Source organism: Saccostrea echinata, unplaced genomic scaffold (genome assembly GCF_033153115.1).
Source record: "Saccostrea echinata isolate AGI-Se365-2 ecotype Australia unplaced genomic scaffold, CSIRO_AGI_Sech_v1 ptg000064l, whole genome shotgun sequence".
NCBI lineage: Eukaryota > Metazoa > Mollusca > Bivalvia > Ostreida > Ostreidae > Saccostrea > Saccostrea echinata.
In genome coordinates, this window is record NW_026889813.1 from 8020947 (window position 1) to 8093035 (window position 72089).

The following is a 72089-nucleotide window of genomic DNA, read 5'->3' on the forward strand; positions in this document are numbered from 1 at the left end:
TCACTGATGTATGAGGTTGAGCACTGTTCGTTATCCTCACATTTTAGTAATTATGCATGATAGTGTTCATTCATTAATTGTTTTGAAAAGGAATGCAGATTTTGCTGTATTAAATGGTGGTACAATAACATGATTAACAGTGGTGTAGCTTGGGGTGAATCAATGTGGAAGCATAAAACAGTAGGGAGTTTTGGGCCAGCATAAAGGCCCCGATTTGACCAAGGCGAATTGAAGTTCTGATGGGAATCTGGATGCGAAGCCCACGAAAGCTGGTGCATTTTAGACAATTGACGATGGACAATTTTAAAAGTCGCTAATACACATAATCCTTTAAACACTTTTGCCACATTTCAGCATTTTCTTCAAAGAGTGTTTTAAATTTATTATTCAAAGCATTTTAACTTTTTATGAATTCATTTTCCCCCACCGAACAATGTGGAAGCATGTGCTTCTGTGCTTCAAAGGAAGCTACGCCACTGATTAAACATTCATATTATTGAATTATAGAAAGTGCAGTGATGATGGTTGTTATTTAGAATTTCACAAAGTCTTAGATGGAAGGTGTATCACAACCTTAAAGTAACTCACCACATTCTCATTCTGGGTTTTCTGGCTACACATATTCATACAGTCAAACTATGTCTGTATCATATCTTGCACACTATTGGGGCTGGGACCATCAGAGTTGGTCAGTTGATGCAACTTGGGTGGATGAGTGGGTCACTGATGCCACATGTCTGAATTATAATACTCAGTGAGGCATAGGGCTATCAAACCTTGTCAATTAATACATCTTTGGCATAAAGGACAAGATTTTCTGGTAGTACATAATCAAATAGTTCCAGATAGGACTATCATATACCCTAGTGGTGCATTTTATTACAGTGTGAAATGTTATATCAGATTAATATTTAAAGTACATGTGTATTTTTATGCATGATATGGGTACATGTATTGTTACAGCATATGAGATAAATGTCATAGACTTCAAGGAAGTTAGTTTTTCACTGGTGAATTGTATATGATACGTCATGAAAAAATACAGAGATCATTCAGTGTTCATATGTCAGATATGTGTGTTTATACATGTACTACCGAACATATCTTAAAGGCTTCTATTATTGGTTATAGGTTTTTTAATCATTTCGTTGTTCGAACATTTTAGGGTGAGCTGGAATATTGACGTTTTGGGTTGCACTCGCAAAGACTTTCATTGTGTTTGCTAGATCTCTTTAAAGCTGTGACATCAGCATGATCAAGAATTACTTTACTATAGTACCAAGAGAAGGCCATTCAAACTGAATTGAATTGCAGTGTGACTGCAAGCAGAGTGTAACAGAGTTAAAAGTGGCTATGTGTTGTAAATTAAGTGAGGCCACACTCCTACTAGCACCAGCTAGTGGGTTAACCCTTTAGCTCAGTTGGTAGAGCATTGGATTTTAAATCTGAGGGTTGTAGGTTCAAGCCACAGTGGGGACATCCCCTAGCTAATCGGTCATAGCAGAATGATGTCGAAGAAGTTGAAGCATTAAAATTATTGTGTCACCCCAAATGAAGTCAGGGAAACATATTGTGATTGTTCCACCAAAAGTTTTGTCTTCTGATGTTATTGTATATGGCTATTGCAGTGGTGCATTCAACATTTAAAAAAAATCAAAATGTCAAAATTACCATGGAAACAGATAAAATATGAAATTTTCGGTATCATTAGGGCCCCACAAGGATTTGCGGGTGCCCTATAGTAATCACTCTGTCTGTCTGTCCGTCTGTCTGTCTGTCTGTCCGTCTGTCATTCTTCCGTCCACAAATTTTCTGTTTTTTCTAATAACTTTTTTTAGGGTTGACCAATTAAGTTCAAATTTGGTATGTTGGTTGAATAGGCAGTAAGACATATTTTGATGCTAAGTTTGGTTCTCTGTGTCATCCGGTTTGGAGCTGGGGTGGTGGGGTATATTCCTTAACTTTATATAAGAGTGAATCTGCAAAGAGAGATAACTGCTGAGAATGTTCCTATTGTAAACTATGAAAGGCTGCAATGAGTCTCTTGGGATTAATTAACTTTCCTCTTGATGAAAATCCAAAGCATTTTACTTTATCTGCCACATTGAGATTAATTAACACCTCTGTCTGCAAATGAAGTTTGTTTTGAAGTTAAGGTCAATTCTGAATGATGTTTACATTCTCTGAAATGTGGATTTCAATAATGTTCATACTTTATTTTGGTAAAATACACAATGAGTTATGATTTTATTGAATTCTAAAAACAAGATATAGATAAAGATATCGTTTTTATTTTTATTTTGTTTTTTTCTTTCTTTTTTTTTTCTTTTTTTTCTGCCGTATGTGAATTCAAGAATACTAATTATTTTAACAGGTATTCAGATAATAACCTCATTCTATCATTGCTGAAAAAGTTCTTATTGTAAACTTAGAAGAAAAGGTTGAGAGAGCAGTATAATTAATCCCGTGGGTTTGATTATCTTGCTGGTTTGCAGAATATTTTAGAGGGTTATCTTTCTGTCACTTTAAGATTAATTAACACCTTTGTCTGCAACTGATATTTGTTTTGAAGTTAAGGTCAAGCCTGGATGATATTTGCATTCACTGAAGGCTGGCATTTTAGAAAAAACATGCTTCATTCATTTTTAAATATACATTTAATTGAGTTATTATAGATATGATGTTTTTTACTGCCTTATGTAAATACAAAGAATATTATTTACAGATTGTTGGATATTTAGCAGTTGCTGTTGCTTATTCTTTATATATTTTGAAATTTTTTGGAATCCAGTAAAATTCTCATCCCCTAATCTGCACCCTTATATTTCTAACCCTTGACGGGGCCCTTGCTGACTGGTCAGATTTCTAGTTTTCTCAGTGCTCAACACCTCACCCAGTCTTTTTTTTTTAACTTTAAAGGGCTTTTCCTTGCCTCACTTCAAACTAAATTCTGCTGGAAAAATTGGAATCGATGTGAAAAGCTTTGCCACTGTTGCCATGGCTTATTTCTTCATCTAAAGGTATTTCAAACTGCAAAATATTGAGTGTCTCCCCAAGTTTTTTGGAATAATTTAAAATTTTCCAAATGGTTGTTGTTGCCATGGAAACAAAAAAGGGTAAAGTTAATATTAATAATAGTAATTGCTTTACCTAATTTCATGCCTGAGCCCTCTTTTTTTTGCCATGGTTTTCTTACACTTAGTTTCACATGATTGTGAGTTCGTGTCCAAGATATTAAAATACTGATTATCAGATAACATTTGCTGCCTTAAACATGGTAAATCGGGGAGGTCAGAAAGGTAACTGGGCAGCAGTCTGTAAGGGTTAATGTATGTGTCACAGGTGTTGAAAAATCAAGTCTCAACCGGGACTCGAACCCAGGGCCTCTGGCGTACCGTGCCAGCGCTCTAACCACTGAGCTACTGAGACCCGATATATTGACTGACTTTCACGCACCTGTGAACCCGGTGACATATTCCCCCTCTTTGTAGAAATTCGTCCTCGAATTCTAGGAGTTAAGGAAATGCTGTAAGGCATGTTCCAAGGGAATAGTGGGTATTTGTGCGTTGGGCGCCAAATGTCACAGGTGTTGAAAAATCAAGTCTCAACCGGGACTCGAACCCAGGGCCTCTGGCGTACCGTGCCAGCGCTCTAACCACTGAGCTACTGAGACCCGATATATTGACTGACTTTCACGCACCTGTGAACCCGGTGACATATGAGTAGTGCTCCATTCCTTAAAAGTAAAAGAGCCGAGGCCCCAAAGGGACTGCAGCCCATTGCTTGTAAGAACTAAAGAGCTAAGAGTAAATTGACCTGCTTAAAATCCACTGTTTAAAATGCTTGTAATTTAATATTGTTTTTTAAATATATTAAAAAGGAAATATATATGAAAGTGGTGTTAGAGCTCGACTCCCAGAATTGCTTCACTTTTTCTTAATATGAAAATATAATTGTATAAAATTTCCTAAGTTCTTGTCCCCGGTAGAAGCATGGGAAGCATAGGAAGGAGAATTTGTAGGTAACAAACACTGTTTTCAATGTAAATCGCAACTCTACATTTATGACAAGTAAAGGAGTGCTCAAACATAAGAGCCACATCACAAATGGATTCTAAAATTAGATAATGGATGGACAGAAAACGAAGATCCCCCCTTCCACACTCCCCTCCAGTTTTTAATAGGAATTACATGTAGTAAAGAATAATGTTACTCATAGATCTAATTTGACAATGCAATTTTTTTAGGGGAGATATTTTTGTTTTTTGTTTATTTGGCCGTTTTCCTTTAATTGTACTTAACATAGAACATATAATGGTTAGAGAGTTCTGTTCATTGGTCCTGCAGTCTGGATAAGCTTTGTAACCTTACTAACACAGGCTTGAGGACCCTCTTTACGCCATACTTTATTCCATCAACAATGGAATGTTGACTTTTATGTGTATCTGCAACAGCTTTAAAACTGAAGAAAAAAACAAGAAGAAAAGAATCTGCATTTTTCATTTTATTTATAAATCATATAGAAAGGGAGCTAACTCTGGAATTTCTTTTAGAAGAAAATCTTTACTTACGACAGAGTCCTGAGAGTGTGACACTAATACATTTATTGTGTTATCCATGTCAATCATTCTCCTATGCAAATACATGTATATATTAGAGTATTACTAGCACAATATTATGCGTTAATATAATCTTTTAATATTTTATATTAACTAAATTTTAGTAGCTAGTATATGTATTTTCATTGAATAATTATAAATTATAGAATTCCTTATTGATAAAAGACAGAATTTTTTATTTTATTGGACAGTCTGTAACGCAAGATATTTTACAGTTTTATCTGTTAATACGTTTTGTGAAATAAAGCTGGGAAAATCAGATGATGTAAATGGAGAAATAAGTCGGATGACGGAGAATAGAAGCTTACCTGGGATACTCCTATAAAATCCTGTAAAATATCACACGTTGGATATTGAACATTGGTGAGGTGTAACTTAAGACCTAGCTAGCTGTATATAAGCTGATACAAGCTGCCCATCTAGATTTCCAATATATGAAATGGAAACTTTATGGCTAAAATTTCTTACACTGAACAAAAATCAAGTGTCTGCATAAAAATTAGCAGAGTTGAGGATTTTTTTTTATTACTATCTACTGAGGATTTTTTTTTATTACTATCTACTGAGGATTTTTTTTTTATTACTATCTACTGAGGATTTTTTTTTTAAAATTACTGTCTACTGATTGTTCATAGAAATTAATCGACAATTGAGAGAACTTTATTTTTTGGTTATTTGCTGCAGACTTTATTGTTTTTTTCTTAAAAAGGAGAGAAAAAAAAACCCTAATAACTTTAGAATGCAAATTTTAGTTATAAATCAAATTTTAAGTCTTACAAAAAAGCTATACTATTAGTGCATACAATTTGTGGTCTGAAATCTCATCAGTTGATAATTTACTGCACCATGGAATCTGCACTGGGTAAGTACTTTATCTACTAGAACTAATTTTTCTGTAATAATCTATATACAGTATTTTTTTTCAAGGGGAGGGCCGGAGGGGTGGGGAGGAGGGCTCAATGGATTTGTGAGAATTTTATTATTCTTTCTCTACAATTCATCTGTGAAGAACCTTTTCTTTTAGTAGATAATTTGTTGAAGGGTTCAAGGATCGATTTGTGAGAATGTTATACTCTCTGTACAATATTCTAACTCTTCATCTGTGTTGAAGAAATTTTTAGCAAATAATGTGTTGCATCATATCTTGTATATTAAATGGAATTAATTAGACTTAAAAGGCTATAGCAAACTGTTTTGTCTTAACCTTGAACACATTTTCCCAGGGCAGGGAGGGATATTTCATATTATTAAAAATATATGTAAAAGTGAACTTATGTTATTTTTTGGAAGGGGGACAAATTTCTTTTAATTTTTTTCATATAATTACTGCTATTATTAACCTTTAAAAAAGAATAAAATGAAAAGTAAATAACTTGCGATGCTATCTTTTCTTGAACAATATGTGTATAAAATGAAATGTAGAAGTTCATACAAAGTGCTCCTGATACTTTGAGGTAATAGTCCACCTACAAGTGGAAGGCCATGAGAGACTTTTGTCCTATTCTCACTGACCAGACAGGTGCCACATAGGATTACCTGTGACTTACCTAGAAATTTCTGTGTATGGAGGAATTAGTGCTAGCTTGATCACCTCTTGGATAACTAAGACTTCTGTCTATATTCTGCTCACTAGGAATTGATTTCTACATTGGAGAAGCTGTGTACCAGTATTATGTTGTTACAGCGTGATCTTTGATGGGGGGATTTTATTCATGTCAACCATGAGTGAGTGTTATACTGTAGATTTAGGCTGAACTATCTGAGATAGATAAGCATTATATTGTTTATGTATATTGTAAAAGATTTTTTTTTTAAATTCACTTTAATTAGATTTTTTTTATCTTAAATATATTTGTGTGATTGAACTTGTTTCTTTTTACTTAGAGATTAACTTTCAGCGAATTATACTTCTTTCATAATTTAGTACATGTAGTAAATAAATATTTGTACAACACTATATGTACCCTCTTATTACCTGAAACAAAAATAAAATTGAACAATTATCTTACTATAATAATTGGCATACTGTAGTGTTTTAAGGTTCAAGAAAACTTTCATGCTAATTAAGATCATTGTAGAATATTTCTGATATTTGCATAGTAAAATTATAATGAAGATACAGGTTAGTTTTCTAGTAGTAGGACTTGATTATCTTTGTTTCCATGGTTATTTCTGAGGGTGACCGAGCGTTGGAAAATTTGACATTTGTATTAGTTAAGCTAATCTTGACAAAGAGAGAACTAGCATACTTATCGTGCTTATCATACTATTTAATGGAGGGGCTCTTAATCAGGTCTATTTCCCAGTCCTAATGACATAACAGTTGCTCGCGTATGGTGTCATATATCAGGGATCCTTAAGGTTTTGATGCTGTTTGTGACATTACATTCTGTTCACCCCTTAACTGAAAGCCCTCTGTTACAGTAACCTGCTTATAATACTGTATGTGTACTTAAAAGAGCGGGCTTCATATTTTAGTGGCTTTGGCACAGACAATGATGCGGTAATTCATGAATACCAGTAAGAAATCATTTATAAATACAAAATACGGCACGGACATGTATAGCGATAATTCATGATTTTGCCAACAACTCAATACCCAGTGATTGTGCTAAATTTTGAATATACTAATTTATGTACACATACAGTATTTTATTTAAAGAAGGTGGATAGGATTAAGCCTTCATCCAACCTAAAGTCTGTCCACTTCTCTAAAGAGAAAACATTCCTACAAGAGGATCGAAGAAAGAAATTAAAAAATCGGTCAGAATTTGGAATACTTTCACAGAGAAATTCAAGGAGTATTTAGGGGATCATTTCCCCTCAATTTCAGTACTTTCAGAAATTTTAAGGAAGGTGTTATTGAATATACCATCATGGTGCAGTGTATTTATAGACTGCAAAACTACATACAATTTAAAAAAGTATATATACATTCATTCAAACATCATAATGAATCCATAATTTTATTATCTTATTATGCATTTATTTCATACCTAATGATCTTAGCATCATAGTGACCTTTTGATAGAGAAAAGCTTAAGTTTACACGAGACAGTACTAGTGACATATAACTGTCATAATTAGAGCAGTGAGTCCGGTCACTGTAATCAATGTTATAGGTCAGTTTCCTGAGTGCACTAGCCATGATAGTTCTGATTAATTGTCACAAGTCATAGTAAAGTCCCTCTGACGTGTTCAGTAAAAAGATTCAGAAAATTATAAATCTCTTTGCAACCAAAATTTACCAAAAAGATGCACATGCTACTGCTTTTTAAGCTCTGCATGCTTACCAGGAACCAGAGGAGCTTATGCATTAGTAAGGTGTCCATCATTTGTCTGTTTGTCCATCCGTCTGTCTGTAAACAATTTTTCAGAACCCCATTCCTCCTAGTGTGGTCTGATTTCAGTTGGACTTTGTACACAAGTAGAAGTTGTATTAAGATATTATATCTATATCCATGCATTTCTGATTACAACAAATAGTGCTGTCTTCAGGTTAACAAAAAATTCATTCAAATAAAAATACAATTTTTTGTGAATGCTTTCAAAATGCCATTCCTACTGCAGTTTAGATCTGATTTCAGTAAAACTTTGTACAAAAGTAGACTATACTTAGATACATGATTCTTTTGCAGGATTTTTGATTTTGTTGAAGGATGTTGCCATGGTTACTAAAAATAGAAAGTTCAAACGTTCAAACTCTACTCTAAGACTACCTTTGGTCTGATTTCAATAAGACTTCATATGCAAGTAGATTATACAAAAATGCATAATTCTGTATAAATGCGTCTGATTTCGATGAACGGTGTTGCCAGGGTTATTAAAAATAAAAATTTCTGTGAAATTCTATCAAAGTGCTACTCCTCCTACAGTTTTGGTCTGATATCAATGACTTGGTACTAATTAATAAGTGAACTATACTAAAATGCATAACTTATTAATCAGTTTCTAATTTTGATGAACAGTGTTGCCTTGGTTATTGTAAAATTCTTTCAAAACGCTACTCTGTCTACAGTTTTGGTCCTAGTCATAAGTTCTTTTGTAAAACGGGGCCCTGGTGCACAGGTAAACTGAACTCAAAGACCATAATTCTTTTTTGGCAGGCCATGGCTCAACTAAGTTTCAAGTCCAAATGCTGTTTTTCTTTACTATGAGTACACACTAGTAGAGCTACAGCTTTGTCGTAGACTTCTGGTTGTGTAGATTCTTAGTGTTCATTGTAAATTGCTAGTCAAGATGTTCATACAAAATTGGATTGACTAAAAATTCACATTATATATATACTTTTTTTTTTCAGACTTTAATCTATTTGACAATCTGTTCCTAACACCGGACCAAGGTGGACAAATGGATCCTTCCCTTCCGGGGGTGGACAAATTTCCTGGGGTTATAGAGCCATACTTCAGCCATCGGAAAAAAAGGATGTCTGTTGAGTAAGTCATCAGGATAGACCATTAAAATATGCACATCTCATTAAATATTTAGCTTTTAAGTCTTTATGGGGATACATGTATATCTGCAGAATATATTAAATAAAGCTAGTGTTGGAAAATCGGACCAAATTTACTATCAATTACCGCATAAGTGGAAATTTTAACAAGTCACAAATTTAGTGATTTGTCCTGAAAAATCTATATATAATTTTAGCAAAAAATAATTTTAGTGATTTTACGAAAATTAGAAATATAATGGTAACCTCCAATGCGGTAAGAATTATTAGCGATATTCAATTTTAGTGATCTCAAAACCCTCGCTAAAAATGCCCAAATTTAATCCTAGCTAAAATTTCTGCTTGAATCAATGGCATACAATAGATTGTAAGATAGATAGTTTGAACTTTAATTAAAAGTAACATTAAATCAAGTTAACTATGTAAGTATTCAGACATCCTTGTAAATGAAAACAATTTTTCAATACAAATGAAAAAAATGAAAGATGTGGCAGATATCAACATCCAAACATGCGTAGTTGGCAAGTTTGTCCACCATTTACAAGAGAAATAAAGTAATGTTTTATGATAATGTTAAGAGATAAACCAATTTGGTTCAAAAAATATATTTTCAATAAAAATAGCGACTATTGATTTTGAAGCTTTCTATCAATTGTCGCTGACCCGCTGCCTTCAGCGATGATTTTTCGATAGTCGGAGACTATGTTACATATAACAACACTATATAAATTTATCATGGTTTTTGATTCCAGTATTGTCCTCAGTTTAAAATATGTTCTGTTTTCAATTTTTCTCTGCTCACCTTAATTAGACTTCCATTTTCTGATTCAGAGTTTGTCCTTTTGTCTATATGTTGTGAATGATAGTTCATTTTTTAAGTTTTCCCAAAACCACTGAACTGATAGCAACCAAAGTTTTCACAAAATCATCTTTTGGATAAAAGGATAACAATTTATAGTGGCTCTAGTTGATCTGCATGTTTTTTAATCTTCTCATTCATTCATACTTTATTTCCCTCATTTGAGATGATTCTACAATAAACAAAAGATAAATTAGTTAAATAATTATAAATAAATAAATAGTATTGACATATTTACAAATTTGTAAACTGATAGCCACTGTATTATGCTAGTGTGATTGGTTGGCAAATTTGCTACTGGAATTGAAGGGGTAACACGTTGCAACATTTATTACTTGGTATGTATCAAATGTTGATCATATTAAGTTGCCGGGGAGATCTTTTACAGGTAGTAAATGAAATCAAACTTGTTGTAAAAGTACAAGGAGAAGAAAGTTTACAGATTTTCCTTATGTGTGATTCTCTAGTGTTCTTTTTTGATTGCCCTTGTCACACAATATTAATTTCTGGAAATTGGAATTTTCAGGTTTTTGGAGATTGAATGGTACATATAAAATTTACAAATTTAGTTCCTTTGATTAAAATTAACTTGTGCCAAATCTTCATGCAAACCCAGATTTAAATGGTTTTAATAACATTTTTGAGTTTAACAAAAATAAAAAAGAAATATTTAAATAAATAAATAAAATTAAAACAAAAACGAAAATTATTTCTGAAGAAATTTCATGCTATCTTTTTAACTGGCTTCAATCCAACTTATGAGTGTTCCAAGAACACAAAGTCAATCCAACTAGAGTGTTCCAAGAACACAAAATCAATCAAACTAGAGTGTTCCAAGGAACACAAAATCAATCCAACTAGAGTGTTCCAAGAATGCATAATCAATCCAACTAGAGTGTTCCAAGGAACACATAATCCAACTAGAGTGCTCCAAGGAACACAAAATCAATCCAACTAGAGTGTTCCAAGAATGCATAATCAATCCAACTAGAGTGCTCCAAGGAACACATAATCCAACTAAAGTGCTCTAAGGAACACATAATCAAACAACTAGAGTGTTCCAAGAACACATAATCAATCCAACTAGAGTGCAGCAAGGAACACATAATCAAACAGCTAGAGTGTTCCAAGAATGCATAATCAATCCAACTAGAGTGTTCCAAGGAACACTTAATCAATCCAACTAGAGTGCCATGTTCCAAGGAACACAAAATCAATCCAACAAGACTGTTCCAAGAAACACTCAAACAATCCAACTAGAGTGCCGTGTTTCAATTAGGAATACATAATCAATCCAACTAGAGTGCTCCAAAAAACACAAAATCAATCTGACTGGAGTGCCATGTTCCAAGGAAAACATAACATAATTAATCCAACTAGAGTGTTCCAAAGAACACAGGATCAATCTAACTAGAGTGCTCCAAAAACACATAATCAATCCAACTGGAGTGTTCCAAGGAACACATAATCATGTTGCTGGGAAAAGCAAAAGGACTATGATCAAAACTTAAGAAAAATATGGTCAACATTTTATTTACTTGAATTGTAGTGTTTATATATAGGTAATGCATTAGATTTGCCTGAAAAGAAAAAGAACTCACTGTATAGTAAGGCTGTATGGTATTGATAATAAAGGTGACAAAAATAAAAATATTATTCCATTAGGAATAAAATGAAAAAAAGTGATTTTTTTTTTTTATCAATTACTTTTTACTTAATTACCACCTTTCAAGTTGTTTACTCCAAGTTCATAAGAAGAACTTTATCTGCCCTTGTGTGATAATTAAAACTTGTATTATGATTTCTTGAAAATAACTAAATAATTGAATTTTCAATCTAAAATAAAATATGAAAAACAAAACAAGAATGTATTATTCCTGTTGGATGTGTAAAAGGAAAGTGAAAGCTCAATAAATAAACTGTAAAAATAAACAAGTGATACTTCCCAGTATGAAACATACACAGGGGCAGATCATTAAAGGTGCTTGGACACAGATTTGAAGTTAATATTTTCTCAAATTTTCTGTATAATTTCTTGACTTATGTGTTGCTATAGCATTTCATACTAAAATAAAATAAAAATCTTATTTCATCTCGAAGTTATTGAAACTTCAAATTTCTGGACGCGTTTGATTGACACATCCTTGCACTTTCACAAATTTTGATTTTATTCTTAATACTTAAGAAAAGTGGCAATTTTGTTGTGTATTAATGAAAAATATTAGAACTATAATCCAGAAAATTCAGAGTAGAAATGTTCGAAAGCAAAACCCACTCACAGTATTGTCAGTCTGTGCTCAGTGGTGTGTGCAGACTTTAACAATTGAACACACCCGGTGAACCGTATACATTACCAATAACAGAGCTCGTGCCCTGTGTACAAAAACAGTTTACGTTTCACGGGTGTATTCAATTTGTTAAACTCTGTACACAACACTGAGCACGGGCTAACGATATTAGTGAGAGGGTTTGCTTTCGCACATTTCTACTCTGAATTTTCTGAATTATAGATGTAATGTTTTTCATTAATACACAACAAAATTGCTTCTTTTCTTAAATATTTAGGATAAAGATAAAATTTGTGAAAGTGCAATGATGTGTTAATCAAACGCGTCTAGGAATTCGTAGTTCCAATAATTTCTAGATAACATAAGTTTTTAATTATATTTTCGTGCGAAATGCTATTGCAATATATAAGTCGTGATATTATACAGAAAATTTGAGAAAACATTAACTTCAAATCTGTGTCTAAGCACCTTTAAATGACCAGGCTAGGCATATCTGCATATAGAACTTACAGTAAAAATCCCAACATCTGACCTATGTACATGTATTAATAAGGAAATAGTTAAGTGGTATACTCACTTTTATTACATAATGAATATTTTCAGTAATGCAATGAGGATGAAAGGGGTGAAAATAAAATAGGGCCAAATATTTCCCTGTATGCAGTATTTTCTATTCAACACAGGGTACCAGCTATTTATCCCCAGGAAAAATGTTCAAAGACATTGCAGTATTGATGAACAGAAATCACTGTTGCTTACTTGAATCATATGGGAAAAGACATGCAAAAAAGTGTTTAGTTATTTCATCTTGACCTAATAAAATGTTAAGAATGCTTGAATTGATGACATCTTGAGTAATACAAGTTAGAATAATCTAACTGTGTCTCGGGACAAGCTCTCACCACAGTTAGAATACGTCCCATATACTTGCAATGTATCAAATCGGAGTGGATCCACTCGGAAATGATTTTGAAGAAAACAAAAGGAGTTGCACTGAAAATAACTACCAAATTAATCATAACAAACCTTTTTGAGATGGTATATGTCTTTTAACCTAAAAAATAATCCATATAAATATGAAAATTCAACTCATTTTCTCGACGTTTTTTCCTCGCTTCAAATTTAACGCCATGTTGACATTCAGAACTCTCTGGATTGTTCATAGAAAATGCACAGAGTATGAGTTATCGCCTGTGTTTATTTTGCAACATTGCCAATACACGGAACGGATTCTATCGTTAAACCGGGTCCATAGGACAATATCATTTTAACGATAGAACTTTCTATCTAGAGTAATACACTGTACGTTTCAATTTATTTTATTTTAGATCTAAGGGCAGATCACTCTAACTGCATAAATAATATATACCACAGGATTAAAATGATTTATGTGCAATGTATAGAGAGTCCTTAAAACATATACATGTATGCATAGATGTGTACCAGGGTATGTTCAATTGAACAATGCTGCAGACTTGTAACTGGAGAAAGCTTTCAGTCTTACTTCTGAATGACTTACCTATACTACAAATGTCAGCCAGCAGCTTGACTTGAATTAAGTACTATATTAGTCAGTATAGTGATCCCAATTCATTTCATACACCGACCTTAAATTTCAGTGTATATCGCATAATTTGAAAGTGAATGTTATGATTTCATAACATGCAATATATATTCTTATTAATGTAAACCAACTTTTATTTGCAAGTTTCACGACCTTCTTTTACACCCGAATATTTCTCGTCACAAACCACTTACCACTTACTTAAGTGTAGAATCCTTTATACCACTTACTTAAGTGTAAAATCCTTTACACCACTTACTCAAGTGTAGAATCCTTTATACCACTTACTCAAGTGTAGAATCCTTTATACCACTTACTTAAGTGTAGAATCCTTTATACCACTTACTTAAGTGTAGAATCCTTTAAATTTAAAGTCATGGATGGGTGGATTTCAGACTGCGGAATCATGATTTAAAGTTGTTACAAATTATAATAGTTGGTTTACAAGGTTTCAAAGCCCAGCTAACACTAAGTCCATATAACACATACATTAAATGAAATTAAATTTTTTAGCTCACCTGAGCCAAAGGCTCAAGTGAGCTTTTTTGATCAAAGAGCTAGGTTCACTTTATGTATAAAATGGCCCTGTAGATATACCAATTTATTGACTAACACTTTATATTCCATTTTAAACATCAAGATAAAGTAGAGACTTAGTGCTTTCATTTCCTATTAAAAATTTTCTCCTTAAAGCCAAGGCCTTGGAAAATAGGCTTCATGGAATTGCAATGTTCTTGAATTTTAAGGAAAACAAGTATATTTTGAGTACTTTCACAGAAAAGAAATAATATGAGCGCACCCTCTGATCTAAAAAATAAAACATGTTTTGTAATCCTCAGAAATAGTTCTATCATTTAATATTGCATATTTTAGATCAGAGGTTGCGCTCTATATTAAATATCGAAAAGTAGCTTTAAAAATTGGCTGTTTTTGTAGAATTTTTCAGGATATGAGGAAAATGACGGATTTCATGATGTCATAATGCATTACCTAGCCAGAAAATTACGTCATTTTTGATAGATATGCAGTCATCAAAGATGTCTAAGTGATATTCAATGCATTGCCAACTAAAACCAAGAAGTTTCAGTTTTTCTGAAATTCACAGGGCCAAAAAAGGCCCTAAGTGAATCTTGTTCTTTGTCCGTTGTCTGTCGTTGTTGTTATTGTAAACTTTTCACATTTCCATCTTCTTCTCCAGAACTACTGGGCCAATTTCAACCAAACTTGGCACAGAGTATCCTTGGGTGAAGGGGATTCAAGTTTCTTCAACGCCTTCTTCCAAGTGGAGATAGTTGCGAATTCATGAAAAATTTATGGCATCTTTCAAAAATCTTCTTCTCAAGAACCACTGTGTTAGAAAATATGAAATTGATGTGGAATCATCCTCAGGTAGCATAGACTCATGTTTGTTCACATCATGACCCCCGGGGGTAGGGTGGAGCTACAGTGGGTAATCAATGTTTTACATAGGAATACATAGGGAGCATCTTTAAAAACCTTCTTCTCAAGAACAGCAAAGCCTTGATTGGTCATATTTACATGGAAGCATCCTCAGGTAGTGTAGATTCAAGTTTGTTCAAATAATGACCTCCATGGGTAGGGTGGGGCCACAGTGGGCGATCAAAGTTTTACATACTAGGAATACATAGGGAAAATGTTTAAAAATCTTCTTCTCAGGAACAGCAAAGTCTTGATTGGTCATATTTATATGGAAGCATTCTCAGGTGGTGTAGATTCAAATTTGTTCAAATCATGACCCCCGGGACTTGGGTGGGGCCACAGTGCGCGATCGAAGTTTTACATAGGAATACATAGGGAAAATCTTTAAAAACCTTCTTCTCAAGAACAACAAAGCCATGTTTGGTCCTATTTATATGGAAGCATCCTTAGGTAGTGTAGATTCAAGTTTGTTCAAATCATGACCCCTGGGGGTAGGGTGGGGTCACAGTGGGTGATCAAAGTTTTACATAGGAGTATATAAGAAAAATTTCAAAAAATATTCTCAAGAACCGCAAAGCTATGATTTGTCATTTTTATATGGAAGCATTCTCAGGTGGTGTAGATTCAAGTTTGATCAAATCATGACCCCCGGGGTAGGGTGGGGCCACAATGGACAATCAAAGTTTTACATAGGAATATATAGGAGAAATCTTAAAAAATCTCCTTCTCTAGAACAGCACAGCCATGATTGGTCATATTTATATGGAAGCATCCTCAGATAGTGTAGATTCAAGTTTGATCAAATCATGACCCTCAGGGGTAGGTAAGGGCCACAATGAAAGTTTAAACTTGTAGGAAAAAAGTCACAGTTAGTCCAAAAAATATGTAAGCACCCTTAGTTAGTGTAGATTCAATTTTGTTCAAATCATACAGCCCCCCCCCCTCCCTTTTAGGGGTAGGTCGGGACCACTCATGCATTTAAGCATTGCAATACTAAACTTATTTTTGCTTTTTTCCTAGACACAGTGCTCAGGTGAGCGATGTGGCCCCTGGGCCTCTTGTTTTAAATATCAAACATTATAGAGTGTACGTGCCTTATTGGCTTGATAGTTGTAGCATGAACATTGCATTTTTAGGTCATCTGAGTTACTCAGGTGACCTATTGCTATCCATCTTTGTCTTTCATTGTGCGTCTTCCATTGTGCGTTGTGCATCGTGCGTTAACTTTTGAACATTTTCAACTTCTTCTCTAGAACCGCTAAACCAATTTCAACCAATTTTGGTATGTAGCATCTATGGGTGAAGGGAAACAAAAATTGTGAATTTCATTGTCCCTGCCCCCCTGGGGCCTGAGGGGTGGGGCTAAAGCCACCAAAATTGATGCAATCTTTAAAAATCTTCTTCTTTACTCCTGGACATCAAGCAGTCAAACTGTTGGCATGATTGTAATAAGCGATTTGGGCCCTCTACCAAAATTGTGAAATTCATGGCCCCTGGGTCAGGGGTTCTGGTGCTAGGGCGGGGCTATATAAATCATTTATGGAAAGTGCATTATTTCTTTGAAAATCTTTTTCTCTTCTCCTGGGTATTATTTAAACAAACTAAGTGCATTGTTAAAATAAGCAATGATGCCTTTTCCAAAATTGTGAATTTCATGGCCCCTGGGTCAGGGGCTCTGGTGTTGGGTGGGGCTCTATTGATTATATAGTCAAAATGCATAAATTCTTTGAAAATCTTCTTTGCTCCTGGGTATTATTTAAACAAACTAAGCGTATAGTTATGATGAACAAGAGTGCTTCTTCCAGAATTGTGAATTTCATGGGTTCTAGGTCAGATGTTCTGGTGTAAGGGTTTGGCTCTATTGATAATACATGTATAGTGAAAATGCATTAACTCTGTTAAATAATCCTGTCTGCTCCTTAGTGTTGAGCAGATAAACAAAGTGCATAGTTATGATGAACAATTGTCATGCTTCTTACAAAATTTTTAAAACTTGTGGTCCCAGGTTTTGGTGTTTCTCGGGGGGGGGGGGGGGGGGGGGGGGGGGGGGGCTATATGTGAAAATGTGTTAATTCTTTGAAAATCGTCAACTTGGTGCATAGTTATGATGATGAGGTACCTCTATCAAATTTGTGAATTTCATGACCCTGGGACATGGGTTTTAGTGTTAGGGTAGGGATGTGTTGAATCTGTAGTGAAAATGCATTATTTCTTTGAAGATTTTCTCTGCTCCTTGGCATATCGAAGCCAAACAGAATAATAAAACATTTAATAGGCAAGGATATTTTTACCAGATTTTTGAACATCAGGACCATTTGGTCAAATGTTCTGGTCCTAACCAGAGCTCTATTAATTTGTATTCTACTGATGGGAGAAGTTATTCCCCTTTGCCATTCACTTTTGATAATTAATCACTGTAAATAATGTATTTGAAATTTAATAGAATAAGAGAATTATGCAAAAAAAAATTCATTGTATTAATAGTGCAAAAAGTACTTTCATTCATTTAATGATCAGGTAGACTTGTAAATAATAAATAAATAGAAATGAGACAAAAATAACTTATCTCATTAAATGTTCTTCCAAGATCAAGAGAGGCCAATGTGAGAGGTCACAATATGGGGTTGAAAGTAGTGCAGAAGAACTAATAGTTTGTTAATAGTCTGCATGGTGATAAATGGAGGATAGATTAGAATTTAATATATGAGTTGTTACTGAATACTAGACTAATTATTTCATTGATCCTGCATGATCATTCTATTTCTCTTGCTTTTGGGCAACAAAGCTTCATCCATCAGGTTATTTATACTCTATGGATCGATCCTCTTAATTGTTGTATCATACTCAGGTGATTGTTAAGGCCCTTGGGCCTCTTGTTTTAATTTGCTGAAAATTTCAGTATATACCGTTGATGCATATACCATCGCCTACACCTATATATACAGAATACAGTCTTGCATACAGTAGTCTCGTCAAAATATTGTAAAACTGCAAAAGCCAATAAAAAATATTTGATAGCCCAAGAGTATGTTGTCAGCTTCTTTTGCTGCAATAACAATATTTGATCTCTCTGACGAGTCAGGGAAACTGCATTTTGTACAATCCAGTAACATGATAAAGTAAATATTTAGGTAAGGCGAGGCTTTTTATGTGTTAGACTAATTAAAAAAAAATGTTATTGAAAACAATATATGCAAAATTAGTGAATCATTTCAATGGGGTATTATGTGTACTTTAATTTGACGTTTATGTTTTATTGGTCAGTTGGAGTACATGCACAACACTGGATACAAATGAAGATGATTCATTGATGGAGTATGATCATAGAAAAGTCACTGGCTCCAAGTATGTAATTGTTTGTATCAAATCAGTTAAAATATGGAACATATAGAACTACGTCCAAATGCTGTATAAACTGTCTCCAAGTCAGCAGTACTATAGAACATTAAGCCATGGAAAGGTTCACAAGCTAGAACAGAACATGCATCCATATACTATATAAACTTTATCAAAGTCTCTAGAAATATGAAACAAAATGTTAGAGAGCTTCACAATTAGTTTTGAAACATATATCAGCAGACCTTGAGGTCTGACAACGTTCCTCAATAATACATAATTTTTCCAAAGACCTTGTCGTTTAGGTATTGCTACTGTACCAAGGGTCCTCACAAAAAATTGTATTACCAGGCATTTGTGCAAGATTCCAGAATATGATATATCCTGTATATTCAAAATCTTTTGAATTGCTGATGTCACAATTTTTGATATAGATATTTTGATGAGACATTTTGCACATAGTTTTATAAAACAATGGATATAATATGAACACATAGTCACGGAAAGCTTTGAATGTTAGAAAACATACATCCAAATACTAGCACTACTTTACCTTTTCTTGGAACATTTTATAGTTATTATGTTATTTTTACTTCGTTATTATTCAATGTCTCCTTGTTCTAAAATCCTAGCCAGCTCTCACCAATGTCACTTAATTGACATTTTCAGTATTAACTGATTATGACCAAGCAGTCTGTATTCATTTGTTAGGACCTCCCACATAGTAAATGAACATACTCTTTGAAGCTTTCACTTAAAAGAAATGTTTACAGAGGAGGATCAAGGGTTAAAAATTAAATATTCTATCTCAAATCCTTACTTTATTCATTCGTTTATTGGTACAGTGCATTACACCAAATAAAGGGTAATTTCTGCAATTAAGAAGTTTTGCAGTTTGTTCCAGCAAAAGATGCATCAAAATTGAAGCCCGTACATGTTAAGTATTTAATATGATTCCATGTAAATGTAAAGATATGGGATTTGAATACTGTAGATTCCTATATATATGCAAGGAATTAATTATTGTATAATTTTGCAGGAAGCATCACTCACAAAGTAATATTTCTTTTATAAGCTTACCAGAGCCAAGACTCAGGTGAGCTTTTCTGATCGAAAATGGCTGTTGCGGTTGTCTTCATAAACTTTTCACATTTTCTTCTTCTTTTCCAGAACCACAGAGCCAATCTCAACCAAACTTGGCACAGGGTGAAGAGTATTCAAATGAAGTGCCACGTCCTCTAATAAGGGGAGATAATTAAGAAATAGTGAACATTGGGTGAAATCATTTAAAAATTCCTCTTCTCAAGAATCATTGGATCAGAAAGAATTACATAGTGTAGATTCAAATTTGTTCAAATTGTGACCTTAGGGGGTAGAGTGGGGCCAGTAAAATGGGCGATCAAAGTTTTATATAGAAATACATAGGAAAAATATTTAATAAAGAACAGGAAGGCTACGATTAGCCGTATTTTTATATGGGTGCATTCTCAGGTTCATACAAATCATGACCCATGGGGGTAGGGCTGGGCCACAATGGGTGATCAATAATTTAATTTAGGAATACAGAGGAAAAATCATCTTCTTGTGAAAAGCAAAGCCATGATTAGCCCTATTTAAATGGAAAAATCTGCAGGTAGTGTAGATTCAAGTTTGGTCAAATCATGACCCCCTGGGGTAGGGTGGGGCCACAATATGTGATCAAAGTTTTACTTATATAGGCATATATTGGAAAAAATCTTTACAATTATACCATCTACTCATAAAAAGCAAAGCCATGATTAGCCATATTGATATGGAAGCAATTCCTTAGTAGTGTAGATTCAAATTTAGGTACATTAACAGACATTTTTGCAAGATTCCAGAGGATGGTATAGAATAGTTGGCTAATGGCTATAGTGTCAAAGTTTTTACTGTAGTAAAACAAATTATTTTTTCTTATTCCAAATTGCTATATTTCGTTTTCTCCGAGTCTTACATACATTTTTCTGATATTAAAAGGAAATATTACTTGTATTTTACTTGTATATTATTTCTAACATTTACATCATTTGTGTGTAATGAAAGAAATATTAAGGCCCTACATCTCAATAAAGTTCAATAGTGAAGTACCAAGTCCAAGTATTTACTGTCGTTAACTTATGTGAACTATAGTAAACTATATTTAACTATAGTAAGTTTTTTATTAGCATTGTCCTTCAGATGACCTCTAATTTTCAATCTCATTACAGACACCCCCCTTAATTATATCCACACAATGTGAAATGTCTCTTAATGGCTGGGAATACCAGCCTATCACATACATGCTTAGGCTTTCTCCTGACTCTTCCTTGAATTAAGTGACAATTAATCAGTATCATCTTATTCCAGCAAATCTTTTTTTATATTGTTTAATTTTTTTCTGTTTAGGTCAAAAAACACTATGATGGACTCTCAGACAGGAAATGACAGGTAAGTTTCTAATTTATTTCAGAGTCTTTTATTCTTTGTATTGATAAAGTCGTAACCAGTGGATATGACATTTAGAAACATAACAGGATTACATGTGGCAATTGAAGAACTTTCTCAGCTAAGAAATTCAAGCCCTGTCAAGTCCCTATCATTTTTAATGTTTATTAGTGAAAATTTATTTATTAAACTTCCCAACATTCCAAAAATTCAATTCTGGAACTTTTCAGATTATACGAAACATATGAAAAATGACTTAACCTGAATTTTTTCTGCTCTCATAGATGAAATGATTATTTTAACGTTCCACTCACATTTTATGTATTATATTTCTAGCTTATTTGCAAGAGCTTTATTTTTACATAATTATGCGAGACCTTCTGCTGGTGAAAATTTCATTCTCAAGTATTTTCATATTATAAAAGATTATATAAACAATAATTAAAATTTGTGAAAATTTTGTCTCACTTATGAATACCAAATAACTATCTTGCAAAAATAAGGTTTTACAAATATTTGGTTATTTACAGTATTTGCATTGTACAATACGATGATTTAGCAACCCTCAGAGTACAATATTCACCTCACCCTTTGGCCTAGGTGAATATTCTACTCCTCAGGTAGCTTAATGTATTGACCTCAAAAACAGCAGTAATTGTATATATCTGCATAGTGTAGATTATATGATTTGAAAACTAAATAAGTAAATAGATGACATTAATGATATTGCAAAAAGCTAATCACATATTATCTTTTATTCTGGCAGACAAAACCACAGTGAGATTGAGAAAAGGAGGAGAGACAAAATGAATGCTTACATCACCGAGTTGTCTTCAATGCTCCCAATGTGTAACGCCATGAACAGAAAACTGGACAAGTTAACTGTGTTACGAATGGCAGTACAGCATCTCAAGTCGCTCAGAGGTAAAGAATCTCAGGATATATTAGATAAAAAAAGTAATCTACCATGGCAGTGCAATCCACAACTACTAGATTAAAAACTTTTTTCAAATGCTTTTGGCTGTTTGAGAGACAAGTCTTTGAAAAAGGTTACAGTGTATCTTACTTTAGAAATTAGAAACGTTGCTTTTTGCTGACAGTTTTGTTAGAAGCGATGTTTTAGAAAAACATCGCTTAATGCTGATGGCTTAATATAAGAGACTGTTGAAAAAAGCTTTAATAAGTATTGCTTGAAGCTGCTGAGTTTCTGAGGAATGTGGCTTAATGCTATTTGATTTTTAGAAATATTGTTCAAGGAATATGTTACTTTATGCTGAATAGATTACTTTATTAACAGCAATGTAACTACAAAATGCTGCAAAGTGGGAAATTTTGCTCCAATTATTTTATATCTTTATAGTGAATATTAATTTATATGATCATAAGGAAATAACCAAAATTATTAAGCAGATATGGAAATTCAAACTGTAATGAAAGATAACAGATAAACTTTGAATGGTCAATATTATATTTAACAGAAGGTGCAGCTATGTCGATACCTGAAGCTCGACCCTCCTTTCTCTCCGATGATGATCTCAAACATCTAATTCTAGAGGTAAGTTTGTTCTCTTTGAAAGAGCACTAAGTGCCAAGTGCTCAAAGGTGTCTTGGTACATTCCTTTAAGTTACCAATAAGATTTTCTGGACAACCGACATGTCACAATACTAGAAACTAGTCTGAATTATGTTCATCAGTCATTGACAGGTTATTTACATAACATGTAGATTGCTTTCTGTCCATAAATCTGTACGATTGTTGATGCATCCACACTTTATCACTGGCTTTGCCAAGGTCTTATGTGCATTAAGATTGGTAACTGTTTCTGATGACTATCTGCAACAATTAGTGGGTACTTTGGCCTTCTTTTAGAATTGACCATATCAGCAATATCCAATCTGCAATTCATAGACTACACTTGTATTTTTTAGTGCAGAAAAAATTTATTATTTTCACAAAAGACTGCTCATTGGAAGGTATTTATAGACATGACATTGACATAATTTGAGATAAATCATGTGATTAATCATGTGACTGTATTTTTGTTAGCACAGAAATAATATTTTACAAACAAGACTGGTTATTAGAAGGTATTGATACATTGACGTAGGATAATTATACCCCCTTTCCAACCCCCGAAGGAAGCTGTAGGAGGAGATGTATACTTAAATCACCATTTGTGTTTGGCCCTCAGTAGATCTATAAATCCAAGGTTTAAAAAAGAAATATGAATTTTAGATCACCTTTACAAAGTTGGGGAGCTTATGTAATACCCTTGGCATCAGCTTCAGCGTCCTAGGTTAATATTTTTTGGAGCAATTTTATTTCAAGTGTTTCTATACCCTTTGTTGATCCTAGTTGCATGGGTGATGCATCTAGCATGTTTCATTGTACCATTCAGGTTTTATATGCTGCATTTTCAGCCAATATTTTCCATAAGAATGACCAGGTTAATGTTTTTGGAGCAGGTTTAAGTTTTTGGAGCAGGACTCATTCCTGTAACTATCTGCCCTACCTGGACCAAACTTGCAGGGATGATGTTGCATCTATAGATGGACACAACCAGTCCTGCTTTGGATACTAAACTATATTTTCCAATTGAATAACCAGGTTAAAGTTTTAAGAATGTTTTATGATTGTTGACCCAGTGACCTTGAAGTTTGACCTACATTTGAAAAATTTTAACATTTGTGATAAGTATTGAATGAGAGTAGATAGGATGTGTTCATATTTGACATGTGCATTACCTGTGACAAGGCCTTTCCAATTATACTATGATTTTTGACCCTTGACCTTGAACTTTGACCTACGTTTCTAAAATTTTAACATTGATGATGACTTTTGAATGAGAGAAGATAGGACATTTATATTTGACCTGTGCTCTACCTGTGACAAGACCTTTTGAAATATACTTTTGATCCCATGACTTTTACCTTGAAGTTTGATTTTGAATGAGAGAAGATAGGATGTTCCTTACTGACATGTCCATTACCTGATGCAAGTCCTCTCAGAAAAAAAAACCTATCATGATGCACAATGCCACTCTGTAAGAAAGATTTTGTGAAAGTTTCATGAAATTGTAGACATCTCTTTATGAGTGAAGAATTTTCAAATGGGACGTAAAACAACATACAATCAACCAGTCAGTCATTAATTAAAATTGTATTCTGTGGTGTAATAGGATTTGCAAATAAGATGGCTACCTCCAAACTTTTCTTGTTTCTACAGTTTTTGGTCAGATTTGGGCCACAGTGCTCACCTGAGTAACTATGGCCGTTCTGTTCTTTATCAGCAGATTTTCCCCCAACATATTCCTATGTAAAAGTAAGATAATGTAGTGTGGCCCCACCCTCCCCAAGCCCCACCCTACCCCAGGGTGTCATGATTTGAATAAACTTGAATCTGAGGATGCTTCCATATATATGCATGTACATGACTAATCATGGCTTTGCCGTTCTGAAGAAGAAGTCTTTAAAGATTTTTTTCTATATATTCTTATGTAAAACTTTGATTGACCATTGTGGCCCCTTCCTATCCCTGTGGGTCATGATTTGAACAAATTAGAATCTACACTACTTGAAGATGCTTCAGTATATATATAACTAATCATGGCTTTGTGGCTTTGCTGTTCTTGAGATAAAGAATTTCAAAGATTTTCCCATGTATTCCTATGAAAAACTTTGATCGCCCATAGTGGCCCCTCCTTATCCTCAGGGGTCATGACTTGAACAAAATTTAATCTACACTACCTGAGGATGCTTCCATAAAAATACAATTAATCATGATGTTGCTGATCTTGAAAAGAAAAATTCTAAATATTTTTCTATGTATTCCTATGAAAAACTTCGATCACCCACAGTGGCCCCCACCCTACCCGCGGGGGTCATGATTTGGACAAATTTGAATCAACACAACTTGAGGATGCTTCCATCTAAATATGACTTAATATCATGACCTTGCTGTTCTTGAGAAGAAGAATTTTAAAGATTTTTCCTAAGTATTTCTATGTAAAAATTTGATTTCCCATAGTGGCCCTAATACCCTACCCCTTGGGGTCATGATTTGAATAAACTTGAATCTTCACTATCCCAGAAAGCTTTCATAACATGACAGAACATCTTTTCTGGCTCAGTGGTTGTTGAGAAGATTTTAAATTACCCCACCCAATTTTCATTATTTTTTAATTATCTCCCCTTGGAAGAGGGTGCAGCCCTTCATTTGAACAAACTTGAACCCCCTTTACCCAAGGATACTCTGTGCCAAGTTTGGTTGAAATTGTCTCAGTGGTTCTGGAGAAGAAGTTGAAAATTTAATGTGAAAAGTTAACAACAACGCTGACAATGACAGACAACAGACATATTTTGATCAGAACATCTCACTTGAGCCTTTGGCTCAGGTGAGGTAAAAAGCCATTAGGCAGTCATTCCTTAACTGGTGTACCTTTGATGTCATATTAGCTGACATCAATGTAAATTATAAAACTGACAAAGCTGTTAGCTGTTTCATAAATGGCACAATGTATTTCTGATTTACTGAAAATGGATTTTTCATGTACTTTCACTTCAAATTTTTTGTAATTTCAAGTTCACACATATAAATTGGAACCAGTGATGATGCTACATATATATATTTCAAAGATCTATAATGATGCCTCCAAGTCTGTGATGTAAATACTTTAATTCAAACTCTTGATGTACCTCATTTAAATGTTATAGATTATATAGGTTGCTAATTTATCCTTGATATCATGCAAAGACTGCATGATGTCTCAGTTATTTTAATAGATTTCCCACAGGAAATCTTAACATTTTCTGTTTTGTTTGCTGCACATTGTTTTTCAATACACTGTTATTTAAAGCTTTATAAATGCCTTATCATTACTTTAGTCCATAAATTACGGCAAAAAAAAAAGAAAATGTTTTCAGAGCATATTGGAGAAAAAAGAATGAAAATTTTGCTTTTTTCATTTTTTTTTTAAATCTGTTCCTTAAGTCGGATTATAAATTTTTAGAAAGAATATATATACATGTATATATATATATATATATATATATATATATATATATATATATATATATATATATATATATATATATATATATATATATATTAGGGATGTCAACGAATATTCGAATACTCGACTATTGTTCGATCATACCGACTATCGACTAAAATTTCTTTAGTCGGTTATTCGTTAAAAATGTGTTAGCTAATAGTAATTTTAAATTCAAGGTAATGAACTTGGATCAGCCCATTTCATTTATTTACAGATCAATGTTCTCGTAAGTAAAACTCGGGATAAGGTTTAACTGTTCAAAGGAAATTATGTATATGTCGATTTATGTTCTGCAAACATGCCTCCAAAATCTACAGTTTTTGGCATACTTTATATGATGTTAGGATGGAAAAACAGTGAAAAGCAAGTTATCAAGTTTCTGTGAAACTGAACTTGTATTCTGCAGTGGAACATCAAATATTATGTATCATATGCCGAATCCGTCAAACATATAGTCTTAAAAGTAAAACTTTCCTAGTAACTTCTCCGCAAAAATGACAAAAAAAGCAGAGCCGGAAAGGAAAATGTTGCTAACACAAACATGATTATCAAGGAATGTCTACCTCTAGTTGTAAATGGAGAGGGCTTCAAGAATTGTTTGGTTTTGATTTAAATAATAAAGTTTCAACCTGCAATTCCATAAGATTTGACGTAATGCAACTATTCATAAAGAATAATTAAACAGCTTTTACAAAATTGTAAATACATGTTAACTGGAGGACAGTTAGCGTAATTAAATGGTGTTTCTTTCTGATATTAATATCATACAGTCATTTTAAGATTGTATTGATTGTTTGCATAAAATCTCATAATTAAAAGTTATGGCAAGCTCTGTCTGTTTTTATAAGAGACACGCTTTAATTGTTTACCAGTCATAGCTATAGATCACTAACAAAACACGTACAAATGACTTCAAGTAACGGGTATACATGAACCAGCCTTATGAAAAAAAGGACAAATGCCAGTGTTTGATATTCTGCATTTAGATAAAATGTGAAGTAAATATTATATTTGAAATCAAATACAGTGGATGCATGTAGATGTATTTATTGTACAACGTAAATGTTTACGATTCAGATATTCGTTGTATAATGTTGATAGCATAGTATAAATATTGTACAACTAGTCTATAAAAGACAAATAGTAAAATGACATGAAACATTAATTTAAATTTCAACGAATATTCGACTAAAGCCTCCGACTATTCAACTAAGCTGTCCGAATAAAATTGACATCCCTAATATATATATATATATATATATATATATATATATATATATATATATATATATATATATATATATATATATATATATATATATATATATATATATATATACCAGTAAATGTTCAGAAGCTTTACATTACAAAAATGTATACACAGCAGTAACATAGTAACAATGATTATTACGTACATTAAACTAAGTGGAATGTTAAATGTCTATATTGTGACATCATAGATAAAATACTACAATGGTCTAGTAAAAGTTCGGGAAAATCATAGGTAATTTATAAGAGACAATTAAGTTTTGGCTTTAGAATACAAATAAAATGCCTTTCTTTTTCCCGTCTCTGGATGATCACGGGCACATCTGAGTTTATAAAAAGGGAAAATGTTAAATCATTTTTTTCCACAAGTTTCCAGGTGTGCACTTAACTGGATTTGTCCATATTCAGGTATACTGATTTGTTGCTTATATACACGTACACGGGCACGGAGAGTGTTGCCAGTTTTACCAATGTAATATTCTTTGCATCCAGGACATGTGATGGCCTATATGACATCTTTCGTATCACATGACATGTTATCATTTACTTTAAATTCACGCCCATTAAAATTATAACTTGTCCCTTCTGTAATGTAGTCACATGTACCGCACCGAGGGTCCGTACACTTTGACACTGTATGAGTATGGTCAGCGAATTGGGAGGATTAAAGTATTCTCTTAAGGTTTTTGGATTGACGTTTACTGATGATAAAACGACAGTTTTTGTATACACTTTTCATTTGATCATCCTCTCTAAGTAGGCTATTTAATTCATAAACAATTGAATTGATGTTTTTATTTCTCGGATTGAACGTGTGAACAAAGGGTATGTCTCTCCATCCTTCGCATGTCATGTGTTTGAAAGTAATTGTGTTCTATAACACTCCTTGGCTTTCATAAAACTATTATCTACAAGTTGCTCTGGGTATTTTTGGCTTAATAAATACAATTTTAATTCCTCCAGACGGATATCCCTTGCATTGATATTGCTCACAATGGTACAGATCCTTCTTGCGAGATTATATGGTATAGCCATTTTAGTATGGTGGGGATGGCACGATCCGAAATGCAGATATTGGTCGCATTTTTGCAATCATAATGACTTGAAATTATTACACTCCCCATGGAAAAAAAAACACACACACACACATACCATAGGGTCATCAATATTTTATGATCATAATATCTTGAACCCCTTCTTTTTACTTTTCAATGGATATACTCCAACCCCACAATTAACCTTTAGGGTGAGGTTGTTTTTAACAGCCATATTATTTTATTCCCAGATTTTGAGAACTCTTACGGGGTTGAATATTTCACAAACACTATTCTGCTGAACCCCAAAAGAAAAAAATTCAGAAGGCCATCAATATTTTATGGTCATAATATCTTGAACCCCCTCTCTTAACTGGAGAAGATTAAATGGGGACCCCCATGTCCACCCCAAATAAAGTAAAAACTGTGGGAGGTTAACATTTTGCAACCATAATATCTTGAACCTGGGGCAAATATATTATAACCATAGTATTATGAACCCACCAGGTTCCATATTTTATAAGGGGATCCATTATATCGCAGTGAAAAAGTGAACCCGGGTTAAAAATATTATATAAATAAAAATATTATGGGATATATTGAACCCGGGTTCAATATATCGGGGTATCAAAATATTATGCTACACCGGCAATAAACTTTTCATACTTTGAAGCTTATGAGTACAATCCTGAATCGTTTTCCTAAAACATATGTAGTGATTCCCCATTTATTACAAAACTGTCATGTTCCTCATCAATTTTCTCTGCAAAGTTAAGAACTCAGGCTCATCATTAGGTAAAATAATATATTTGGTTGTTTCCCCCATATAAATTTACTAATTAACTGACTTCCAACATTTTTTTGAATCTTTAGTTATTTCTAAATATTTCTTCACTTTTGAAGTGGGTAGCAACATTTCTCTGCATGTCTGATTTCGCTGCCATATATTAACTAAATAATTTAAAAATGATTTGAAGATAATAGACCATACTTAATTGAATTGATGTTCACTGAAAGCAATCATTGAAGCCATCCAAAAGTTAAGGACCACAATAGGTGAGAACAGCTGTGTACCAGGTGATTGGTCACTAATTACTGTATATACACAGCCACAGGTGATAACGGGTTTTTTTACAGGTATAGATGACAACACGCTAATAACTGTTTGCGGTTTTAAGTTATTTTTTGATAATTTCAGATAAAAAGATGTACTTTGAAATAAGAAAAAAAACACCTGCGAGTAATCGAGCACCATTTTTAGTATTGAATACTCAGAGGTTTGATCGAGTACCCGGTTAACGGGGTACTCGTTGACATCCCTACTATTTATATTAATGGTGACTGTTTTGTTAGGCAGCTGAAGGATTCCTGTTTGTTGTGAGCTGTGACAGGGCCAGAATTCTCTATGTATCAGAATCTGTCCGCAATATCCTCAACTACACAAGGGTAAATATTCCACATTTTATAACAACAATATTGTAAACAGTCATTCATTTCAATGACTTCATAAAAAGAGTTCTTGTTAATGGTCATTACCCTGATGTAAAATTTGTCTCTCTTTTAAATGGTCTTTACAATGATATGGAGTTTTTAAATGGTCGTTAACTTTAACACATAAGTAGCTAGATCTAATTGGTTAGATTTATATAAATTATCTGATTGCTTAGAAAATATGTACATGTACAGTTGAACCTAGGTACCTTGAACACTGATATCTCGAATACCATGGATATGTCGAAGTCATTTGAAAGTCCCAACCACTTTTTTCTCTATGCATTTTACCCTCAATATCTCAAAGCCTTGGATATCTCAAAGTTCTTCCTCCATCTAATCAATTCAAGTTTGTATTTTGATTTGATTGGTCAGAATTATTTAAATTATTTTGGTAGCTGGATCTGATTGGTCAGAGCCTCTTGGATTACCTTCATCCACATGACATTAACAAGGTTAAAGAGCAGTTGTCAGCATCAGATGTCTACCCCAGGGAACGATTAATAGATGCCAGAAGTAAGTGACAATAATTGCCTAAAGTGGTATTTCTGTAAAGAGATAGTATATGTGTAAAGAGTAGTATTTCTGGAAAGGGAATGGTATATCTGTAAAGGGAGTGGATATCTGTAAAGAGAGTGGTATTTCTATAAAGGGAGTGGTATTTCTGGAAAGGGAGTGGTATATCTGTAAAGGGAGTGGTATATCTGAAAAGGGAGTGGTATTTCTGTAAAGGGAATAGTATTTCCGTAAAGGGAGTGGTATTTCTGTAAAGGGAATGGTATTTCTGTAAAGGGAGTGGTATTTCTATAAAGGGAATAGAATTTCTGTAAAGGGAATGATTTTTCTATAAAGGGAGTGGTATTTCTGTAAAGAGAGTGGTATTTCTGTAAAGGGGGTGGTATTTCTTTAAAGGGAATACTATTTCTGTAAAGAGAGTGGTATTTCTGTAAAGGGAATGGTATTTCTGTAAGGGGGAGTGGTATTTCTGTAAAGGGAATGGTATTTCTGACTAGTGAAGACACATTCAATGTTGGTTTTGAAGTAATATATTTAATTTTGCTTAATATATATACTTTGAAGAATCTTTTTTTTTAACTTCATATATTCAATTTTGCTGAATATATATACCTTGAAGAATCTATTTTTTTTTTACTTCAATCTATTTTAAGTTGAGCATAAGATCTGAATTTTCAAGCCCTTGCATATTTCCTTGTCATATCCTACAGTAAAACTCGTATTGCGAAGTCTTGGGGACCTGTGAATTTAATTCGCTATATCTGTAATGTGTTATATCCGTATAATGAATTCATATAATTATATCTGACGAATTTCCAATATACACATTTTCTTTCAAGTATAACTACTGAATATGTTATGGAAGCAATTATAACAATACATACCTTGGATATCTAAGGTTAAATTATGAATTGAATTTTTAGTCACCTGAGTCACTCAGGTGACCTATTGCTTTCCGTTTTTGCCTGTTGGCGTTCGTCGTGCGTTAACATTTGAACATTTTTAGCTTCTTCTCTGAAACCACTGAACCAATTTCAACCAATTTTGGCATATAGCAACTATGGGTGAAGAGGAACAATAATTGTGAATTTCATGGTCCCTGCCCCCCTGGGGCCTGAGGGGTTGGGCTAAAACCACCAAAATTAATGCAATCTTTAAAAATCTTCTTTACTCCTGGACATCAAGCAGTCAAACTGTTGGCATGATTGTAATAAGCAATGAGCCCTCTACCAAAATTTTGAAATTCATGGCCCCAGGGTCAGGGGTTGTGGTGCTAGGATGGGGCTATATACATCATATAGTGAAAGTGCATTATTTCTTTGAAAATCTTCTTCTCTGCTCCTGGGTATTAAATAAACTAACTAAGTACATAGTTATGTTGAGCAAGACTGCCTCTTCCAAAATTGTGAATTTCATGGCCCCTGGGTCAGGGGTACTGGTGCTGGGGGGGGGGGGGGGCTCTATTGATTATATAGTGAAAATGCATTAAATCTTTGAAAATCTTCTTCTCTGCTCCTGGGTATGAAATATACTAACTAGGTATGTAGTTATAATGAGCATGGCTGCTTTTCTTCCAAAATTGTGAATTTCATGGCCCCTGGGTCAGGGGTTTTGGTGTTAGGGTGGGGCTCTATTGATTATATAGTGAAAATGCATTATTTCTTTGAAAATCTTCTTCTCTGCTCATGGGTATGGGTATGAAATATACTAACTAAGTACATAGTTATAATGAGCATGGCAGCCTCTTCCAAAATTGTGAATTTCATGGCCCCTGGGTCAGGGGTTCTGGTGAAGGGGGGGGACTCTATTGATTATATAGTGAAAATTCATAATTTCTTTCAAAACATTTTTTTCTACTCCTGGTTATAAAGCAAAGAAACAGGTGTATAGTTATGATGAACAAGGATCCTTTTACAAAATTTTCAAAACTTGTGGTCCCAGGGGTTCTGTTTCTCGGCGGCGGATGGGGGGGGGGGGTCTTTTTGATTATATAGTGAAAGTGTGTGAATTCTTTGAAAATCTTCAACTAATTGCATAGTTATGATGATGAGGGTACCTCCTCCAAATTTGTAAATTTTCATGACCCTAGGTCATGGGCTCTGGTGTTAGGGTAGGGCTGTGTTAAATAGTGAAAATGCATATTTCTTTGAAAATCTCCTCTGCTCCTGGGCATATTAGAAGCAAACACAGTAAAAGTTTTAATAAGCAAGGTATTTTTACCAGAATTTTGAACATCTGGACCATTTAGTCAAGTGTTCTGGTCCTGGCCAGGGCTCTATTCATTTGTATTCTACTGAGTGAAGTTATTCCCCTTTGCCATTCACCTTTGATAATTAATCACTGTAGATAATGTATTTGAAAGATTAATAGAATAAGAAAATTATGCAAGAACATTTATTGTATAATGCAAAAAGTACTTTCATAGTTTTAATAATCAGGTAGACTTGGAAATAATAGATGAATAAAAATGAAACAAAAATAACTTATCTTTTTAAATGTTCTTCAAAGGCCAAGTGAGGCCAATGTGAGAGGTAATTATAGAGATATCTATTATGATCTTAATCGTACTATTTTCCTTGCTATTGGGCAACAAAGCTTCGTTTATCAGTTTATGGATCCTCTAAATTGTTGTACTCAGGTGACCGTTAAGGCCCTTGGGCCTCTTGTATATACAAATACTTACTGAAAATAAAGTCAGTTCAACATATCAAATTATGAGATTTTTGAAAATTTGTTATAAAAGATGCAAATTTCATTAATTTTAACCTCTATGGGACTCAAAATCATTTCCCTACATCCGTAAATTCGTTATATCAGAATTCGTTATAAAATTTTACAAAGAATTGTTAAGAATTTTGCCGGGGACCATGAAAAACTTCGCTATATCCGTGAATTCGCTATATCGGTGTTCCAACTAAAATTTTACAAAGAATTGTTAAGAATTTTGCCGGGGACCATGAAAAACTTCGCTATATCCGTGAATATCGGTGTTCGAACTAAACGAGTTTTACTGTAGTACAGTACACAAGACACTGTAAAGTTGCTAATTGTAGGTGATTAGCAGGTGTCATATATTGCCTGGTAAGGTAGCAGTGTAAATGAAGTATTATCACATAGAAATGTTGTTAATATTTTGTTAAAGCCATACATAGATGAGAAAGCACTACATTTAATTTGTCAGATGATTGGGATATTGATGCATTTCTGAAAAGCAGTGTTGTCTTTCATAATTAATTGTCTCTGTGCAATACATTGGGCAGATGGAGAAACCATTTTGACAATTGTAGTTCTACTCACTTTTTTGGTGATCGCAGAAAAAGCAGTAGCTGAAAGTGTGAGCTTTGTTATGGGGAGTCTTGTAAAGGAAAACAAAAGGTGTTCAATGTAGGAGGTTCAAGAGGAAGAAAATTATACATGTAGCCCCTCCCCAGCCACCTAAATTTTGGAACCATAGTTATCAATCAGAAGTTGAACCTTGTCATGCTGGATAATACCTTTTTTTAAAAAATCATTTTCCTGGTGTACCCTAAGGAAATGTTACCCCCCTCCCTCCCTAAAAAAAAGAAGAAATATTGCCATGCCAAATTGGAAAAATTCAGTCTTTTAAAATAGATATCATGAAATTGGTATTATTGAACATGAGTAAACTTTGAAACTGCATCCTTCGTGTGGGTCTTCAGAGAACATTTGAAGGATGATCCCCTCCCCACCAAAAAAAAGAGTATCTGCATTAAATTTACAAGGAAAATGATCAAGGAAATAAACAAACAATAAATTTATTTGAAATATTTATGCCTGACACCCAATAAATGGAAAAACTTTTTCAGTAATTCACCGATTGATAATAAAGCATTCCAGAGTATTTAGCACTTTATTGATATGATTGAGTGTAATTATGATTTGTTCCCACAGAAACCGTATCTTTTTCATGAAACCTTAAGAGATTCTAAAATAAAGAAATACAGCTTATGTAACCCATCATTTGAGACTGGATCGTGACATGTTGCTGTCTGCTTGGTGCTGAGATTGCCTTCTTCTGGTGTTCATTAGCTATTTAATGGGCCTTTTGCATCACTCTTGAGTACGGAAGCAAGTTTTTTTTTTCAATTTCTACTGAATCTCCTAATCCAATCAGATATCCCCCTTGAAATTTCAAACTTAATAGAAGGATAATTTTTTTTTAAAAGTGATGCAAGCATTCATTGTATTCTCTGTAGGGTAATTTGAACTTCTAAGTAACTGCATGAGATTGAGTTATTGATTTGTAGAGTTAAATATTGATTTATTATGTAATTGTTTTATAAATGTGAATTGTCGACTCGTGTAGATCTTCATTATTAGCTCTCAAACTATGCTAAACACAGCACATATAAGAAACAGTTACTTAAAACCATATGGTTCGTATGGTTTATCTGAGGCAGAGGCTCACGTTTTTGATTGAAATTTGCCTGTTGTCTGTCTGTGTCATCATTGTGTTAACTTTTCACATTTTCATCTTCTCCTAAAACCAGTGGGCTGATTTTAACGAACCTTATTTCAGAGTACCTTTGGATAAAGAGTATTAAAATTTATTCATATGATGGCCCATGCCCCCTTCCAATAATAAAGAAAAGGGTTGGGTCATTTAAATATCACAGGTCCAGAAAAGATTTAACTATGTGAAAGTTTCCAATTCAGGTTTGTTCAAATCATGGGGTATTGTGATGCCATAGGAGATTAAAATTTTATATTAGATTATATATGTATAGGGGAAAAAACTCAAGAACAGCAGAGATTTTTGATTTTAATATGCAAGCATTCTCAGGTAGTGTGGACACCAGTTTGTTCAAATCGTGCCCCCTAGAGGTAGGATGAGGCTACAATAGGGGATTAGTGTTTTACTTTGGAATATACAAGAAATTCAATAAAAAGGTCTTTTTGCAAAAAGTAGCAGGGTCACAATCATCCAATTATTTCCGATTTGTGAGATTCAACTTTTCTTTTTCATTTTATGGAAGCTGGGGTTAGAGTAAGTTTAGAATCAGGGGTCAGATTTTACAAAATGTATATAATGCAAATATGCAGGGGAAAAAATGTTTAAAAAATCTCCAGAACAGCAAGGCCATGCTAGTCATATTTAAGCACGCCTATAAATGTGTGGATTCAAATTAGTAATGTATGACCCCTTGAGATTAGAATGGGGCAACTATTTGGGGTCAAAGTTTTTTGTGATTAAAGAGCCGACATTTTCTTTAAATCTTCATTTGAAAAACAGCAGGGCCAAGGTGACTCAAAAAGCATTATGGCCCATTGGCTTCATGTTAATTTAAAATTATCTTATACTGATGGTGCAGAATCAAAATTTCTGTAGAATTTAAAGTTCCTTTTATTTGTAAGCAAAAGAAAACAAATATGTACAGCTGATAGAGCTTTCGCCATTTTCACAGTATTTTTGCTAATTGTGTTGCACTTGGACCAAAAAATAAAAAGTCAAACAGCACATTATTGACATGTTTTCTAGAAAGTACAATACCTATGCAAATGAGTCCCAAATTTTTTTTATATAAGCATTCTTACGAAAAAAGTTGTGCGAAGTCAAATTTTGGGCGAGACCTTGTGTTGCGGACACTACATTACACCTGTTATGTCTAGAATAAAATATTAAAGATATTTATTTATTCCAAACTTCTTGTGGGTTTTGATTATGTACCTAATTTCAGTGAAATAAAAGAAAAATCTTATGGTTCTCTTTGAAAACAAAAATTTTATTCACATTAATGACTTGCTAATATTTTTGCCTAATTTATCTCCCTTCCTTAAGTTTATCTACCTTTACAATCACACATAAGACCTATATAATTATCATGTGAAAATTAAATTGAATACTTCTAAATTTCAAATACATTTGTCATAACACCCTGGATATCTTCATTTGTATCTTGTCTAGCTTTGAAAATGCATAGCATTTTTGTTGCAGACACTAAAAGTAACCATAAGAATAATCTTTTGTCATTTTTATAAAAATAATTGTTGATAAATGTTCATTTCTAGGCTGAATTATATACCACCGGATCAACTCTTGAAAATGTATCATATAAAAAGATGCAGAATGTGGTTTATTGAGATGAAAATAACCACATAACAAGGACCATTAATTATTTCTTGATGTATAATTGTTTTGCAGTTTTAAAAAATGTCTCTGATTTTACTTATTTTAAAACAATTAAAGAAGTTATAACAAATAGTTTTATAGATAAATTCAATGAATTAAAGAATTTACTAAGGCATCCATAATTTTTTTTCAGTATTGAAATTGTTGCGGACACTACAATATATTGAAATATTGCTATATGACACCATATTTGGTTTTAATGGAGTAAACTGAAAATCTTTATCTCTAACTAGTTCTATATGTACAGTAAATGGTGTTATATTATAGGGAAATAAAAAAGGCTAGTCAAAAATGGCTATCCGGCCTGGAAAATAAAACCCATATATATACCAGTAAGTTTGAAGTGTTATCTTGTACAAAAATCACCATTTGTTATCTTAATCCAGTTAACTAATTGTATTATCAAAGGAGCAAAATATCAGAGAAGTGTTTTACATTTCAAAAATCTTTAATGAAATAAAAAGTGAAAATAATAAATGAATGTGGTATATAGTTATTACTGTAGTGTCCGCAACACAACTGTATTAATTAGAACTAGACTTATTAATTAACAATTAACATCTTGATACATTCTTTAGTTTCCACTTATTCAGTTTTAAAAACCACATAAAAATTAACTTTCAATATATAACATAAGACTGACAATTGAAAGATTTTGAATATTATGTATAAACAAGTCGTTATGGGTGTTATTCAAAGTATGAAGTTATAGTTCCACTAAGTTTTGTAACCTTACATATTTGTATTGAATATTTGGACAATTATAGTGATGATCAATTGAAATCATGTTACATTTCTTTGAAGAAACTGTGAATTTAAAAAGCTGTTGCAGACTCTACAGCGTTGTGGACTCTACAAAACACAATATATTTGCCAGAATTCCAAGCAACACTGAGCTAAAGTCTGATATTTTTTGGTAGATAGATTAGTAGCTGTACTGGCCTTTTACATGTAAAATAAAAGAAATATAATTCATAATGCATTCCAGAATAAGCACATGTTGCGGACACTACAGAATTTTGGGACATTTTTATGCCAGTAAGAAGAAAATGTGTCATTTTCTAAAGTTTCGAAGAATCCACTCAAACTTTTCTTTATTGTTTCATTTATCATTTAACTCTAATTTTAAAATGAACCTAAAGTAAGAGTAATGCATTAACATATATTTTTTTAAGCTGCAAATTCAAACAGTAGAATTTTATTAAATTTCATAACGTATCTGCATTTTCACATATTTAAACATTATTTCGCTAATATTTTGTTGATTTACATACAGTAAATTGCATATAAAAGAGGGATAATTTCACAATGATTTGACATCTATAACTAAGAGTTTCTATTGTAAATCTCCTGAAACAAAAACTGGAAAACAAAGCCATTTTTCAGCTGCAACAGCATAACGCAAAATATACCCCATATTTTTGGTAGTAAATCTTTAATATTTTTATTGTCTAGAACATGGGAGTGTTATATATCATTTAACTTGTTAGGGGTACCATTTTGTCATAATTTGGTCATAATTGTTAAGGGTTTAATCATATATTTTGATGCAGAGTGCATTATAACATAAGTGAGTATGAAAAAACACAAATACTGTGAAAATGGCGTTTAGAAGATCTGCAGCCAGCCTCATCATTCACAGTTCTGTTTTCTTGCTCATTCTTTGTCTTGTGAAGATTATGAATAGAAAGAAGCTAATTAATTTGGAAAAGGAATTAAATGATAGAAATTTTTGAGGTTCTAACATAAGATCTCATGTTTTTGCACACAGACAGGGATATAAAAGAGGATATATTATATAAATGTATGAATTTGTTTTTATTATATACAAAACGTACATTGTCTGTCATAAATTGTTATGAAAGAAACTGAGGTTTAAAATTTTTCATTATGTGAATTTACATGATGATGTTGATTTGATTTAGCCATGATGCCAGTAAAAACGGAACTGATCCGGCGACCAACATACCTCTGTTCTGGTGCTCGACGGTCGTTCTTCTGTCGGATGAAATCAGGAAGCTCCGTTACAGATCTGTGTTCAGGACTCAAATCTGAGAAGGACATTGATCTGGAGCTCTGTAGTCGGAAGAAAAAATCAGGTAGTTAGTTTGCCCCCATTACACTAAACTCAGTGTATATTGTAATAGTTTTAGATTGTCTAAGCCAAGAATTCACTTTGCAGTTTTGTCATAAGAATATCCTTCAATTGAAGATACAAAATCCTTCTCTCTGATATGTATAAGTGTTATAATATATTTCACTGATAGGAAATACTTCAATGTGATACATGGCTGTATGATATTTTACAAGAAATACTTGTGTAAGATACATGTAGTTGTATGATATATCACAAGTAGAAAACCTCTATGATACATGTATGATATTTTGTAGATTAATCCCTCTCTATGAAACAGAGATATGATATTTTTCAGATAGGAAATAAATCTCTTTCGATTCATATAGTTGTATGATATTTTACAGATAGGAAGTCCTTCTCTATAATACATTTAGTTGCATATTTTACAGATAGGATATCCTTCACTATGAAACATTTAGTTGGATGTTATTTTACAGAAAGGAAGTCCTTCTCTACGATACACTGTACATGTAGGTGTATGATATTTTACAGATAGGAAGTCCTTCTCTATGATACGTTTAGCTGTATGATATTTTACAGATAGGAAATCCTTCTCTATGATGCATGTAGCTGTATGATATTTTACAGATGGGAAGTCCTTCTCTATGATACATTTACCTGTATGATATTTTACAGATAGGAAGTCCTTCTCTATGATACATGTAGTTGTATGATATTTTACAGATAGGAAGTCATTCTCTATGATACATTTAACAGTATGATATTTTTTACAGATAGGAAATCCTTCTCTATGATACATTTAACTGTATGATATTTTACAGATAGGAAATCTTTCACTGTGATACACTGTACTGGTTACCTAAAATCCTGGCCTTCGTCAAGTTTGGACATGAAGGAACAGGAGGACTCGGAAGATAACTGTGATTTAAGTTGTTTAGTGGCAGTCGGACAAATCAAAACAACCTGTGATCGAAAACTTGTGGACAGGGACAGTGATATTAATGTCCGATCTATAGAATATGTCTCGAGAATGAGCATCGATGGCAAGTTTACCTTTGTTGATCAGGGGTAAGTGAAATTAACACTAGATAGATGTAAGAAAAGTCACAATTCAAATTTGAGTTCATAACTATTTAGATGGTAACTATTCGTACAAGCTTTAAAGTTATAGATCATTATCGACCATGGACAATGTTAATTAGATTTACTTGGAAGTGTGTGCATGACTTTATGCAGACTTTCCATAAGTAATCTTTCTATTGGGTAAGAAGGTTAACTGCACGGGTACTCAAAAGTGACTTTATGTAATTGATCTTTGATGACATAGGATACTAGATTCTTATGAAAGATGCAGAAAATGTCAACTAATTAATAAGAGATTTTCTTTCTGATGAAGAATTTAAAGATGAAAATTACTTTTATAACTGTCACAAGTATGACCTTGGCATATAGTGTTTATATGTTTTCTAGCCTTCTGTCCTTCTGTTCATCCATCACACTTTGTTATTAGTTCAGTTTCAAAGAGATTAAATTCTTAAAGATATTTTAACCAAAATTCATACATGGTGAGAGCTATTCAACTGTAACATAATTTTCTGACCTTGACCTCAATATTCCTAGTTTTACCCAGCTTCAAAGAAACTTATTCAAAATATTTTCATCAAAACTTATACACTGATGAATGTTTGAGGGAACTATTCAGCTGTGTCATAACTTTCCGAACTTGACCTTCTCTATGATCTTGACCCCCTTTTCCTTATTTTGCTTTTATCTCAGTTTCAAAGGAACTGTTCAAGATATTATCATCAAACTTTGTTCAAGGTTCAAGTTGATGAGAGTTATTCAACACTATCAAAATTTTCTGACCTTGACCTATTAATTTTTTTGCATTTAGCATAGCTAAAAAGAAAATGTTTATGATATTTTCATCAAACTTAATACACTAATACACATTTAATAGAGATAATCAACTGTGTCTTATTTTCTGACCTTGACTTTTCCTACGATCTTAACTTCACCTTTCAAAATATTTTAATCAAACAAGGTAACAGATTGGCTAGAGCAATTAAACTCTGTCATAATTTTCCTTCCTTGACCTTCCTAATGACTTGGACCTTCCATGACCTTAAACTTCACTTTTGAACATCAATGTACAGTCAAACCTCGTTATCTCAAACTCCATGGGACTGAGAAAAAACTTTGAGTTATCTGAGGATTCAAGATATCGGGGGTAAAATACCAAAGGAAGAAGTGGTTGGGACTTTTGAATCACTTCGACATATCCATAGTATTTGAGATATCACTGTTAGAGACTGTACTAAGATATGATCGATTTTTTTTCTCTTTCAGAGCCACAATATTGTTAGGATACCTACCTCAAGAGCTGTTAGGAACATCAGTTTATGAGTTCTACCATCAAGACGATATTTCTGTAATGTCTGATATACATCGAAAAGGTAAATTCACTAAATTACTTCTAACACACCATAAACAACTAAATGCTTTATCAAATTTCAAAAAATTTATTTATGCAAATTATTTTATCAACAAGTGAGTATTTAAAGGGGCATAGACACAGATTTGAAGTTAATATTTTCTCAAATTTTCTATATTATATCATGACTTATATGTTGCTATAGCATTTCACATGGAAATATAAAGAAAAACATATTTTATCTGGAAATTATTGAAACTACAAATTTCAGGACGCATTTGATTCACACATCCTTGTACTTTCACAAAGTAAACTTTATCCTTAATACTGAAGAAAAGTCGAAATTTTGTTGTGTATTAATGAAAAAAATTAAAGATATATAATCCAGAAAATTCAGAGTAGAAATGTAAGAAAGCAAAACCAACTCACCAGTATTGTCAGTCCGTGCTCAGTGATATGTGCAGAGTTTAACAAATTGAACACATCCGGTTGAAATTTTCTGGGTTTAATATGTTTGGGAAAGGAGATTGGGTTTTTGTTTTTTTTGTTTTTGTTTTTGTTCTTGTTTTCTTTTTGTTTTTGCTCATCAAGAAATTTCTGGGTTGGAATTTTTTTTTGACTGGGGTGGACCCCCCCCCCCCCTTTGGAAAAAATTCCTGGACCAGTGCCTGCATGTAATAGAGTTAGACCACATGGCACATATTTATTCATGAATAACTTCAGAATAACATTGGTTATTTCTGGTTTCTTGTGCTTACTGACCCCATCAATGCAACATTGTGTCCATCACAGTCACTTGGATGCTTTAAGTATATAATGTCCTTCTTAGTGGTAATTATTTACTAATTTACTGATTACAAAATTTTTCAAAAGAAATTTATAAAAAATTCTGTCAAAATTGGAAAACAAATATTTATCAGCGTTAATTTTCTAATCACCATGTGGGCAACTTGAATGTAGTTTTAAGTCACCAACATGAAAAATTAGTGGCATTAATGGCAAATGGGTGACTGGTAATTTCAAACCCTGAGAAGTCTAAGTTCATACCTCACAAACTTTTCAATAATGACAGACAATATTCTTGTGTGCATTTGAATACTGTGCAATAATTTTTTCAGAACAAATAGACTGTACAATTTGTAAATTAAAAGCCTCAGTTTACTGCAAATTAGAATTTTTGAAAAGAGTGATGACTCATGTGAGAATTGTGGCCCATGGGCCCATTGTTTGATGCTGCATCTAACCAACATTTCATACCTTGTTCTCAGATAATCACACAAGTATTGCACAATGCATACATACTTTTTGAGGGTGTTTCTTAAAGAAACATCCTCAAAAAGTTTATGAAATCACACAGTCTTTAAATTTTATGACATTTTGAATATTTTGATGCTGGGGTTTGAGTCACAATTAGAAATTTACTCTTATAATAGTCATTATATAGACCTTTTAATAAAATACTCTTTATAAACAACTTATTTTATTTACAGATCTCCATTATAGTATTGGCTTGAATAAGAAAAGCAATTATGAATGAATCATCATATATTATGCTGTGTTTTGGTATATCTTGTCTTAGAAAACTTATCTCCCTAGCTATTGACCGGTTATTTGGTCAGTCAGATAGACAGTGCATGAACTGGAATTCTGACCAAATTTCTGAACTCTATTAGCGGTAATACATGTGATATTAATTGAGGGGAGATTTATAATGAACTCTTTGACACATTCAGCTTAATAAATCACTTCAGTCTGACTATCACTGTGTGCAGCATACAGTATTTTGAAGGGCAACATGTCCAAGCATTGACGAATTGAGGTTAATTAACATATTATCTATCATAATTATGATTAAAGGACAACAGATTTATTGAGAGTACTATTACTCATTGACTATATTATCTGTAATGTGCACAATAAGCATTGCATATCTACTTTGTTTAAAAAAAAAAATAGAGTACACATAACTTTTAATCTCTTTCTTCCCCCCCCCCCCCCCCATATGCATTTTGTATTATTAATTCAAATTGATATAATCTTTTTTTATTGTTATATTTTCAGTTTTAAAGTCAAAAGAGAAAGTGAAAACCAATGTGTACAGATTTAAAATTAAAGATGGTTCATTTGTTCACTTGCGATCAGAGTGCTTCAGTTTTCGGAATCCATGGACAAAGGAAGTGGAATATATTGTGTCAACGAATACTTTTGTACCGTAAGCATATCTAACATTTAGTTAAAATTATAAATCTGTATTGACTTCCATTAAGAACCCATATTGTTAGTTTAAGAAGTATTTTATTCACGATATACATAGAAGTATATACAATGAACATGGATTGAACAGCAGGCAAAAATGGCCTATATTAGTTCTCTCCATTAACGATCAAGGTACAAATCATGAAATGTTACAATAATATATATCTCAACTTTTACAAAGACATGTATTTTAAACTAATTTTTAAGGAGGATACAAAGTACAAAATTGAAAAAGAGGGGAAATGAAAACCCATATTGTTCTGATAAGCACCTGAATATATCATGTTCAGTCTTTGAAGATTTAGCACCACCTCTTGTGTCTTAATAGCTCCAAAAATATAAAATAAGACATTTGTTTTTTATCCAAATGCAGAAAAGTTGCTGATTTTTTTATAAGGATTTCTGTAGAATTGTGTCTAATTTCCATGTATGTGTCAGAAGGTTTTAATTATATTGTAAATAGTAGTGCAAACCTTTTAGAATATCTTAATTTAGTTAAAAGAAATTGAATATAGAACATCTTCCAATTTTAGTTTTAAGTGCTATAAGATCTCAAGTGATTAAACTTGCATGTATGATGCATCTAGGGATGTATAATAGTAGACATGCTATGGATGCTGGATCTGACCTACATTTTCCAGATGAGTGACCAGGTAAAAGTTTTTGGGCATTCATTCCCAAGTAAATATACACCCTACCTGTAACAAACCTGTATGAATGATGCATCTATGGATGCACATTACCAGTCTTCCTTTGGATGCTGGATCTGACCTACATTTTTAGCTCTTCTGAGCCAAAGGCTCAAAGAGCTAATGCTATGGCCATTTGTGTGGTGTGTGTAAACTTTTTAGAATATGGGCCATAACTCAAGAACCCCTTGGTCAATTATTGTCAAATTTGTCACAGGGTATCCTTGGCCCAAGGGCTCCCATTTATACTAAAACTAGGGTTGTGACCCTTAAACAAGGGGAGATAATTAGGAAAATAGAAACAAAAGTACTGGTTGCTAAAAAATCTTCTTCTCAAGAACCACTGCGCAGATTATTACCAAACTTACACAAAAGGATGAGGATGTGTTGTTAATTAAAATTTGCTTGGGAAATCACCCTGGGGCAAAGGGCGTGGTCTCAAGGTCACTTCAAAGTTGACCAAAATTTACATTTTATTAAATGTTGATATTTTGCTTACTATAAGGACTAGGATCATCATATCTTGTCAGTTGATGCATCTAAGGACCTCATATCATGTCAACTCAAATGTAGGTCACGGTGACCTACTTTTTAAATTTTGCGGCCATTCTTTTTCAAAATGATTTTGAGGCATATTTTGAACAATTTAAGGCCTATGATCATCAAACTTTGTCAGTTGATGTATTTTGGGTCCTCAAAGTACATCAACTAAAAAGTAGGTTACTTTGACCTACTTTTTGAATTCTATGGCTAGTCTTTTTCAAAACAATTTAGGTCATTAATTCGAATATTGAGAGGTTTAGAATCATTAAATCTTGTAGGATGATGCATCTTGGGGCTTAAAACGTATTTATTAAAAAGTAGGTCACATTGACCTACTTTTTAATCTTTGCAGGCATTCAATTTCAAAGCATCTTAGAGGCATAATTTGGACATTTTAAGGCCTATGATCATAAAACTTTGTAAGTTGATGCATCTTGGGTATTGAAAAACATCAACTGAAAAGTAGGTCACTGTGACCTACTTTTGAAATATTATGGCTATATTTAAATATTTAGGGTACTATTTGGCTTAGAATCATCAAAAGTTGTCAGTTGCTGTATCTTGGGTCCTCAGAGTAGGTCTACTGAAAAATAGGTCACCCTGACCTACTTTTCAATTTATATGACTATAATTAAATATTTGGGGTACTAATTGGCTTAGAATCATCAAACTTTGTCAGTTGATACATCTTGGTTTTTTGGAGTATGACAACTGAAAAGTAGGTCACCGTGACCTACTTTTGAAATTTTATGTCTGTATTTAATATTTTTGGGTAATTTGTGGCTTAGAATCATCAAACTTTTTCAGTTGATGCATCTTGGGTACTCGGTGTAAGTACTGGCTATAATGAAATATTTCGGGTACTAATTAGCTTAGAATCATCAAACTTTGTCAGTTGATGCATCTTGGGTCCTCGGAGTAAGTTGACTGAAAAGTAGGTCACAGTGACCCACTTTTGAAATTTTATTACTTTATTTAAATATTTTTAAGTACTTATTGGCTTAGAATCACCAAACTTACTCAGTTGATGCATCTTGGGTCCGCGGACTTAGTCGACTGAAAAGGAGGTAAAGAACGAGTGCAGTTATGGGCCCCGGTAAAATATGAAAAAATGAAGAATCAAATTAAGCATAATTTTTCATCTCAGATCATTAATTGATATCTAAACCATAAGATTCAACAAATTTTATCAGTGAAATTCATGAATATACAAAGAGCAAAGCCATACAATGTGGTAGGGGTCAGTCGACATTCATGATTTTTTATAGTAAATCGAGGAAGGTCATTCATTTCAAAGCTTTTGTTTACTGTCAGCCTAACATTGTACAAACTTGTGCCAATGACAAAAAACGCATTATACATTTAAAGATTAGGCTTGTACTTAAAATATTAAAAATGTATGAAAAGTTCAATGTTTTTCCTGTAGCAAACAAGAGCTATTTACCTGTATGACCTTTGTTGAACCCACCTGTGGAATAAATTATTTAAAATACCGGTAGTCACGTGAGTTCTACCCAGGTAAACATTCCTCAAAGGTGCTCACTGTAAAACAGCTGTAAAAGATAGTCACGTTTTGTATCATTATATCGAAGTCGTGCGGCATAGAGAAGGTTGCATGTATTTGGTTTTATGAACATGGGAGGGTTAGGAGAGTTTAGTGTCATTAAAATGTCGATCATCATACATAAAAGCGTCAAACATTTTTAACATTCATGCAAGACAATGGTACCGGTAATGAAAGCCACCTAAATACACTTTTTTTTTCATTTTAAAATTTAAGGAAATAATGTGAATACTTATTGTATTACTTCAAATGCAAGCGTGTAAATTTCTTAGTTTGATCACTATGGCTACAGTCATCTATACAACTTCCTTCGATTTTTTTTTTTCAGGTGAAATAGCACAAGATTATCATTCGGAAAACGCGCCTGTCAGTGATCCACCATCAGATTGTTCAAGTGTCCGATATAAATGTCTCCTCCCCTTGATTTGAATAAACGAAACTCAAAATAGGTTCAGTACGACTTTTCCGGATTTGGGGTATCTGTAGGCAATTTAAAATCTTCATTTGTTTCAAATCCATGCTGATTTAGGTGATGTTTTAACATGATTTTAATTAGAAATATCCACTTGTGTTTAACTATTACCAAAAAAGAACAATTTGGTAATATATTCTAAAGTAAAACGACACTGAAAAAGGGACCATTAAGCATTGCTTAAGTGCACTTGTCCTTTGACCTATTTTTTTTAAATTTTATGACTTTATTTAAATATATCAGGTACTAATTGGCTTAGAATCATCAAACTTTGTCAGTTGATGCATCTTGGGTCCTCAAGGTATGTCATCTGAAAAGTAGGTCACTGTGACCTACTTTTGAAATTTTATGGTTATAATTTTTAAAAATATTTTAGGTATTAAACTATTAATTGACTTAGAATCATCATACTTAGTTGATGCATCTTGGGTCCTCAGAGAATGACAAGTGATAAGTAGGTCACCATGACCTGCTCTCAGATACTAATTGGCTTAGAATCATCTTGGGTTCTCAGAGTGTTTCATCTAAAATGTAGGTCATGATGACCTACCTTTGGAATTTCAAGGCTTTATCTAATTGTACAGGATACTTAGAAACTTCAAATAGAAGTGATAGGTTGTACAGTTTATTAGAAGAGCGATTCAAGGCCCTTGGGCCTCTTGTCTTGATGATTGGGTAGGTTTTATGTTTAGGTGTGTGTTCATTCCCAATTTTCTGGTTGAGTGACCAGGTTTTTAAAAATATTTTGGAGCAGGTTCTTTCGTTGGTAACTACAAACCCTATGGTGAACAAACTTGCATGGATGATACATTTAGAGATTCACACTACCAGACTGGGTTTGGATACTGGATCTGACCTACATTTTGAAGCAGGTCCATTCCAAAATAACTATAGATCATACCTGGACCAAAGTTGCAAGGATGATTCAACTAGGGATGCAAACCTCCAGACTTGCTTTGGATGCTGGATCTGACCTACATTTTGAAGCAGGTCCATTTCCAAGTAACTATAAGTCCTACCTGGAACAAAGTTACATGGATAATGCATGTAGGGTTGGCTTGCAAACTTTCACACTGTGGATGCTTGATCTGACCCACATTTTGAAGCAGGTATATTTCCAAGTAATTATAAGTCCTAACTAGACCAAAGTTACATGGATACTGCATCTATAGATACACACTACCAGAGATCCAGATGCAGGATCTGACCTACATTTTGAAGCAGGTCCATAATGAAGTAAATATAAGCCCTAACTGGACCAAAGTTGCATGGATGATGCATCTAGAGATGCATACTATCAGACTTGCTTTGGATGCTGGATCTGACCTATTTTTCAAAGCAGGTCCATTCCCAAGTAACTATAAGCCCTAGCTGGACAAAAATTGCATAAATGACGTATCCATGGATGCACACTTCAGATGCCGGATTTGACCTACTTTTCAAAGCAGGTCCATTCGCAACCCTTGCAGTAACCACAAGCTTACCTGGACCACAGTTGCAGGATTGTTGCATCTAGGGATAAACGCTACCAAACATGCCTCAGATGCAGCGTCTGAAGTACCTGGATGATGTCACTCACCAGGAATATTTTCAACATGACTGAAACAATTTTAAAAAATTTTAACATTCCCAAGAAACTAACCTATCCAGACCAAACTTGCAGGATGGTTGCATCTAGATATGCACACTAGAGATTTTTCCATCACTTATAGATAACATTTGTCTAGGTGAGCTTTGTATTCTTTGACTACCTATGTGTGAATCTAAACTTGGTGATTGATCTAACAAGTACTAGCTTAAAGTTTCTCTGATGTAAGGTTTTCTGAGTAAATCAAGTCATGTATGTCCTTTTCTTTACCCCCAGAGAAGCCACACAAAAAGTTTCTCTTCATTTTCATATTACATTGCATTATGCAAGGCTATTCATATCTCTGGTCATATGTATCAGAGTACTACAACATAAAGAAATGTTGTGGTCAGTTGGCAGTCAGGAATTGTTAAGACGTGGAAGCTCTTACATGTTGTTTTAGTATCTCAAAAGACATGCATGCAATTGTCATGTAATAATTTATCTGGGGAACCTTTGTTATCCTTAGTATGAGGCTCAACTTCATGTTTATCTCTACTGATCAAAGACCAGAAAAGTTCATGCCATTCATTTGTCTGTCTTCTACTTGTCTGTAAACAGTTTATCTAAACACTACTCCTCCTACAGTTTTGGTCCAATTTCAATGAGTTAGTACACAATTAAACTATACTATGATACATAATTCTGTTCATCAGTTTTTGATTTCATCGAATGTGTTGCCATTTTGTTACTAAAGATAGAAATATCTGTGAAATTCTCTCAAAATATTTTTTCTCTACAGATTTGGTCCCATTTCAGTGACTTGTTACTCAAGTGGCATATACAAATATACATAATTTGTTCAACATTTTTTTTTATTTTTACTGTGTTGCTATATGGTTTCTAAAAATAGAAATTGCTATGCATTTTGTTTTCAAAACACTACTCCTCCTTCAGTTTCGGTCCAATGTCAGTGAGAATTGGTACACAAGTAGACTATATACTATGACTTTTGACCCCTTTACCTTGACATTTGACCTACTTTCCAAAAACTCTAGCAGTAATGATAACTTTTGAATGAGAGAAGATTAGGGCATTCATTTTTTTGCCCCGCCATGAATATGGTCAGGGCATAAAGTGTTTGTCATGTCCGTCTTCCGTCCTTCCGTCTGTCTTTCTGTCACGCTTTGCGTTTAGCTCTGTTCAAAGATCAGTTCCAAAGAAACTATCAAAGATATTTTTATCAAACTTCATATGCTGATAGATATTGATGAGAGCTATGCAACTGCATCAACATTTTTTGACCTTGACCTTTCCTTTGACCTTGACCTCACTTTTCTTAAATTAGTGTTTAGCTCAGTTTTAAAGATACCATTCAAGGTAGTGTAATCAAACTTCATATGTTCATACACACTGATGTAATCTATTCAACTGCATCAACATTTTTTGAGCTTGACCATTCCTTTGATCTTGACCTCACTTTTCTTGAATTAGTGTTTAGCTCAGTTTTAATGAAATCTTTCAAGATATTTTTATCAAACTTCATATGCTGATACATACTGATGAGAGCTATTCAACTGTATCAATATTTTTTTACCTTGACATTTCCTTTGACATTGACTTCACTTTTCTTAAATAAGTGTTTAGGTCAGTTTTAAATAAACCATTCAAAAATATTTTTATCAAACTTAAATATGCTGACACGTATTTGTGAGAAGTATTCAACTGCATCAAAAACATTTGACCTTGAACTTTCCTGTGACCTTGACCTCACTTTTCTTAGATTTGCATTTTGCCTAATTTTTAAGAAACCATTTAAGATATATTTATGTAAGTTTATGCACTTATACATAATTTGGTGAGAATTTATCATCTATATCCAACTTTTTAGATTTCAATTTCAATTTTAAAGGAAGTTTTCAAGATATTCTCATCAAATTTCATACACCAATACAAATTTTCATGTTGCATTACTAATATACCCTTGGTGGGGCATTCATGTCCTATGGACATATTTCTAGTTTACATTTGCATTACCTGTGACAAGACCTTTTTGAATGCACTAGGTTTTTGACCCCATGACCTTGGCCTTAAAATTTAACCTAGAGTACTTTTCAAAATCTTCAAAATTGGTAATATTACATTTGAATGAGAGAAGATAGAGCTTTCATATTTTACAGGATTTCCTGTGACACCTTTCAGAAAGAATTATCATTTTCGACTTCTTGACCTTAACCCAGAAGTTTGGCCTTCCTATCTAAAATTTTAACTTTGGCCGTAACTTTTGCTTCAGAAGAGACAAGGATTTCATATTTTTTTCACATGTGTATTACTTGTGACAAGACCTTTCAGATTATATTATGATTTTTAAACCTTGGCCTCATTTTATCATGATGTGTTGTTTTTAAAGTTTATTTTCCAGTTTTAACTTTGAGCCATATAAGTCAGTGATTGCATATTGCATAAAATGTGTAGTCATATATGTAATGTTGATAACAAAGAAATTAAATAAGTGGTTAGGGTTAGATTTTTCAAAAAAACTTTTTTTTTTACTTCAGGGAACAGGAGGTTACCAGTTCAGGTCAGAGTATGGATGCAGGTTCAGAGGTCATGGAGGGCAACTGTAATTGGGAGTATAAAGAAGGTTAGAGGTCAAACTTAGATTCCTAATGAAGGTCATGTCTTGGCTTGCACAAAAATGGATACTTATCTAAATTAGGAGTGACTCTAGACAAAGTTTACTATGTGTATTTACCAGTGTTAAAGAAGAGCCTTACATTTGGTGCAGTTCAAGAGTATAAACCCATATTTAGATTATAAGTCACAAACATTGTAAATTTGTTATTGCAGCCCGGAGGACTGGGCTGCTCTATACATATAAGTTTAAGTGTTGGTATATGGGGATTGAGGTGGGAGAAGTTATTCAGAATTAAAGGTTTTCTAAACATTAAAAAGATTGTTAATCAGAATGTTCTTTCCCTTTATAAATTACGAGATACACAATATATTTACTTCCATAAAGTGAATCTGTAAAAATATATAAGTTTTTCATGTTTAATTTATAAAGTTGCTTATCATTTACTATCGAAAAAACGACAGGTCCCTTTTTTTAGAACATCGAATTTTACTTATCGCATAAAAAATTAAAAATGTACTTTACACAGTTCGTGTTTTATAATCTTAAAGTGAAAGACATTTTTGAAAAAATGGTGATGCATGTGTCTGGTTTCAAATTATATTTTATGTAGCCAACATTTACTTGAGGAATTGATAAAGTTTAAAAGGGTATCGTTTTTGTTCGATTTTCATCCAACTATAAGTTTTCAAAATATTCTCTACTGTCGTCTCCATCATTTAGACGCATGCCTTTTTCACACATATCAAAGCGGTTTGATGATCAAGACTCATTTCCATTGTTTACTTTATTTATTTCCCGGGCGACAATTGATGGTTACATCAATGTTTTCTTGTACTCATTTTTGGGGGCTCTTGTCTTTCAGACCAGCAGGCAGGACTGACTGAAAAGAGGAAAAATGGGGCAGGAGCTGTTACTACGGGAACCAAGCTGGGTGCTGGGCGGATAGGTCGACAGATTGCTGAAGAGATGATAGAAATGCAGAGGTATATAGTCGTTAACCAACTCAAGATGTAACAGTACAGAAAAGAAATGTAAATGGGCACACATATATATTACATAGACTATTATCTCTTTCACAAGAGGTTATTAGTGAAATAATGACTCTTAGATCCTTTTTTAAAAATCCATGAAAATTGGCCCCTATGAATAATGAGTCCACAATATATATTAGTGAAGATCTGTTCAATCATTGGCAGAATGGCATAGTGGTTAGAGGCTACAGAAAATTTGTATGTAAAATCTTTGTTCAGAGCTCATGTATCAATTGAAATCTTAAGAAGAGTCATTTTTTCAGGAATTATTTTTTTCTGTCTACCATTTGGATAACTTATTAACTTGACTGGTCAGAGACAAAAGAGCTGTATTATTGCAAAGTGTATATTGTCCATCTCTCTGTCTGTCAATACTACTCCTTCTACAGTTTACAGAAAACTATACATCAAGATACATAATTATGTGAATCTGTATACAATTTCCTGATAAGGCCAAAAAAATTAAGCAATAGTGTCTCAGGCATCGCCGCATCAGGTCAAAAAAAGCCACATTGATCAAGTTTATTGACAGTTTGAAAAGGGAAAATTACTCAAAGGCTCAAGTGAGCTTTTCTGATCAAAATTTGTCTGTTGTCTGTGGTCGTCGTCATTGGCGTAAACTTTTCACAATTTCAACTTCTTCTCCAGAACTACTGGGCCAATTTCAACCAAACTTGGCACAGAGTATCCTTGGGTGAAAGGGATTCAAGTTTGTTCAAATGAAGGGCTACGCCCTCTTTCAAGGGGAGATAATTAGGAATTAGTGAAAAAATAATGGCATCATTTAAAAATCTTCTTCTCAAGAACCACTGGGCCAGGAAAGATGAAACTTATGTGGAAACATCCTCAGGTAGTGTAGATACAAGTTTGTTCAAATCATGACCCCCGGGGGTAGGGTGGGGCCACAATGGGGGATCCAAGTTTTACATAGAAATATATAGGAAAATATCCGTAAAAATCTTCCTCTTAAGAACAGCAAAGCCATGATTGGTCATATTTTTATGGAAGCATCCTCAGGTAGTGTAGATTCAAGTTTGTTCAAATCATGACCCCCAGGGGTAGGGTGGGGCCACAATGGGGGATCCAAGTTTTACATAGAAATATATAGGAAAATATCTCTAAAAATCTTCTTCTTAAAAACAGTAAAGCCATGATTGGTCATACTTATATGGAAGCATCCTTAGGTAGTGAAGATTCAAATTTGTTCAAATCATAACCCCCAGGGGTAGGATGGGGACACAATGAGGGATCCAAGTTTTACATAGAAATATATAGGAAAATATCTCTAAAATCTTCTTCTTAAAAACAGTAAAGCCATGATTGGTCATATTTATATGGAAGCATCCTCAGGTAGTGAAGATTCAAATTTGTTCAAATCATAACCCCGGGGGGTAGGGTGGGGTCACAATGGGGGATCAAAGTTTTACATAGAAATATATAGGAAAATATCTCTAAAAAATCTTCTTCTTAAAAACAGTAAAGCCATGATTGGTCATATTTATATGGAAGCATCCTCAGGTAGTGAAGATTCAAGTTTGTTCAAATCATAACCCCCAGGGGTAGGATGGGGACACAATGAGGGATCCAAGTTTTACATAGAAATATATAGGAAAATATCTCTAAAATCTTCTTCTTAAGAACAGTAAAGCCATGATTGGTCATATTTATATGGAAGCATCCTCAGGTAGTGAAGATTCAAATTTGTTCAAATCATAACCCCCGGGGGTAGGGTGGGGCCACAATGGGGGATCCAAGTTTTACATAGAAATATTTAGGAAAATATCGTTAAAAATCTTCTTAAGAACAGTAAAGCCATGATTGGTCATATTTATATGGAAGCATCCTCAGATAATGAAGATTCAAGTTTGTTCAAATCATTACCCCGGGGATAGGTTGGGGCCACAATGGGTGATCAAAGTTTACAGAGTTATATATAGGAAAAAGTCTTTTTCTCAAGAACAGAAAAGCCATGATTAGTCAAATTGATATGGAGGCATCTTTGGGTAGTGTAGAATGAAATTTGTTCAAATGAGGGCCCCCGGGGTTGGGTGGGGCCACAATGGGGGATCAAATTTTTACTAATGAATATATGGGAAAAAAATCTGCTGCTCAAGAACAACAAAGCCATTTGTTATATTGATATGAAAGCATCATCAGGTAGTTTAAAATTCCTCAACCCCCCCCCCCCCTGTAAACTTTTCAATACTGTACTGATTTTTGCTTTTTTTCCTAGCCAATGTGCTCAGGTGAGCGATGTGGCCCATGGGCCTCTTGTTCATGAATGCTAATAGATAGACGTTTTTATTAGATGAACAATATATTTCTTGTTAATACAGTATTTTATGAATTAACTTTTAAACAAATGTTTGGAATAGCATTATTTAAAGTTGATTACATATTATAATTAATGTAAGAGAAGAGAAAAAGTAAGAATCAGTTGAAGTCATCATTTTGTTGAATGACTGACATGAAAAAAGGTGCAACACCTGCTTCCAAAAAAAAAAAAAAAAAAAGAACTGCCTGCTGCATTGAATTTTGAATTTTTTGGCTTTAGAAACTATTAATTAATTTTTCTTGGTCTAAGTGTTGCCATGATTATGACTGGATTTTTTTCAGTTGAGTTCAAAGTTTTGATTAAGAACATTGTTGTTTTGAAAAAAGATGTAACTAAAAATTAATCAATGCACCATCAAAGTTCATGTAAATATAGGTTATGAAACCCTGAAAAGAAAGTTTATGTTCTCATTTGATTTCTTCTTAGGAACCATTCCACCTACCCTTGATGTAATAAACTTCCTCTTACTACAGCTATAAAAATGCTTGATTTGGTTGTTAATTATCCACAGGAGTGGTTGTATAACCAGTTGTATAGATATCCTTGACATGTGCTGTGGTATTGGAATTATTAGACTAAAATGTCCTTGTTTCCATGGCAACCATAGGCTTTTTTTTAATTAACAAAAGAGCCACTGATTCTCATTAAAATGTCTTTTGTGTTGCATGTCTCCACAAAACAAAATATTTTAAAATTAGATTTTTTTTTAAATTAAAATGGCTATTGTGTTTATTTTTATTGATACTGAAATAGAAATGATCAGTTATGTTACCAGTATTTTGTAATGTAAAAGTTGGTAATTTTACACTGTTCATAAATCTCTGTTTTATTTTCAGAGGCTTCAATACCACGCTAGCAGACAGTACTAATTCCGTACCTGTGGCGAGCACGGCTACCATACCTGTAAGTACCACAGCAGAGCAGCTGCAGAAGTGAAATTACAAATTTTTACCTCTTCACTTTTTAATATAAAGATGCTTATGGGTACTACTCAACTTTTATTTAGATCAGTCAGAGGTTTTGGAATACTCGCATGGTAATGCTCAGTTTGCCAGAATTATATGTACATCTAAACTGTCCACAATTCCCATCAATGAATTTTACAGCTACTAACTAGATGTTAAATGTTTATGCTTAGGTTGACTGGTGGCATCTCTAAGAACATGAGATACATGTATTTTATAGCTATTGTCTACAGACTTACATGTAAATAGTCGTACATGAAATATATCTATTATCTACAAATCTACATGTTGGCAGTTGTATATGAAATATAGCTTTTGTCTGCAAATTTTAATATAGGTAGTTCCACGTGAGATTTAAATAGTATAATAGCTTTTATATACAAAACTACATGTTGGTTAATAAAGATATTGTGTTGGTTGAAAGTACATTAGACATAAGCTTTAGGAGGCTATATTTGTCCTGAAATATACATGCTGATATTGTATGTATGGTGATGATTGTTGCTTTTTTCTATGTAGAAAATTAATACTTGTTGGTTTAAAGTAAAAGAATAATGAAGATTAAGGGGAAGAAAACAGTGCTTCAAATATTTCACAACCTAAAATTTGAACAGTTACAAATAATGTCATTGTTGAATCAACCTCAACTTCAAGATTTTTTTTTTAAAAATTGATATAAATTAGTTCAAGTTTGCTCAAAATAGAGCTATATTCAAGGGGTACATGAGTTAATCTAGAAATGTAAAAGTAGGGTCATGGTGCATATGAGCACAGTGTCCTAAAAGCTTTTTATTGAAATTCAGGTGTTACTCTTTTTTTTTCCTTTTTACAGGGAAGACACTTTGGTTTGTCTAATGGTCTAGCCGTCAAAGTCCCAGGTAATAATCTTGTCTTTTGTCAACTTCTGAATTACATGCAGTTAAGCTTAATCTTCCCTCTCACTAAATCGTGTCACTGTCTTGTTCCTTGACAGTTAAATTAACATCAAAATCCTTTGTAGTTCCTTGTACGGATCCTCCAGTTGCTACGGCAACAGAGGTGGTCGTGCCTAGTGAAGTTGCGGCAACCTTGGCAAATCAGGTAGCCGCCACGCGGAAAAATGGTCTGACGGTCCCCACACAATCACCTACCACAGGTTTGTTATAAAAATAAAACTCTGTCTGAATTAAGGTTTTTTGTGAACAATGCAGTAAGCTTTTTACTGAACATTAAATTTGTTTAAATGCTGACAGAATTTATTGTTTTCATTGATTTGAAAAATCATTCTTTCTGTGTGAAATTCTTTAATAAATGAATAGATTTTGTTAAAAATGTTACAATAAATATATTAATGTCATCTACACTGTTAGCTACTGATGAAAATGCAAAAATGTTAAAAGAGTACTTTTACATGTAACAATGTTACAAAAAAGATTCCAACATTTTCACTTTATTTGTTGTAGCGGGTGCAGTGGCCAGCACGTCAGCGGAGACAAATCTGATTGAAGGAGTGATCGCAGAACAGGAATCCACGGAGAACGAGGCAGGACAAAGCAATGAACAAGGAAATGACGAAGCAGCGATGTCAATAATCATGAGTTTGTTAGAAGCAGATGCAGGTTTAGGAGGACCTATTGACTTTAATGATCTCCCGTGGCCATTATAGTTGTGGCATAAGACTAGACATGAGTTACTTCCCTTTGAGAAGTAAAATCCACATGATCTTTTTGAGCTCTGTTGAGCAGAGATAAAAAGAAGTTGTGTTAACCAGGAAACCTAAGGGTCATGAATGGACAGACCTGGTCTTTATATGGCTCTAGTGGAGGGAAGATCAAAGGTCAGTGCATACAGTGATCCGGCCCAGATGCACATGTTGAGATTAATCTGACTATTCAGCTCAAGGCTACTAAGGGAGAAGATACGAGTGTATAATCATGTGATATTTATTTCATGTAAATAAGATAGACCAACAGCATTTATCCCTGCATGAAATCTCGTTATTTAAGTGCTAGAGAACCCTGTATTTCTTTGTGATCGATTGATCAAACACAGATGTTAACGTTATTGATGGGGGGGAGAATCATTTATTTTTTAATGAACAGGTCTAGAGGAATTCCAAAATAGAAACAAAGATAATATTTCAAATATTTTGTAAATTTTTGGATTTTGCAAATTTCGAAATCCAATGGCCTTTATAAATGATTTTTTAAAGCAAAGATACAGCTTTAAATATTGTGCCTATAAAGGGTTCGAGGAACCAAAGTCATTACACTTCCTATCTTGCTAATGTTTAGCAGCAAACAAATGTCTCGACTTCTGTTTTTACACACATCTCACCATGTTTAAAATAATCCACTGCATAACTGGATGTTTGATAATGCTAGTTCATTATGAATACATGAAATATTTGCATTTCTCATTTTTCCTCAAATTGAGAACATTTTGATGAAAGAAATCCTTCTGCTTTACATATATATGCAGGCTTTTGAAAATAATATCATTTTTAAGGGAAACAGCCATGTTTTGCTCAACTTAGTTGTACCGGTACATATCTGCGTTTTATAATAATAGCTAGGCCATCATTGCTTTTGCAATCTTTTTTATTAAAGATTCGTTACCACTTAAATTGTTGCTTCTGCAATTGTAATTCTGTAAATCAAAGGTAATAAGTGGTATTTTCAATCTTTAAAGGAAAACAACCTGAGCTTTATGCAAACTTCACATGTGTGTTGTGTTGTTCATTTTCTGTTGTTAGGGAGGAGGGGTATCGTTGAATGCTCTTATTCTCAAATTACTGGAAATCAACCATTATTCACAATTTGTAAGTTTGAAAATAATTTTTGTTTTGGAACTATGGAGATTAATATTCTCCTTAAATATAAATGAAATAAATGGATAATGACAAAAAATATTTCCATGTAAAAGAAGGCCACAAAAGTTGCTGTCATCCTCGGGTGGGGAGTAAAGTTGATTCTTTTTCCCATTGGCTAAGAAGGATAACTCTGAATAACTATGGTTTTTCATTTTCTCAAATTTTGCCCCATATATGATGTATCTTAAATTTGCTTAAAAAGCTGTCTGAATATATTGTAATAAATTTACAGGTTTTTTTTTTTAATTAGAAGAGGGTTTCCTTCCTATAGGAATTAATTCTAGTTTACTTTTTGAGATTGATTGTTATGAATCATACTCTGTAATTTGAATTTCTGCAGATAGATTTCAACTCTTTCATAATTTTTTTTGAATTATATGTATAAAAATAAGGAAGATTATAGATCTTCATATCACAAAATGGCAAAGAAGTGTATAAATCTAGTCAGGGAGTAGTCTTTAATTATACTGTATATACTTTTTTAGATGTGTACAGAAAGGTGCATTGTATCTTTTCAAGATTTACAAATTAATTACTAGTATATATTAAAGAACATGCTGATGAAGACATATGCTTTTTTCCATAGAAAAACAATACAATTTTCGAGAAATAAAGTCTTTCTATCAGAAACTTTTTTTTGGATTTTTTTTTAAAGCTTGAAATTGCAAAGTGGGGAAATCACACAAGACATCTAGTAGTATTGAGACTGAACGTGAAGAGTCTTCCACATAGAAATGCTTTTGCAAAGCTTTAAGTTTGAAGTTTTCATAATATTTTTTTTATCCCTGAAATATTCCATTTTGAAATTTTTTTTCCTAATCTTTTGCATTTTATTATTTTTAAAATTTTTAATATGCTGGTTTTGACAGAGAAAAGTGCCAGAAGTCAAACTTTTATTCATGTATCAGGGATACAAATCTTTGATTATAAGTTGCTACCATTTATTCTTAAAGTCCTCATCATTTGTGTTTGATGTGATCACTACATAGGCCCAGCAGATAGACACAAATCTTGTTTGTAACTGGTTTCTTGAATCTGTGAAAGTTTAAGAATATTCAGCATTATTCATCCTTGCAGAAAACTACAATTAATTTTTGATCAAGTCATAAAGAATGGTTTTGTGTGTTCTAATATGATTTTTTTCCCAAAATGGCTGCTTAAAGAGGACTTAATTTGAGGACCCTCTTTACACTCATGAGAAATGTTTTCTGGGCAGTGAAGAAATATATTGTACAAAGATGTAAATATTGAGTTAATATATTTCATCTTCAACATAGGGTTCTAGGCATAATGTTCAAAGACAATGAAGTATTGGTGAATATAAAACCATCGTTGCTCACTGGAAAAGTACATGCAAAGAAAAGGTCCAAATAATTCATTAATTCCTAATGAAATGTTGATTACAAATTGAGAAATATTCTGTAGATTTCAATTTATTTCATTTTAAATCTAGGGGCAGATCACTCTAACTGCATAAAAATACAAAGGAATTGGAACTCTTTAGTGAGTATTTATATTCTTAACATGTACAGAGCTTTAAGGATATCTCACCTGTATAATATTGCAAATTGTTAGAAATGTAGCTTACATTGAGTAAAGTTTCACTCTGTGCCTTGAAAACTACAGAAAATCTAAAAATTATTAGTCAAAGAACTTTACACAGTAAAGGCATATCCCTGCCCCCCATAAAAGTCAAATTTTTAAAATCTCGTGAAGTGTGTGCACAATTCTACATATTTTAAAAAATACAACTGAATTTACAAAATGCATTTTGATTGGGAGAAAAATATTGGCATTTTTGGTCTCTGTGATGTCATAAACTATTGGGATTTTCTTTTTTTAAAGACAAAAATGCACAATTTTGTTCATTTTGAATTCAATTTTTATAGAGTGCAAACTTGCTCAGAAACTATTTTCACATATTTCACATATTTCATTGATATCATTTTACACATTATATCAAAAGACAAGTCTGAGCAAACTGCCACTGGATATTTTCCAGTTGAATTATCAACGTAAAATAGGCCTTTTTCTCTCGGAATCATTGAAAAGTTGAATTTAAATAATTTTTATGACATTATCTCTAATTTAGGACACTACAGTGGATGCAAATGTCTCATGCTTTGAAGTCTGCATATATGCTCCTGACCTAGAATATAATTTAAGATTTCCCTCTCCAAGTCCATTTGGGGGGGGGGGGCAGTTATTAGCCATTACTGAATATAGTCCTATGAATTAATACAGCAAATTTTTCATATAACAGTTAATGCATTTTTTATTAAACAAATAAGTGGAAATTATAGCCCGAGAGTTTGATATATAATATATATACATGTATGTCTGGGTGTATGTGTGTGTTCATTTCTATTCAGTTCTACTTTTAAGAAGTGCTATTATTCATATTGGTTAAGTTTTATATCAGATCTCTATGCTAATATCCATTCATTTATATTTTAAAAAGTATGTTTTGTTACAGAATGCTATAATATAATGTCTGGAGAGTGTAAATATGAGAAAGAGTAGTGAATTATTTAATGATTGACAAAATGGTTATATTGTTTGTCACTGTTACTTATCATTGTATGAGAGTGTGATTTAAGCTCACCAAATTGTTAATATACTGGTTGTGTTTTATGTTAAAATTTTATGTATAGACTATTAAAATCATAAGTTTAAGAAAAAAATTGAATAAAATTTTTAGTCTATTTGTCATATCCTTTGCTCCTTTTTTTCAAATATCAGATGAATTCTTATTGGCGAGAGCTTTTTGACTGAGCCTGAATTTGGCTATTAATTCCAGATGACCTTGAATTTTTTTTCGGGGGAGGGGGGGGGGGGTCAGCTCAGCTGAACCACAGACTCAACACTTAGTTTTTCTAGACGAGCTTTGTTTGTCCTTCTTATAATTTTTAAATATTTTCGACTTGTTCTTTAAAACCACTGGGCCTAGCATATTTAAAATAATGAGATCCAGTTGAAGGGTTATGTCCAGGGGGAGATAATACTGGTAAGAAAAAAGTATGTCATTTAAAAACCACTGGACTAGAGCAAGCAAAACATATGTGAATGCTTTGTCGGAAATCTTCAAAATTATACTTGGTAAGAGGAACTGTCTCTTCCTCAATGTGCCTTTGCCCTTCTCGTCTTCATTACTTTTAGGAAATGGAGAAATATTTGGACAATATCCCTAACAGAACTGACAGTATTTTGGCCTTCAATTCGACATACAGATGTATCGACTTATTTCTACATTGATTCAAAATATCTCTTTGAACTCCAAATAAAATATACAACAGAGTCTGACACATCTGTTTCTTTTTGGATATTTTATTAGAGAAAGAAATTTATTTGCAAATTAACAAACTTCATAACAAACGTGATGACTTCAACTTTTTTATCGTCAACTTCCCTTATGTATCATTATCACCTGCATATGGAGTTTATGTCTCCCAGTTGATTGGATACACAAGAGCATGTTCAACGTACGAACAATATCTAAAACATGGCAAGCTATCGACAAAGAAGCTGATGATACAAGGATATCAAATGTCTCGCTTAAAGTCAACAATTCTCAAATTTTATGGTCGATACAATTACCTTGTTAGCATACACAATATACAAATTGTTAAGCCATTATTTTCACAATGAGCTATCTTCGGATTGTGACAAGGAACATACTGCGAGTTTGACTGGTTGTCGGGGGATGCTTACTTCTTCATGGAAAGTGATTCCACCTCTGATGTTTTTAGAGGTACATGTTTGCTCTGCTCCTAATTGGTATTGTTCTAAATGAACTTTTGAGCTTGATTACAGACCGTTGTCTTTGTATTTCATTTGACTTGATACTCCAATATGCTATCAGTCATTATAACGTGTAAATAAATATACTATAATGACTTTATGCCCCAATTTATGTCCTTTTATTTCAAAGTAGTTCAATGAAGTTTCTAAGTTTTCATTAAAGAAATGTTATTAGGAATGCATATAATTATGAGTAATTGTTAAATTGCTGTTTTTAAATTGAGGATTTTTAAAGTATTTTTCCTATATGCTTCCAATGAATATTTGATCTCTTATTGTGGTCCACTAACTATGGTTTTATTAAATTTAAATATGCACTATCTGGTGAAGCTTCCATAAAAAATAAGAATTATATTCTATCTCTGCTGTTCTTCAGAAAAAAAAAAAAAGATTCTTAAGAGTAATCATTATGCAGTGGTTCTTGAGATGAACATTTTTAGAGACATTTTCCTGAATATCCCTGTAAAGAATTCCTGCTCATAACATAACTGTGGCCCTACGTTACCCCGGTGGCCATGATTTGAACAAACTCGAAATTACATGTACACTATGTCGGAAAGCTTTCAAGTAAGTTTCAACTTTTTTGACCCAGTGGTTCTTTAAATGACCCCACCCTAATTTTGCTTTTTGTTGATTATCTCCTTTTTGTAAGGTGGCAAGGCCCATTATTTTATCAAACTATAATTCCATTATTGTCGCCACATATATTCGTCGTCATATTTTAAAAGACAAATTATCCAAACAAATCTAGCCATAAGTAATAAAAAAAAATTGTCATCTAGTAAATGAGTAATATATAGAATTAATATTATGATGTCTGAAGAAGTAGCATTGACTTTTGTACACTTAAAAATAAATTGTAGCTAAGTAGACGTATTTGAATTTTTTTAAGATACAGAGTTTTATGAACCGATATACATCTTGGTATACAGGTAAAATTGCAACGTATGTTCAACATATGTTAAACACACATTGCAATTTTACCTGTGAACAGGGACGTAGCATCGTTTTTGAAAGGGGGGGGGGGAGAGAAGCCAGAGAAAAAAATTTCAACCTACCTGAAAAAAACTTGACAAGCAAAAAAAAAAAAGAAAAGGAAAATTGATAATTGTCCGAACTCGAAAATCCTATTTCGTGGTGGGGGTGGGTGGGGGGGGGGGGTGGGGGGGTTTAGGTTCCAAACTTCTTTCAGTACCAAATTTTATTCATACTTACTACAAAACCCTTATTTGACTATTCTACAACAAAAAAAAGGGGGGGGGGGAACCGGCCTTTCAATTAACAATTCAAATAGTAAAAAAAAAGTCTTTGGAAAAAGTGGGCGGCAAGGCCACACCTCCTGGCCCCCTGTTGCTACGTGCCTGTGGTAGAAAAGATGCGTGGCTCTGTCTCAGATTGATTGTTTCGGCGCTGTCCACGACAGCCTCCAGAGCGCCGTCTGAGGTGATCAGGTTCCTGGCCGGAACTATTTGGCTCTCCATCACTGCTTATCAACTTTCTTTCCACTTGTCTTTTCACCATTTGTAAAACACAAGGATGCTCTCTCTGCCTCCCTACACAGACTTTCTAACAGTTTCTTCCTCTCTGCCCAAGGTATACCAATGGTCCTCTACACATACATGGACTGTCCCACACAACCTCTGAATCCAATTTCTACTACAAAAACAAAACTGTCTGTCTATTTAGCTGACAGTCCTTCACAAGATCTTCATACTTCAGTTTTTTTCCCGCTTGCATGCATCCTTCATTTTGTCTTCCTATGGCACTGCCAATTTAAAAAAAAATGTTTGCCTTGTTGCCTCTGACCAGATAACTACTTGTCGGACCTCTTGTTTGGGACTGCGATTTCAAGTGGAAATTCTCTCAGGTCTACCCGCATCTGTCAATCTGTTGCTGTTGCCAACAAACGACTTCCTTCAACACTAACTCTTTGTCCCTTTTCCCTTCCTTTTACAAAATTGACGAATTTCACGCTTTCTCTCTTCTTTGGCTTTTTGGTATTTCTCTCCAAAGTGTCAGCTATACTGACTAGTACTGTATCATCTCTAGTGTACCTTCCATCTGTAAAAGTCTATGAGAAGGTTGACATGTCTCCATGTTGGCTGGTTTACTACAGAGGACACACTTTGAATCATCTGTCGATCCCCATGTTGCAAGATTAAATGAGCTTTGAAGGACATCGTTAACTGATTTTTGTGCGCAATAAATACACACTTTTTTCAATGGGTGGCACTGTAGCTCCATGGTCGTCCATCCCAATTTTTTTTTCAGACCAGCGAGCTACTGGTCTGTAGCTAAGTCTTGTAGTGGTCCATTTGGCTTCAATAACTGACTTGTCATAATTGTCCTGACATCCATAAAAATTATCCAAGGTGATCGGAGCACTTTTGACTACATCCATGGCCATCTGCTCTTCCAATGTAAAAGTAAAGATTACGAACAGTGATCGATCTAAAAAAAAAATTCTACAAACACTACAAATCTCTCAATACGGCATAAAACATGGACCACGGAAATCCCAGAGGTGGGATCAGGTGCCTAAGAGGAGTAAGCATCCCCTGTCGACCGGTCACACCCGTAGTGAGCCCAATGTATTGATCAGGTAGAAGGAATATTCCGTAGTCAAACTGAGTATAAAAACAAAGGCCTAACTATTGGTATGAATCACGTCAGCCAAAATACTACACAGTAGTGTTTGGTTATATTTGCTAGAAAGGTCATTATAACGATCCTAGAATTTCCGTAATGCTCACTTTAAAAGAGGTTTTTGAAATCCATGTATTGTCAACTTATCTGTCAGTAGTCTGCCTTGGTTCAAAAATTGAATGTACTCTATGCATGCTCTTGAGTATCGAATAAGTTGGGAGACGTAAACACCATATGCAGTTAATAGCAGAATATTACAACATAAATATGGAAATTTGACGTTGGAAAAGCGAGGGCATCTCGTTTGTCACATAATTTAATTGATAGTTGGCCCTTATAATCTGAAGTCAGTCAAACTTGTGGCAGACTCTGCAGTATCCTTTATTTCGCGTTCACTGGGATATATCGAGTCGTCATATGAATGGAAGTAGCTATTGTTAAGTGATAAAACGTCTTCGATATGTCTGAATGTGGAATTGAAAGTCACAACAAATGTTTTCTTCTTCTCATGTAGAAGTTTTTGAATTATTTCTTCTTCAAAGTAATAAAAAAAACACGTCGGCTAATAAAGGAACACAATTAGTGCCCATAGGCATTCCAACAGTTTGTTGGAATACCTGATCTCCGAGATTTACATAGACGTTGTCAATGAGGAACTCCAGCATCCTTTTATCAACTTTAGGGTACTTGTGTGTAGAATCAGAGTGATTTTTAACAAAATAATTTTATTGATGACCAATCACAAGATATAAAAATTTTCGAGTTCCTTTTTTTTTTATTAAGGAAGCAGTTGTCTATGATATCAAAAAAAGTTTTTAATTTATCGTGAAGAGTGGTTGTAAACTGTGTAGAAAAGTTGTACGTTTTGATGTTACTGACTTTTGAAAAATTTGGTGATTTTAAATTTTCTAAAAGTTCTTTGGAGATATTGAGTATCCACATCTGATTTACACCAATTGTAAAAAAAAAAAAAGTAGAACACTACGTCTGAAGTATCTCCTTTAAAGCAGTTAATATTTTTGTGAGGCGTAAGCATTGTCGTCCTGTTGTAAATCTCATCTGGGGGTGGTCAGTAGTCTTTCATAATTGCCTTTGACTTTTCCGGTACATGCTATCTTCAAAGCATCATCTCAACAAGCTTGTGGGGGAACTGTCCCATACATATTTGCTAAATCTAACCAGATCATTGTCAGTTCCCCTTAAGCCTCTTTGGTTTTGCGGATTATCGTGTGCTCAATACATCCTTATAATCCTGTTATTCTTCCATTCTACACAGCGATAATTGTGTATTGGTTCCCAAACATTTACATGTAATCCGACATTCTCCTGGCTAAAATTGCAAGGTATATTTTGCCTTCTACATTCAGGAGGGACATTGTCCTTACCATGGCCAGTTGTAGAACTTCTGATTTCTTCTCTTTGGAAATAAAACAGCTTTCTGCTTTGTACAGGCTATCTGCTAATTGGCCTCTCCCCAGACAACTCTAGTCAGTTTCCAGACTTGTTAACCTTTGACAGTTCTTATGAACTTTAAATTGCACCCCATTTGGCGCTGACAATGATCTGACTTTCTAAATCACGCTGATTACAGTATCTTTCTTTACCTTCGATGGTGATTCATTAAAGAGTTGTTTTGCATGGCTCGTCAGATTGTACCAAATACTCCAAATTCCCTTGTTTTCCTTCCTGTGGTTCATTGTACATCTCCCTCAAGTAATCTCCCACATCCTCCTTTGTAGATCTCAACGATCCAGATCCTTTATTTCCTAACAACCATGTTCTTGCTCTATCACGCTGCTTCCTTCTCCGCATGCTTTCTTTGCTCTTCTTGCTATCTTACGACGTTCCCTGATGTAATCTCTTCACTGTGTAGTGTTGTTTTCTCTACCTCTTTGCCTTTTGTAATCGAAGATGTCTCTGATCTCGTCTCATCTTTGTTATTTTCACTTCTCTCCTGTATCTCTCTCTCTCTCTCTCTCTCTAAACTTTTCCTTCTAGTCTAAAACCAAACCTGTCAAGACCTTTTTTGTATTCTGTTATTGAATTCAAAACTGCATCCACATTTGCGTCAGGTTGTTCCCAGTCACTTTAACTGCTACTCTTTGACTAGTTTATTTTCCTCTTCCTTATAAAGCCAACTGTGATCTGCGTGTGTGTTAGTGTGTTCTTGCTGTTAATTGCTGTTCTCCTGTAGCTGATTGTTTTATCTCTGGTGTGGAGTTCTTCGTGTGAACCTCATCATTGCCTAAAACACGGAGACTATGTCCCCGTGCTCTTTTGTCGTGAACCTCTTCCTTCTCCGTCTCATCAGGTTGCCCTGTGCGTTGTGTTAACCGCCGACCTGGCTAGCATCCCATCTTCCATGTGGATCGTTCGACCTCGCTGATTCTAAGTTAATAAATATAAATAATATAACTAATGATAAACATTTTTTAAAAAAAAAAATTGGTCTGTGTTGCATAAAGGACAAATTCAAGAGATGATGAAAATGAGAATTCTGTGTTTTACGCTTTTGAGTCTAGGAAATCTGCAACAAACTGTATTGTAATCCACTTTAAATGTTCATATTTTAAAGAATCTTAACAAAAACATATTTGTAAGGATATTAAACATGCAGTAAATGAAGGCTTCTTTATTGAATTTGAAATGAGCATTTTAGTATTTTTTCAGATCTACAAATCCTATCTACATTTTGAATCTGATAGATATTAAAAATCAGAAAAAAGGTTCAAGGTCATGTCAATTACATTACGAAACATAAGTTTACACAGAATACCAATAAACTTGTCTGGCTTGTTGCGATGCTAAACATTAGTAGGAATTAAATAATTCACATCATTTGCATATTTTTTGTTTTCTTAAGAGACATTCAATTAGTTAATAGATTAAAATTCCACACCTATGGAACCAACCAAATGTATTTAGATATTGACTAAATATATTTAAAAATGATTACATGCAATAATACCATGTTTCAGCTTTGTAATAGTATTCAAATTTGAATGGCTTAAAAACATCTAAAATATTCCCAAAGGTGCGCATCATGTAAAGCAAATGCATTTTTTAATAATTATGTTCTGTAATGATATTTATTATTCATAAAGTCTTTGTATAATGCATGTATCTTCACGCTTGCATAGAAATTTGTTGCTAAAGAATCTTTCTAGAGATTTTTTTTTACGAATCTGAGCAATATTCTTGTTTTTATCACGTCTAAAGAAATATGCAAAATTATTGTGGACCATGGGTTTAGGAAAGAGATAGATTTTGTTTTTACCTTTTTTCTTTTACTTTGACAGCTGTGAATTAGTCTCAAAAACTTTTCACAACACTTTCAAAGGAACCTCTTGTAGCCAACTTAACATTTATCTGTCTTTCCGTAATTAACCTTCCAAGCACCATGTGAACACTTTGCATACATGTAGAACATTCACCCGCAGTCTGGGGTCCATGCTCTTTTCATGATTTTTGATAAAGGTTGGCATCCGTGTTTTGTCAATTTTTAGTAGAGTGGTGTCCGTGTTTTTGCCAAATTTATTTTTTAGCAGAGGGTGAAATATTTTTTTTTTTTAATTTTTTCCCGTATTTTTTATTCAATCGATAAAAATTTAATACTCTTTTTGTACACTATACAATGAAACTATTAATTGTCTTTTTTAATAAACGTCCCTTTCTTTCCCAATCAAACCCCAGGCCATCATCATGACTTCGTTGAAAATATCTTGACCTGAAAGATATGAAACCTAAAATGATATCATAATACACCTTTAAGTCATAAGTTAGAACATAATTATAACTCAAATTTAAATTTATTCCAATCATTATTGAAAAATGTTGGGTGAGACAGGATTTCACTATCTCATTACAAAGTGACATATTGACGTTTGACTGAGGGCAACTACATGTACTTACTAAAATTTGAAATCATTTTAATAAAGGGTTCCAGAGTTATGCCCGGGCACAAGTATACAATTATTGCTGTTTTTGAGGTCAATACGATGACTTAGCCACCCGAGGAGTACAATATTCACCAAGCCAGAAGGGCAAGGTGAATATATTGTACTTTGAAGATGGCTAAATCATCGTATTGACCTCAAAAACAGCAATAATTGTTTTGTTATATGACTCAATAATTAAATGATACGAACTCATTAAGCAGTTCATGCCATCTTGTTTACATTTGCTGAGGTCCAAGCTAAATGCAATGAGAGAAGCGGGGTTAAATATACATGATCAGTCGTATTAATTTGGAATTTTCAAATCAAGAAAAAAAGATATTATGTCAGTCCCTTTTATAGAATAAATTTTGAATGGGGAGGGGGGAGGGGGCGTTAGCATGACAGCTGAAGAAAAATATTTGATGAGCTCCCACGAAAAGAGAATTCTTTTAACTTCAAATTTTGTTTCAGGGGTGGGGTGAATAAGGTCCATTAGTGGGGGACCAGTCTTTCAATGAATATTTTTAGTCTAAATTAAAATTTAAGTAAAGATTTACGTTAGGAAAAAAATGTTGGGGGAGGGGGAGGAAGGTCCCCTGCACCCAACCCCCACCCAAAATCATATATTCCCTAACGTTATGTTCACCCGAGTGGAAGTCGGTAGCAAGTGAAATAGCTTTTCAAAACTATTTCTATCAATTTGGAATTTCCCGATCTATTTTAAGACTAATGTAGAGAAAATAAATCCTTCTTTTCACCTGGAAGGTCACGTGCAGGTGAATATAACGTAGTATTTTTTCTACATTGTTGAATCTCAGCCAATCAGAGAGATAGAAATTATTCAATCAGATAATAATTTATTTTATCTACAATCTTATCGCCCAATGACCTTGACCTTTGTTTCATGATTATGACACACATTTAACAACTGAAGGTTGAACTTATTACAATACAGTTATATGGTTCGAGGGTTATGGAACTGGCGTTATTTGGGCCAGGCCCGTAACAACGGTTTCAAAAGTGGGGGGGGGGGGCACCTTCCAAAACAAATCTGACAAGCAGAAAAAAAACTAAACTTACCAAAAGGACGGCCAACTTCCCCAACTTATCTGACAAGCAAAAAAAAAAAAAAAAAAAAAAAAAAAAAAAAAAAAAAAAAAAAGAGGTTATTTACTCTCCATATCTTGGAATTTCTCAGTGCTCGACCTTACAACATCAAAAAGTTTAAAATTTTGAAAATTTACAATAGCAAAATACTATACTCTGAAAAAAGTGGGTAGCCCCCCCCCCCCCCCGCGTTCTACGGGCCTGTGGGCGACTTAGCGACAGAAAACCAGGTTAAACCGAGTATATCTCATCTTGTGGAGGGCATACTTCAATTATTGAAGCCATATAGTTTGTTAAAACTCACACTGGCAAATCATTGAAAACGGTATCCTTTTTGAAGAGGTTTACTAAAATTTACTATAAATCTTAAATTTACTAGTGACAAGCGTACTGAGATTTCTTGTAAACAGCTACCTTTTTTATGACATCCCGCAATGATGGAGACGCACTATCATTGGTTAATCGAACATATTTTGAATATTGAAAATTGAGGCTCAAAGTTCTGACGTCCTATTTAAGTTCTGCGACTGGGGAACGCATGTATTGAAATAATCGGTCTTAATAAATTATAATGAGTGTTGATATAAATACCTGATACGGAGACCGTGTGTGATCCAGTCTGTTTTGGAGACCATCAGGGTAGAAGGTAAGTACAATCAACTACTGTCAACTGTTCTTGTCTTTACTTAGATCCATTCGAAGTTTTAAAAAAATGTTATTTTACTTTATGGGAGTGCCTTTTGGAAAAGCACAAATAAAATGTATATTTAAACTTCCATTCATAAAATCCTGGTCATTGTATCATCATTTTAAATTTTGATTTTCATAAATTCAAATTCAAAACAGAGGCAAATATTAATTATTTTGTGTTCACCCTAGTGTGTGTATTAATTATACAACTGTTATTTATATATACATAAAAGAAAGATTGAAAACCTTCTACTAAGTATATTTAAAATTGCAATTTTGGACATATGTTGCAATTTCAAAAGTCACAAAAAACGCTAACTTTATTTTACTATATTCAAACTGATGTATTTTTTCTACCCCTGCTTTTTCTAAGACCGAGGGTCTGTTCCTTCGTCCGTATGTCAGCTATATGTGTAATACCTAAAGGTGTCTGGATAATGGCTCAAAAAGTCCTTTCTTTTTGGGTCAAAAGGTCAAGGTAAAAAAAAATAATCATGAAGTGCATGAAATGACTTCCATTTGATAACTTTACTTCCCTTTGAGCTCTTTTAATGACATTTTAAATCATAACTCAATATGACTTAAAGAGTAAACTATTGATTTTGAGGTTAAAAGGTCTTAGGTCAAGGGAAGAAATTCAAATATAAAATAATTTGATTAAGAAGTTTCCACAAGGTTACTTTCTTTTTTGAGTTTTTGCTATGAAAGTAAAGGTAATGATTCTAACTTAAGAATGAGTGAATGACCCTATTAATTTTTAGGATAAAAGGTGAAAGGTTAAGGTCAATCCTTCTTTTCTTTCTCCATCTGCGTTATAAAGTCTTGACCCACTTATGTTACCCTTAAGCGGAAGACACATTGTCTGAATTAACTTGTTTCTATACATATCCTATGTAAAAATTAAACTATACATTAAAACTGTATGGGTCACATAGCATGATGTTTATGATGTCAGTTTGAAATATAACCTGTCCATTAAACTGTACTCACTAACTATTTTTAATATCAATAAATAAGACACTCTGGTAATCATTTGAACTGGTCAGACGTTTACTTTTATTTTTGTTTGTTTGTATGTTGTTTTACGTCCACTCTGAATTTTTCACTCATATGGAGACGCCACCACTTGCCGGTGGAGAGCTGCAAATTTTGTCCTATACTCGGTACTTACGGCCATTGAGCAGTGAGGGATCTTTTTCGTGCCAGCACCTACTGCGACACGGGACCTCGGTTTATACGGTCTCATCTGAAGGACCGGTCTCCACGTCCCACAGTGGGATTCGAACCAGCGACGTAAGGATCAACTCCTTACTTCGCGACTCTAGAGCAGACACTCTAACCACTGCACCATGCGGGCGACAGTTTACTTTTATAAACCTAGCAGTACATAAAGTTTGCTATGTACATGTAGATAAATCTGACCTCGATAGGCAGTTGTAAACAGCCAATCAGTAAGACATAGCTGAAGACAACCACGCCATAATAGTCAGAGTGAAGGTAACCGAGAAAACCACGAGGTAATAGTCACAACTGTAAACAGCCAATCAGTAGATACAGACAACAATGCCATAATAGTCAGAGTATTGATAACTGAGAAAACCACGAGGTAATAGTCACAACTGTAAATAACCAATCAGTAAGACATAGCTGTAGACAACTACGTCATAATTGTCAGAGTGTCGATAACTGAGAAAACCACGAGGTAATAGTCACAACTGTAAATAACCAATCAGTAAGACATAGCTGTAGACAACTACGTCATAATTGTCAGAGTGTCGATAACTGAGAAAACCACGAGGTAATAGCCACAACTAAAAACAACCAATCAGTAAGATATAGCTTTAGATAACTACGCCATAATAGTCAGAGTGCTGATAACTGAGAAAACCACGAGGTAATAGGCTAATAGTCACAACTGTAACCAACCAATCAGTAAGACATAGCTG

At 33.5% G+C, this 72089-nt stretch overlaps 1 protein-coding gene across 1 annotated transcript; it reads left to right on the forward strand.

Annotated features, from left to right (window-relative positions):
• The first annotated feature begins 8919 nt into the window (after window positions 1-8919).
• On the forward strand, window positions 8920-57127 carry LOC133175861 (protein cycle-like). Its single transcript, XM_061310992.1, has 17 exons — window positions 8920-9054; window positions 18487-18567; window positions 20965-21006; window positions 21770-21927; window positions 22482-22558; window positions 29714-29806; window positions 30250-30367; window positions 38444-38617; window positions 39438-39684; window positions 40966-41072; window positions 43112-43262; window positions 50700-50785; window positions 51642-51762; window positions 54982-55048; window positions 55943-55988; window positions 56111-56245; window positions 56553-57127. The coding sequence occupies exons 1-17, from the start codon at window positions 8969-8971 to the stop codon at window positions 56753-56755; spliced, it is 1992 nt and encodes a 663-aa protein (XP_061166976.1). The 5' UTR covers window positions 8920-8968; the 3' UTR covers window positions 56756-57127.
• The last annotated feature ends 14962 nt before the right edge of the window (window positions 57128-72089 follow it).

Bases quoted from the DNA above. Each gene is read 5' to 3' on its own strand.
- LOC133175861 (XM_061310992.1), top strand. From the start codon at position 8,969: ATGGATCCTTCCCTTCCGGGGGTGGACAAATTTCCTGGGGTTATAGAG. The intron at 29,807-30,249 runs GTAAATATTCCA...TTATTTTGGTAG, and splicing joins ATATCCTCAACTACACAAGG to CTGGATCTGATTGGTCAGAG. The intron at 43,263-50,699 runs GTAAGCATATCT...TTTTTACTTCAG, and splicing joins TCAACGAATACTTTTGTACC to GGAACAGGAGGTTACCAGTT.